Genomic DNA, 72,089 nt, shown 5'->3' with positions numbered 1-72,089 from the left:
AATAAAATCATATTCTGAGTATATCATTAAACATGCATATCAAACATCTGTACACACTCAATTTATTACTTTTCAATATAGCATGTGTAGTGTGTTTTAATAGTTATGCATATGTGTTGTAACATCTTTATTAACAACTTTTTCCCCCTTTGGCATTATTCAAGATACCAATTATTGATTTTACGATACCAATTTAAAATTTAATTCATGATGTCTGTTGACCTTATTGGTCACGCCCGATTTTGATAATGACAAATACTCCTGTGTTTAATAAATATCTAGTTCATATGTAGGTCTATAGTAGTAGATACATTGATGGCACGTGAAAACTCAAAGCTTGAAGACAAATTTATTTTCTCAATTGTAATATTCAGTAGTGAAATTTGTCTGTAATAGTAATTAGGGTATTTGGTTTGTAATAAGCACACACATCACATGCATGGTTTATTTTGTAAGCTCAAACTAGATGTGAACTAAAAGTGACCTTAGAAAGACCTTAGGGTTTACCCTTCGGTCGACCGACACCGAAATTTTTCGATGTATCATAATCATAAAATGACCCTAGGACACACACATTTGCACCTACGTTTGTTAGGCACTTCATTAGGATTTGTGTGTATTAAAACTGGACCGAAATGCACACTTGGTGCACTTTTGGTCGACCAAACCAGGCAGTTCATTCTACCTTGGTCGATCGAACCAGATAGTTCAAAAAGCCTTGGTCGACCGAAACCTCCCTGGGTCAACATTTTGACCATCTGGTCGACCGAGCCATTTTTGTACACCAACTACCTAGTTGACCGAGGGTCCTCGGGAAAAATCCCATCAGTCTGGTCGACCGAACTTGCCAGTTCAAATTGGCCCGGTCGATCGAACCTCGGATAATTAAAAAATCGCCCTCTCCCGGTCGACCGACCACTCAGTTCAAATCCCCCTGGTCGATCGAACCATGTGAGTCCTGGTCAACCGAAACATTTATGGCCGACCGGACCTCTCGGGTTGCACCTAATTTTTTACCGTAGTTAAAATCTTTAAACAGGGTTAAAATATTTTAAATGTCATTAAACTTTTCTAACAATCCCTAATAGGTCCCCAATGGTCAAAAATTCTGATATGTGTATACCTACTCTTTCATTTGGGAGAATTAAGTATGAATTAGCAAAAACAAAAATCCAATTTCTCTCTCAAGCTAAATACTTCCTATTGCTCATACTATTTCCAAATCCACTCAAACTTACCTTTTTTACTTCTTTGCATCATTTGTAAGTGTATTGAGTGTGTCCATTCAGAGGTTTGCTCTCTCATTTTGTGAGTATTTGAAATCAATTTTTACGAGAGCACAACCTAAGCATTCTTAGGAGGCTTTTCTAATAAGCCTACCCTAAGAAGGCCAGTGGTGAACTTCCGAGTAGTGCATTCTCATTACAATATCTTTGGGAGTTTATATTTGTTTTTGGTTTGTAAAAACGTTTTCAAACTTACTCAAATATCTTATGGAATCTTTATTGAACTATTAGTGAAAATATATTTGTGTTCATTACATTAATCTTTGTGGAAATATTTATTCAAGTATATATTATTTGTTGAATACAAAGATTATCTATTTTGCAATCCAAGCATATACATATTCATGTGATTGAGATATTCTACTGATTGATATTCTTGAGGCTTGCTTGGTGTTCTGCGTGAATACATTTGATTGGAACATTTTGAAATACACAGATTGTTATTGATACTCTCACGTACTCACTACACTGATAGAAAATATCTTTGAGAGTTGAACTATTTAGACCACACTGAGCTTACATTTTAAATCATCTGTGGTGTTTGTGATTGTGCGCATTTGGGGTACAAATTTGCTTTACGTGAAAGCACCCTTATATTGTGCCTTTTGATTGTATATCTGAGAGATTCCAAGCGTGGCTTGAGGGGGCGGTAATCTAACCCGGTAAGGATTGGTGTGAAGGTTGAGGTCAGCCCTGTGCTAATTGACCTGGTTTGTATAGGTGCCGCTCCACCCATTTAAGTGAGCAAGTTATGTGATAATCCTTGTGCTGGTCAGCCAAGGCGGGGACGTATGAAGTTGGCCGAACCTCAATAACATATTTGTGTGTCACCCTTCTCTTTACAGCTTTCTGGTGCTTGTGTAATTGATTAAACTGCTTTATTTAATTTCTGATATTACTTGCACTAGATTGACCATATGATTGTGAACATTCTGCTGTTAGGAGGAATACCTAGGGGAAAGATTTTAAAAATACCAATTCACCCCCCCCCCTCTTGGGATCACAGTAAAGCTAACAATGTCAATTTTAAATTTTATTAATTCATGATACCAATTGATTAATAGGGAAACGATCATAATGTAAGCAATAAGCCAACACTCCCCCTGAATTCAATACATTTAGTTTTGTTACCAATTACGCTTTTATCATCCTATGTTTGAAAACATTGATTCACATCATGTATCAAATATCAATATCATGCAAATATCATCAATGTCATACCATGCTCATAGATATAATCATACTTGTCATGCTAAAAAAAAAAAATTGAACTTTTTGATAGTGATACCAAGTGAGCTTTTAAATTTTGATATCAATTAAAATATTCATGGATACCAAAGTATTTTATAGATACCAAAGCCAATATCACATTATGCATAGCTCATGGATACCAATATAACTACTATTATCTTTCATAGCTCATAGATACCAATATAAAGGGCAGTAAGTTTATCCATGTGATTCATCAATATCATGCATAGTCAAGAATTAATCTCATATCAAAATTTATGCTTATGCTTAATAATCTCATGCTCAAATTTTCAATAGTGAGCCATAAATTATCAATATAAGTCAAGTCAAGTCAAGTCATACACATGTAGGATCATACATATAGTCATGTAAGCATGTAGCATATAGGTTTTCATTCTCAAATATCTTTTTCTTAATCAAGGTACTTATGCAATAAGCTTAATTTGATATTTTCTTAATATTTTCTTAAGTTAAGCCTTGTGAAAATCATCCTATGATGTTTGCCAACAATGCCATCTTGAATTTGTTATAATAAGCTCTTAAACTCATCTTTAAGTTTTTCTATTTCAACTAGTTTGTTTGTTGATCATGAATTAAGTTAACTTTCTCAATTTTTAAAGGGGAATGAATTAATCCATGGAGTTTTTCGTTTATGAACTAGTCTTTCATCTTTGTACCCATACTTTATTGGGTCCGGTTGGTTTAATAAAGAATGTTTCCTTAATTCCCCATACTTGTTTAGCTTTCACACCCTTTCTCTTAAATGGACATTTAAACTTTATATGCCCTTTTTTCTTACATTGATAGCATATGGTGTTAGTGTAGGTATTAGAAGATGTGCTAGCATAATCTTTGGATGCTTTTGAAAAATAACTCATGTAAAGATTCTTTTTCTTTTTATTTTCAATTCCATTAAAACCAATGCCTTCTTTGTTTAAGGTCATCATTTGTGAATCTATCATTTTGTCAAAGTTTTCCTTTCCTTTTGTGAAGTTGTAAATGATCTTTCTTTATCTTCAATTTTATTTATGAGATCATTTATTTCAATATCTTTCTTGTCATTAACCTTCTTTTTTTAATTCCCCAATTCTTGAGATAATTTTCTGATTTTTATCATCTAATTGAGAAATATATATATATGTATTTCTCATATTCCATAGAGGATAGGGATCGAAGGTCTTCTATCATCTTTTCATTTTTACTTTCTAATTTCTTGATTTTCAAGTCTTTTTCTTTTTCAACAAGATTTTTAGCTTCTAATTCTTTTATTGCAGCATTATACTTTTTTTCTATTATCTTGAGTTTTGAATCTTTATCATTTTCAGCAATCTTTCTTGATTCTAACTCTTTCATTATTCCTTCGTTCTTGTTTTTCAATGATGCGTTTTGCTTAATTACTTTGATTAGCATCTTATATACATTGAATAAATCATTTTGTAATTCATCATAAGATGACATATACTCATCATTGGATTCATTTGATGAATCACTACAAGAATCATTTAAGGATTTGGATGAGGAGCTTTCCTCATCATCCCAAGCCATAAAACAAGTATAAGCAACCTTTTGGTCACTTGATTCACATTCTGAACTACTTGTACTATCCCAAGTAGTAACTTTCATGGCTTTTTTGTTTTCCTTCTTAGACTCTTTCTTTAGTAATGGACATTCCGGTTTTATATGTCCAACTTTGTTGCAATTATAACACGTAGGAGTTTTATTTTTAGATTTCTTTTTGGTAATATGTTCTTCTTCTAATTTGGAGTCTTGGTTTCTTCTTTTGAATTTGTTTTTCCTTCTAAGGATTTTTGCAAGTTTCTTAGATATGAAGGCTAGTTCATCTTCATCCATTTCTTCTTCACTACTAGAGTTTTCTTTTTAGGTTTTAAAGGCGATTGATTCTTGGGCTTTGGTTTTTCCACTCCTTCCATTCATTGCCATTTTGTATAGGAGGAGAGAACCTATGAGTTCATCTAAGGAAGTGTTTTTCAAATTTCTACCTTCTGTTATGGCAGTGGCTTTTGGTTCCCATATAGGTGGCAACCCTCGTGGAATTTTCCTTATCATCTCATAAGTAGTGTAGGTTTTTCCTAAGGCATTTAGGGAATTTATTATGTGAGTAAACCTAGTGTACATGCTAGTTATAGATTCATCTAGGTTCATCTTAAAAGCTTCATATTCGCTTGTAAGCATATCAATCCTATTATCCCTAACATCTATAGTGTCTTCATAAGTGACTTCTAGGTTGTCCCATATTTCATTAGCTGTTTTGCAACCCATTACTCTATTAAATTTATTAGCATCTAAAGCACAATATAAATCATTTGTTGTGTAATTCAGCTGACTGCTAATTCTATTTTCAAATTTTAATCAAAGCATCAACTGCAATCACACCTAAACGAAAACCTGTTTATTTTAAAGTGTGCATGTATGCTAAGCCTGAACAAGAAAAATATTTTTATTCACCAAACCAATATTCAGCCAAACAACAATAAATTTAGCAAAATATAAACATGCCACAAGCACAATCCACAAGAACACATCTACGTGGTTCGGCCCAAATATTGGCCTACATCCATGGCAGAAACTCACCTTTAAAGATACTATATTAAGTCCGACGGAAATAAATATACATATACACAGATTTACCTTTGGGGCTTACCGATCTCCTTTGGAAATCAGCCCAAGAATGACCCAAGAAACCCCCTCTTTCGCACCTGCGAAGAACCCTAGATTTCTCCCTATATTCCTCCCTGATTTCCTTAAAAGAAACCCCCCAAGAAACTAAATCTGTGTTTACCTTGCCTTATCCTTGCGTGAACCTCCGCTAGAGGTTGGAGATACCCAATGCTGCACCCACCTCCTGCCATCTCCCTATCTCGTGCATTGTGGCTCAAGGATCTCTCTCGGCTGCAGGTGCTCTCTCTCGATGCTGTTGAAGACTCTCGCGGCTGAAAGGGAAGACGTCTCTCACAGTTGGAAATGGAAAAACCCTCCTGTGCTGCCGAAGCTGCAAACAGAATTTAAAATTCCCCCCTTCCCCTTGCTACGTTTTTCTTATCTATTTACAACTCATTTCATGTAAATTACATCACTGCCCTTTATAATAAAAAAATAACAATAGCCATTGGATCTCTCAATAAATGGACGACTTGGATTGTTTTTCTTCAACCAAGCTTGACACTCCAACAATTCTCCACCTTGGCAAGCTTGTGACCCTTGCACCTCCTTAGCATCTCCTATAATGGTTCCTGCATAACAAACACTAGAAACTTCCAAGGTTTACCAAGTTCGAATAATGTTCAAACTTGGATTTAGGTACTGCTTTAGTCAACATATCCGAAGGATTATCCTCCGTTGAAATTTTCCTTACTTTTATTTCTCCACTAAAAATAATATCCCTCACAAAATGCAGCCTAACATCTATATGTTTGGATCTATCATGATAAACATGATTCCTAGCCAAATGAATAGTGCTTTGATTGTCACAATAAATTATAACTGTTCCACTATAAATTCCTAACTCTAGGCACAGTCCTTTTATCCATATAGCCTCCTTAAAGGCTTCGGTCATGGCAATATATTCAGCCTCCATGGTAGACAAGGCTACCACCGATTGCATGTGTAATTTCCAACTAATAGCACTACCTAAAAAAGAAAACACCATACCATACAAAGACTTCCTGGTATCTAGATTTCCAGCATAGTCAAAATCTCCATATCCTTTTAACCCTATTTCACAATGCATATCCCTTTTACCAAATATTAATCCTTACTGTTTTGTTCCAAAGAAGTATTGAAAAATTTGTTTCAAAGCATGCCAATGTGGTTTTCCAGGTTTTCTCATAAATCTACTCACTTGACTTACAGCATAAGATAGATCAGGTCTAGAACATACCATAGCATACATTACACTACCAACCATACTAGCATAAGGTATTTTATTCATAAACAGTGACTCATTTTTAGTTTCAGGACACTGTTTTCTAGACAATTTAACATGCTGTGTAATAGGAATAGAAGTAAATTTAACATGACTCATTCTAAATCTTTTCAACACCTTTGAAATATAAGACTTTTGAGACAAGTAGAGAAGTTTTTTATTCTTTTCTCTACTTATTTCCATACCAAGTATTCTTTTAACAGGTCCTAAGTCTTTCATTTCAAATTTAGATTTAAGCATGCACTTAACTTGATTTAACATATCTATGTCTCCACAAGCAACCAACATGTCATCAACATATAATAGCAAATATATATGACATTTATCACATGATTTAAAATAAACACAGCCATCATAATTGCTTCTACAGAAATCATTTTGAATCATGTAAGAATCAAATCGTCTATACCATTGTCTAGGTGATTGTTTCAGCCCATATAAAGATTTCTTTAATAAACATACATGATTTTTATTCATTTTGGTATCAAAGCCCTTGGGAGGTTGCATATAAACTATTTCTTCTAAAGTGTCGTGCAAGAAAGCAGTTTTAACATCAAGTTGTTTCAAATGCAAGTCATGTACAGCAACAAAAGATAATATAATTCTAATTGAACTATGCCTCACAACAAGGGAAAATATTTCATTATAGTCTACCCCTTCCCTTTGTGTAAATCCCTTAGCCACTAACCTAGCTTTATACCTAGGTGGTTCAACTCCAGGGATTCCCTCTTTCCTCTTAAAGATCCACTTGGATCCTATGAGTTTCTGTTTTTTCGGTCTAGGTACCATCACCCATGTCTTATTCTTATTTAGAGACTCCATTTTTTCTTATATTGCAATAATCCATTTTTCAGCCTCTTTACTATCCATGGTCTCTCTAAAAGTCTTAGAATCCACCTCAATTTCTGTTTCAGCAACAAAAAGAGCAAAAGTTGTCATATCAACTTCCCCATACCTTTGAGGAGGTCTTATGACCCTCCTCTCCCTATCCCGTGTTAGAAGGTAGGTTTTACTTATTTCATAGGTTTCTGTTTCTAAGTTTTGCTTCTCAAAATCTGCAGTATCGGTTTCTAAATGGCTATAAGAAGTGGAGGGTTGCACCACCTCAAGCTGCGGGTCACTAGTATCAGAGTGCCTAACACTTTCATCTGAATTTTCTGGTTTTCCCCCCATTTAAGTTTCATTAAAAACTACTACCAATAATACATTTTTGTTTTTCAAGTTCTACAACCCAGAGCTTATAGCCTTTAACCCCCTTTGGGTATCCCATAAAAATGCATTTAATAGCTTTAGGCTCTAATTTATCAGTTCTAATGTGGGCATAGGCTACGAACCCAAAAAATTTTAAACCTTGATAATCAGCAAGCTGACCTGACCAAATTTCTTGAGGGGTTTTAAAATTTAGAGCTGTGGAAGGACACCTATTAATAAGGTATACAACAGTGGTCACTGCCTCTGCGCAAAAGGTCTTAGGCAAACCTGAGGTGGCTAACATGCATCTTGCCCTTTCCAAACTAGTCCTATTCATCCTTTCAACTAATCCATTCTGTTGGGGAGTATCCCTAACAGTCGTATGTCTAGCTATGCCCTCAGCTTTACAAAATTCAGAAAATTCATTTGACAAGTATTCTAATCCATTGTCTATTCTCGGTGTTTTAACTTTTCTGTCAACTTGAGTTTCAACTAAGGTTTTCCATTCTTTAAACTTTTCAAAAGTATCACTTTTATGTTTTAGAATATAAACCCATATTTTCCTAGAAAAGTCATATATAATTGACAGAAAATACCTAGAACCATCATGAGAACTAACCTTAGCAGGCCCCCACAAGTTTGAATGTATGTAATCAAGAGCCTGTTTTGTGGTGTGAGTGGACTTCTTAAAACTAACCCTAGTAGACTTACCTAAGACACACTCCTCACCAAATGACAATTCCCCAAGTTTCCTATCCCCAAGTAGCCCCTATTTCTCCAACTCCGTTAGGCCCTGTTGGTTAACATGTCCTAACCTCTTATGCCATAAGGAAACCTGATTTTCTCCCCTATGACTGATAGGTGAAGCCTCACCAATCACTATCTTTCCCACTAAGGTGTACAACCCATTCTTTAGCACCCCTTTCATCACTACTAGTGAACCTCCACATACTCTTAGGCTACCTCCTTCAGACTTAAACGTGTACCTTGTCTTATCTAAGCTACCAAGAGAAATCAAGTTTCTCTTCAGCTTAGGTATGTACCTCACATCTCTTAGCACTCTTTCAATCCCATCATGCATTAGAAGTCTCACAGTCCCAATACCCTATATTTTACATGACTTATTGTTTCCTAGGATAACATGACCTCCTTCTAAGCATGTAAAGGACTCAAACCAGTTTTTCAATTGACACATGTGGAAGGAACATCCTGAATCTAATATTCATTCTTTTCCCAAATCATTATCAGAGATGTTCAACACTTCCGCACTATCATACCCATCTAAAACTATAGCTGCCTTACTCGTTGATTTAGAGGTGGTGGCATTTGCAACCCTTTTCCTCTCAGGGCAGTCCCTCTTAAAATGTCCTTCCTTGTGACATGCAAAACACTTTAGTGCTTTGCTCTTACTTTGATCTGGACTTCTTGCCTTTTCCTTTCTTGTCCCTCTTTTCAGACCTACCTCTCACATTTAACTCTTCCCCTGACCCTGATTTAGACTCAAACTTAGTATGCAATTCCCTAGAGTGCAAAATGGCTTGCATATCTTCTAAAGTCAACCTCTCTCACCCATACATCATAGTTTCTTTAATATTTTCATATGTGGAATCAAGAGAACTCAATAAAAGAATTGTATGGTCTTCTTCATCTATACTAATATCAATATTATCAAGATCCAAAAGAATTTTATTAAATTCATCTAAATGTTCATCAATAGATGTTCCAGGGGTCATTCTAAAGGTGTAGAGTCTAGTCTTCTTATGGAGTCTATTTGTTAGGGATTTTTTCATGTACAAACTTTCTAGTTTTAACTAAACTCCAGCTTTCGTATCCTCATTGGAAACTTCCCTAAGCACTTTGTCTCCTAAGGGCAAGACAATGGCACTATGTGCCTTTTGGAGGATTTCGGGCTTCACTTTGTTGGCGGAGGGTAAACCTAGTTTCCCCTCTTATGAAGTGGAAGCTTCCTTCTTTTCTCCAAGAAGAGCCTCCTCAAGCCCCTGTTGTACCAAGATGGTATGCATCTTGATCCTCCATAAACCAAAGTCATTTTTCCCGGGGAATTTTTCTATTTCAAACCTAGCGGTCCCCATCACTTAGCCAGGCTCTGATACCACTTGTTGCATGTAATTCAGCTAACTACTAATTCTATTTTCAAATTTTAATCAAAGCATTAACTAAAATCACACCTAAAAGAAAACCTATTTATTTTAATGTGTACGTGTATGCTAAGCGTGAACAAGAAAAATATTTTTATTCACCAAACCAATATTCAGCCAAACAACAATAAATTCAACAAAATGTAAACATGCCACAAGCAAAATCCACAAGAACACATTTACGTGGTTCGGCCCAAAAATTGGCCAACATCCACGGCAGAAACTCACCTTCGAAGATACTATATTAAAATCGGTGGAAATAAATATACATATACACAGATTTACCTTTGGGGCTTACTGATCTCCTTTGGAAATCAGCCCAAGAATGATCCAAGAAACCCTCTCTTCACACCTGCGAAGAACCCTAGATTTCTTCCTATATCCCTCCTTGATTTCCCTAAAAGAAACCCCCCAAGAAACTCAATCTATGCTTACCTTGCCTTACCCTTGTGTGAACCTCTGCTAGAGGTTGGAGATACCCAACGTCGCACCCACCTCCTGCCGTCTCCCTCTCTCGTGCGCTGTGGTTAAAGGATCTCTCTCTGCTGCAGGTGCTCTCTCTCGCGGCTGCTGAAGACTCTCGTGGCTGAAAGGGAAGACGTCTCTCATGGCTGGAAAAGGGAAAACCCTCCTGCGCTGCTGAAGCTGCAAACAAAAATTAAAATTCCCCCTCCCCCTTGCTGCATTTTTCTTATTTATTTACAAATCATTTCATGTAAATTACATCACTGCCCCTTATAATAAAAGAAATAACAACAGCTATTGGATCTCTCAATAAATGGCCGGCTTGGATTGTTTTTCTTCAACCAAGCTTGACACTCCAACAGCATTCATAGCACTAGAATTAACTTGCAACATCTTATGATCTAAGTCCGTCATATCATTTTTCTCCTTAGGAACTTGTTTTCTATCTACTAGTTTAAGGGGAATTAGGTCACCATAAATGACAACCTCCCAAGCTTTCCAATTCATAGTTTGAAGATATATTTGCATTCATTTTTTCCATAAAGTGTAGTTATGTCCACAAAAGATAGCAAACCTAGTTGAATATTGTCCCTCTTCAAAGGGAGCTATGCCTAAGTGAGCCACTAGGATCTTTTTATAGCTACTAATTAAGATTTGCTATAAGCCCACTCTGATACCAATTGAAAACTAACATGTAGTCCCAGGAGGGGGGGTGAATTGGATTTAAAAAAAAATTTCTTAATTCCTTTTAAGACTTCATAACCTATTTTTTTATTTCTTTTAATTAATTCTTGGCTTGTTTGTTTAATTTTTCAATCACACAAGAACTTAGTTTCTTTTATACGACAACACAACTATTTAAAAAACCAAGTAACCAATTAATCAACCAAATCAATTATCCAAAACAAAAAATTCAAACCAAGATATATAAGATACAAGATTCCAGCTTTTGTTTATTTGCAGCCCTAAAAGTATGAAAGTTTGATTCAAGCCTTGTAGAGAATGTAATTTGTTTCTCAATTTAATATTCAACAAAACATTCACACTCTTCCCAAAATTCAAAATTCAAATAAACTCTTAGTTAATTTATCTTTGGGATGTTAACCAAGTAACGTACTCCCGTATGGTTTCCGCAAAATATGGTTTAACCAACGTATTCCCTTTTGGTTTCCGCAACCCAATTCAAAATTAGACTTTAAGTTTACTTGATTTCCAAATATACGTAGTATATATGATTAAGAAATTAAATCATCCACACAGTTTATATGTGCTAAAAATAAAGAGAAAGGGAAAGAAAGAATGAGACCGGGATTTTCATGAGGTTTGGCTTATACCCAGCCTATGTCCTCGACTTTGGCAAACCACCAAAGGATTCACTAAAATTAATTCCTTTACTGAGCGGAACAACACTGATTACACACTCCTTCAATAGGCTAGAGTTCGCTTCTCCAAATGATGTTAAAAGGTATCTAGGTCCAAGAAATTAACCTAAGAGTTTCATGCATCCATATTGAAATTATTTGAAGTACTTACATGAAATTTCCTATAGACTCTTTCAAATTTTTAATTTTTGAATTCCTTGAGGTCTTTATGCTTGCTTCATCTTTCTTTGAGCTTTCATCAAATTCTCTTTAATCCTCATGTTCTCATGATCTTTCAAGATTTATCTTTAATCCATTTTTGAATCCATGCTTTAAGCTTTATAATAATAATCCTTCTTTGAAATATAAGCTTTCTTGAATCCTTTTGAATACTCGACCTTGCATTCATCATTGAATCCTGAAATGACATTGCTTAACCAAATATGTTAAGTTCTACTTGTTTGTTAGCATCAAAACAAGATGTTAAGCCTTGTAAGGCCAACAATTCCACTTCTTGATGCTGTAAAACAAATTACATTCTCTATAAGGCTTGAATCAAACTTTCATACTTTCAAGGCAGCAAATAAACAAGAGCTGGAATCTTATATCTTATATATCTCTCATTCCAAGTATGTTAAAAGGTATCTAGGTCCAAGAAATTAACCTAATAGTTTCATGCATCCATATTTAAATTATTTGAAGTACTTATATGAAATTTCCTATAGACTCTTTCAAATTTTGATTTCTTGAATTCCTTAAGGTCTTTATGCTTGCTTGATCTTTATTTGAGCTTTCATTAAGTTTTCTTTAATCCTCATGCTCTCATGATCTTTCAAGCTTTATCTTTAAATCCATTTTTGAATCCATGCTTTATGCTTTATATTGATCATCCTTCTTTGAAATATAAGATTTCTTGAATCCTTTTGAACACTTGACCTTGCATTCATCATTTAATCCTGAAAATGACATCACTTAACCAAATATGTTAAGTTCTACTTGTTTGTTAGCATCAAAACAAGATGTTAAGCCTTGAAAGGCCAACAATTCCACTTCTTGATGCTGTAAAACTAATTCTTGCCTATGCTAAATTTCTAAAGGATTTATGCACTATGAAACGCAAATTGAATGCGTAGAAAAAGGCTTTCCTCACAGAGCAAGTTAGTGCCATTATTCAAAATCACACACCACCTAAGTACAAGGATCCTAAGTCACCTACTATTTCATGTGTCATTGGAAATTCTAAGATTGGGCAGGCCTTGCTAGACTTAGGTGTGGGGGTTAATTTGCTACCTTATAGTGTGTATGAAAAATTGGGGCTAGGGGAATTGAAAACTACATCCATTTTTTTACAGCTTGATGATAGATCCATAAAAATTCCTAAGGGTATTGTTGAGGACCTCTCGGTCCAAGTGGATAAATTTTATTACCCTATGGATTTTGTGGTCTTGGATATGAAAGTGTCATCCCATGCAAATTCTTCACCACTTGTGATTTTGGAAAGACCATTTTTAGCAACTTCTAACGCCATAATCAATTGTAGGAGTGGTGTTTTAAAATTGAGTTTTGGAAATAAGACTTTAGAACAGAATATCTTCAATTTGTGCAGGCAACCTTAAGAACATGAAGACATTCAAGAAGTCAATTCACTAGAATCCTTAATTGCAGACACTCCTTGGTTAAATTATGACTGTGATGAGTAGTGGGAGGATTTAGAAGACTCCATTGATTTAACTGAGTCCACTGATCATTTTTCCTCTCTTTGTGCTGCAGGTGATTCAACTGAGATGCAATTGAAGCTCAAATTTGAGTCACTACTGACAATACAAACCCAAGCACAACCATCTAATGAGAAGACACCAGTGCTAGAATTGAAGTCACTACCGTCGGAGCTGAAATACGCCTACCTTGGACCAGAGAATTCATTTCCAGTGGTGATTTATGCATTGTTGACCCTTGACCAAGAAAGTAAGTTGTTGAGAATTTTGACACAACACAAATCAGCCATTGACTGGTCCATTGCTGACATCAAAGGTATAAGTCCTCTCATTTTTACCCATAGGATATATTTGGAAGAGGATTCAAAACCCTCTAGAGAAATGCAAAGGAGACTAAACCCCACAATGAAGGAAGTGGTAAAAAAGGAAGTCTTGAAATTGTTAGACATAGGCATCATATATATAATTGTTGACAGTAAATGGGTTAGTCCAATACAAGTTGTTCCAAAAAAATCTAGTATAACTGTTGTAGAAAATGATAAGGGAGAATAGGTCCCTGCTAGAGAGACCACAGGCTAGAGGATGTGGGTAGATTATAGGAAATTGAATGTCGCCTCTAGAAGGATCATTTTCCTTTGCCTTTCCTTGACCAGGTTTTAGAAAAAGTGGCAAGGCATGAATATTAATATTTTTTAGATGGATTATCTAGTTATTATCAAATAGAAATAGCTCCAGAGGACCAAGAGAAGATTACCTTTACTTGTCCTTTTGGAACTTTTTCTTTCAAGAGAATGCCATTTGGGCTATGCAATGCCCCAGCTACTTTTTAGAGATGCATGTTAAGTATTCTCAACAACTTGATTGAGGACAGTGTAGAGGTTTTCATTGATGACTTTTCAATCTTTGGGAAAACATTTGATGCATGTTTGTCTAATTTGCATGTTGTTTTGAAAATATGTGAAGAAAAGCAATTGTTGTTAAATTGGGAAAAATGCCACTTCATGGTCCAACAAGGAATAGTTTTGGGGCACGTTGTATCTTCTCGAGGTATAGAGGTGGACAAAGCTAAAATAGACTTGATTTCAAATTTGTCTACACCTAAAAATGTGAAAGATGTTAGATCATTTTTAGGGCATGCTGGTTTTTATAGAAGATTCATAAGGAATTTTAGCTTTATCTCTAAACCTCTTTGCAAACTTTTGATGCATGATGTTAAATTTGAATGGACCCAAGCATGTCAAAAATAGTTTTGATGAATTGAAAACATGTCTCACCACTGCACCTATCTCGATCTCCTGACTGGTCACTTCCTTTTGAATTAATATGTGATGCAAGTGACTTTGCTGTGGGGGCTATCATTGGACAACGAAGAGATAAACTACCATATGTCATATACTATGCTAGTAAGACTTTAAATGTCAGACAAAAGAACTATTCCACCACAGAAAAAGAACCACTAGCTATAGTATTTGCATTGGATAAGTTTAGATTATACCTTCTTGGTTCTCTTGTCATAATATTCACTGACCATGCAGTGCTAAAATTTCTATTGTCAAAAAAAGACATTAAGCCAAGACTGGTAAGGGGGATACTTCTAGTGCAGGAGTTTGATCTCACATCTAGTAAGGCGGATCACCTTTCGCGGCTTCAACCAGAAGTTTCAGAGAAGTTTTCTTTAATTTCTAATTATTTTCTAGATGAACCATTATTTGCAGTTGAATATTTACCATGGTATGCTGATATTGTGAGTTTCTTGGTCACAGGGAAAATTCCACCTCGATGGAATGCGCAAGACATCAGAAGGTTGAAGGTCGAAGCTATGAATTTTTTTTACAATGATCTCTATCTCTTTAAATATTGTTTAGATCAAATCATTAGGAAGTGTGTGCTTAACAATGAAATTTTTGGTGACTTAATTTTTTGCCACACAAAAGCTTGTGGTGGGCATTTTTCAGCCCACAAAATAGTGGCTAAAGTTCTTCAAAGTGGGTTTTATTGGCCAAGTATGTTTAAGGATGCTTTGAGTTTTTGTAAGACTTGTGAACCTTGTAAAAAATTAGGGGGAATCACTAGGAGAAACATGATGCCTTTGCAACCTATACTAGTGATTGAAATTTTTTATTATTAGGGTATAGATTTCATAGGACCATTTCCTTCTTCTTGTGACTATTTATACATTTTTCTTGTCATTGATTATGTTTCTAAGTGGGTTGAGGCAGTCCCTTGTCAAACTAATGATCATCAAGTGATTATAAAGTTTTTCAAAGAAAACATTTTTGCAAGGTTTGGCATGCTTAAAGCCATAATCAGTGATCAGGGCACGCACTTTTGCAACAAACATGTTTCAGCCTTATTGAAGAAGTATGGTATCCATCACAAAATCTCTACTGCTTACTACCCTCAAACTAATGGACAAGCTGAACTAGAAAATAGGGAAATTCAAAACATCATTGAGAAAACTGTTAACCCAAATAAGAAGGATTGGTCTTTGAGATTGTCAGATAGCTTGTGGGCCTATAAAACAACTTTTAAAACCATTTTGGGCATGTATCCATATAGATTAGTGTATGGTAAGGCTTTCCATTTACCTGTAGAGTTGGAACATAGGGCGTATTGGGCGATTAAGCAATGCAATTTTAACTTTGATGATGTTGGTTATGTGAGAAAATTGCAGTTATCTGAATTGGAGGAGCTGAGGATGGATGCTTACAACAATTCTAAATTTTCCAAGGAAAGAATGAAGAACTTCCATGATAAGTACATTCAACGTAAGACTTTTAAGCCTGACCAACAGGTGCTATTGCACAACTCTCAATTGCACTTGTTTCCTGGTAAGTTAAGGTCTAAGTGGAGTGGTCCTTTTTTCCTCATGGTGCTATAAAGATTCTAAATCCTCACAATGGTAACACTTTTAAGGTTAATGGTCAAAGGCTCAAGCCTTTTATCTCCAACTTTGCACCTGAGGAATCTACTCTACATCTGCTTGATCCCACTTAGTATAATTTTTTATTTTTATTTTTATTTTTCTCATTGTTTTCCTTTGTTCTTTAGTTGTTATTTCTTATTCCCTAGAATTGTGTTCTTTTCAAAGCGATTCAGGTACTTCTTTTCCTCTGTTATGTAATTTTTCTTTTTCTATTTTGCTCGTCTTACAGTTGTTTTACTTTACTTTTAACTGCTCTCCTGGGTAAATTCTTTCATTTCTCCTGCATCATTGAGGACAATGCTACATTCTAGTTGGGGGGTAAAAGAGAATTTACCCTGTGGTTTGCATGCTTTAAACATATGTTGGTTTACCTTGGGAAAATACTATTATGGAGCTCAAAGCATGCTAAATTCCTCATTTGTGAACATTACATGCCAATTTTTTTATTTTATTTTATTTTTAGGATATGAAACATGTAGGATGTAGTGCAATCAAAGTTTAAATCAAAAGAGATTTTTATCCATTTCACTTAGTTTCAACCAAGGGAAGGATGTTGAGAGTCTTGCTACATACACTACACAGGTTAGAAAACGTAAAACAACTACCTTAGACCATTTTTAGTTGATATGTACTTCAGCTGTTTAAGACTCTAATGAACCATATCCTAATAGCTTAGAAAATAAAATAAAAAAGTTTGAAGCAAATGAAAATAAAAAACAAGCTAGGGATTAATTGCAAGAAGAAAAAGAGAAAAAAAATTTAATTTAAAAAAGGGGAAGCGATTGTGTATTGGAAAAGGGCTACCTATTACCGGGGTCCTAACTAAACAAAAAGTGAGTGTCTTTGTAGTAGCGTGACCTACTACCGGGTTTCTAACTAATCAATAAAGTGGGTGCCTTTTAAAGTGTAAGAGTGTGAAAGCCGCCAGTACAATGGTTTTGAATTAGAGTAAGACCGTACAGTTGTTTTAGACTAATTGATTGTGATTGAAACCGTTAATATCTATTGGTAGTCAATCTTGGAATTCCAGCCTTATTCTCATGACATGTGAGCTATTTTACACTCCATTATCTTGGTTGTTTTATTAAATGGTGTATAAATCTCTCAGTTGATATATAACTTGAGTTAATCCATATCCTGTGTTCCTAAACTCATTAAGAATATTTCATGACATGTAATTTTCATAAGTATTGGAATTTTAGTTGCTTCTCCCCTGGTTTGAATGCATTCGCGGTATTTACTAGGGACTAGCAAAACGTTAGTTGGGGGGTGTGATTACGCGCTAAAGTTGCGTAATTAGGTATTTTTAACTCATGCATTAAAGCTTATATTTTTAATTAAATAACTAATTATTCTCAATATTTTAACATTGTATTCTATTTATAATATTTGATTTTTATTGAATAATTTATGAATTTTTGATATTTTTTATTGTAGGGCAACTATTGGAAGCTAATACTGACACTACTTCATAAGCTAAGCGTAACTTTCTCATCCGAGCTCTAATTGAGGCGATTCAAAATGATTTTGAAATCCGAGAGAGTGCTCTACGATTTTTGTTTTTTGAGCTTTGAGAGATTTAGGCTATAAGAAGATAAAAATCGGGTTTGAAGTGCAGAACTGACTATGTGTCAATAAAAGGAAGAAAGAAAAGAAAAACAAAAAAAGAGGTTGATGTGACCACATGAGGGCCACATGCAGTGTGCTGGGAATGAGGCGCTGGGGAGAGTTCTTTGAAAAGGCATGAGAGGCACGTGAGAAAGAAAGAAAATAAAAGGAGAAAAAAGTAAAGAAAAAAATAGGAAGAAAAGTCAAAAAGGAGGGCTAGAGTTATAGGGTTTTTAGATAGGGCTAGAGTTAATGGATTGTGGGAAGAAGTTCATGTATTTTAATGGTAGTTTTTAATACTTTATTAAAGTACTTTAATACTAAGTTTCTTTATTTTATTGTTTGAGTATGGTCATTAGATTAATTAATTGCTTATCTTTTACTTTATTATTTTGAATGCTTTCAAGGTTGAGGTAATTTGTTGTTTTAGTATAGTATACATTTAATCTAATGATTGGAATGATTTTAGGTTAGATTAATTAGTTCTTTAGTTTTAGTATACATCTAGATTATTGTTATATTAAGTTGTTTTTTTTTTCTACTTTATTATTGCAATGATTTATTGTGGAATTCGTTTGACCCAAAAATTGCAGATTGCAAGCATGAGTGACTAGGTTTTATAACTTGGGTTTTCGGTCAATGTCGATTGTTTTCCATGGTTTATTAGTTTTCCTACGATATTATTGTTGAACTTTTATTTGGCAAAAACTGAAAATTGAAGGCATCGTTGATAAATTGCTGACTCTTATTTCTTATTTTGTTGTTGACATTAGGCACATAAAAACCTTAATTTAATCTAGGTTTTTCGTTAATAAATTTTTACTTGAAATTTGGTTGATGCTTAATGAGAGTAATTATTTTCTTCCGTTTGGATGCCACCAATTTACTCGAGCTTTAATATGAAAATTTCATCTTATTAATGCCTTGATTGGATTAACAAGAAGATGAGTAAGACCTAGGGAATTAGTTAATGGTGGAAGGAAAAGGACATTGAACTCGTAACCCAAGTGTTTGGTAAATTGTTTTAGTTAATCTGTTTAGTTTTGGTTGCGTTATTAGATTTACATTTTTGAAAAATTGATAAAATTTCAGTCTTATTTTGATAGTTTACTCAAGCTTCTCCCGCTCTGTTTACTATTTAAAAAAAATCATAAATAACCTAAAAGATTTTCAAACCACATTTTACAGCAACATGATTTCACCAAATTTTCATAAATACTTTGATACTCAGTGGTCCCTATGGAATACAATCCTAGACTCATCCTTGATACAACTTGACATTACTGCACTTGGAAGCAAAACTCAGAACGAGTCAAGTTTTTGACTCTCAATCAAACTATTAAATAATTTGTATTTAGTTTCACTAATGACCTTTTTTGCATCGTTTTTTGCCTTCTCAAACTTTTCAAAGTTATCATTGTTTCTACATTTTTACCATGTTTTATATCAAAATCTTTTTGTCTTTATGACTTGTTGCAGCTATTTGAGAATCTTTCCCTTGATTCATTTAAAATCTTTTTTGCTATCTTTTTAATAGAGTTATCTAATCTACTTCAAAGAGTTTTTGTATCTACCTGATCTTCTATAGTCCAATCCTCATCTTTGATCATTTTATTTTTAAATTTTATTATATTCTCTCCTTTTATGTTCCACCACCTAATTCTCCTACACTGATTTATTTTACCCTTTTTTCTTCCATTTTTTAATACATATACCTAACACTAAGACTCTATGTTGGGTGGTTAGGCTGTAACCTAAAATAACTTTACAATCCTTACATGATAAACGATCTACCCTCCTAGTTAAAAAAAAAAAAAAAAAAAAAATTCTATTTGACTTTTATTTTGTCCACTTTTAAAAGTAAATTAAATGTTCTCTCCTCTTAAAACACGTATTCATTATACTAAAATCATATGACATGACGAAGTCTAAGGTCATCTCCCCAAACTTATTTTTGTCTCCATATCCATATCCTCTATATATCATCTCATAATTTTTTTGTATCCCTTCCAACATGTAAATTCAGATCTCCTCCTATAAATACTTTCTCAATCCTTGGTATGCCTTGTATAATACTATCCATATCTTTCCAAAATTGTCTCTTAAATTTTTCTGTTAAGCCGACTTGAGGAGCATAAGAACTAATAATATTTATTATCTCTTGTCTTAATACTATCTTGATGTTTATAATTCTATCCCCTACTCTATATACATCAACAATGTTATCTTTTAAGTTTTTGTTTATAATAATTCCTAATCGATTCTTATGTTTTTCTTTTCCAGTGAGTCTGAGTTGTAAATGGGTCAAATATTATATATAAATGAGTTGAAAATAAGTCATAAATGACTCAATCAATTTTGACCTATTCCTTAATATGTCTTCCAAATATTTTTCTATTTTTTCTCGAAAGAAAAAAATAAAAATAGAAAATTGTATTATTGGAGAATCATCTTCTCAAAGCATTTCCTTTCCTTAAAAATCAAGCAAAGCAAGAATTTTGACATCTTACTTTTTTTTTTATTCTTTTCTTTCTTTTTCCTTCCTTTTATTTTAGAAGTACCATCAAAGCTTTACTGCTCCAATCAGCTAATGCAAGAGGCACATCCTAACTATAAATCAATAAATATTTATTTTCTACACCCCAAAAAAAATTTATGGGCATCTAGATGTCAGAGCTTTCAAATTCAAAAATTTTCAGAGATGCATGTTATATGGTTGGTGGCATTTTGAATTTAAATTTATATTATATTTAAATAAAATAGAATATAAAATTATATTAAAATTAATTTATATTCTTCAAATTTAAATTTAAAATCTAAAATTCAAGTTCTCAAACTTAACATTTTAAAATCACCCCCATTCCCTTTGGACACCTTAATTTTTTTATTTTTTACAAAAATACATTCATTCAAGTTCCTTCCCAAATATCCGAAAGAGGAAAAGAAATTCACACAACTATCCTCAATTTACTTCTCTTAGGCATTCATAAACCCCTCCACACCCCCCCCCCCCCCCCTCCTAAAATCCTAGCAAACAAAGATCGATCAATTCCACTTTTCTGGCCGATTCCTCATCTGTGTGACGCGTTCAAGATCCTCCCAATCTCAAAAGAAAGAAAAGCGTCCAAACAGGCATACTGTATCTGCCGGCGATTCAGCCACTTGTAGTCCCACCTGCTCCTCGACACCGACTTCGGCTTCTGCATCTCCTTCCCAAGAATCTCCCTGGCCAGAGTCTTGAGCCCCGCCGTGCGCAGCTCACGAACGCCCAGTGCGCTGGCCGCCAATTCCCCGAGATCGACGGTGTTCGACACTTCCAGGCCGTAATGTTCGACCATCTTCTCGACGTCACCGGCTATACCAACGCCGACGAAGGTGTAGTCGGGATTGGCGAGGAATCGCGAGAGGGATTGGGGAATGTGGGGGGCGCAGATGAGTTGGAAGATGAGGCATCGGTGGCCGACGCAGAGCTGCAGAATGGCGACGGGGTTGTTGGTGTAGTGGCGGTTGTTAGGGCGCCACTCGACGTCGAGGCCGACGATGAGGCGGTGCAGCTTCCGACGGTGGAAGTGCTGGATCTCGAAGATCCAAAAATCCACCATGGAGGGTGTGGCGGTTACCAGGGTCCGAATCGTCTCCCCCATGAATGTTACCTCGTGGTAATCGTGGGTTTGCACGAGTATTTCGTAGTCCACTATCTCACTAGACATGGCTGCTGCTGGGATTCGCAGAACGGAGAGAGAGAGAGAGAGAGAGAGCTAGAGAATGGGGTGGAAATGGTAGTTTGAATTTTTTGGGAGTGGAGAGAGCATGGGAGAGAAATGCGCGCAGTGGGAATGAAGGAAAATAAAGATCAAGAACAATAAACGGAGAGAGAAAACTGGCGGTACGGTATGGAATAAAGGTGAGGGCATTGCCCACTTTCATATTTGGCGTGTGCCTTAGTTCTTGTTTGGATCAACAAAAATATTTAACAACGCTTATCATATTTTTATTAATATTTTTAAAGAAAGTATACTTAAGATAAAATTATATATTATAAAGTCAATAAATTCAAGATGACATTCATCCGTATGTATATTGCATAATGCTCATAGTAATGTCTATTACTAATAAATGATTACGGATTAAAATATAAAGTTTTGATAGCTTTATAAAATAAAATAAAAATATCATCATCATAAAGCAAATAATAAATATAGAATTTTTGACTAACATAAAGTCAAAGATAATAATACAAATTTTAGTGAATCAAACTAACCTGAAGTCTAGAACTTTAAGACACTTAATCGAACTTTTACATGTTATCAAGACAAAATAATAATATAGGAAGCAAATATGTTGGCATGAGCTCATTAGAATCAATTAGAGAGATTATAGGGATGAGCCTTGAATGTTAATATCTTGCTTTAATGGTCAACCTTTATTCTAGTCATAATCTTTGTATATCCAAATATAGGTTTAAATTATCTTCTATATATATGGTTTTCTATCCCTATAAACAGAATAAAAGCAATAGACAATTTTTCAAAGTTTATCTTGGTATATTAGAACAAGGTCGTAGGACCTCTCCTCCAGTTATCTCGTGAATCTGTTCATGTTTGCTCAAAACCCTAACTCTGACGATTGCATTCTGCTAGATGGTTTGTCCGTTGTCGCTTTCACTTCCTGTATCATAATCGGGGGGTTCTTAGAAACCATAGCTGAACTCGCCGCGCCTCCGCTGAACCCAATCGGCAAGCCACTCACAAACGCCGCCCTCGAAAAAGATGCAGAGCTGCTAACCAAGGGGCTTATCTTTAGTATTTACAAAAACCTCGAGAGAATCAGAGTCCTGGTCCCTCGAGGACTCACTCTCCGATGAGAAAGAGTATTAAAATTCCTCATTGAGCGCAACTTCTATGTTCTGCATGATGAACTCCTCGGCATAATCCATTTTGAATTGATGAAAAACTAGAATTTTCCTCCATTTCCTATAGGATTTGCTCTCCGACGAGAAAGAGTGCTGAAACTCCTCACTGAGCGCAACTTCTATATATGTTCTACGTGATGAACTCCTCGGAAGAAACCATTTTGATTTGATGAAAAACCAAGGGATCCTCCATTTGCTATAAGTTGCACTCAAACATTAATATTTATTTTCTAAAAAAAAGGAGAATCTCAACATTTGCATCCTTCTTAACTGTCTCACTTTTCTCCTCCCATCGACATCAATGGAGGACATCAGTGACCTCGACAACGGTGGTGAACCCCGAATCAGCACCATTCTCAGAGAACTAGGGGTGTGCAAATGGCCAGTTCGATCAAATTCGATTAAGTAGCCGAATTAACTAAAATTTTTTATTAACAATAATTTCTAACCGAACGGACCGATTTATGTGTTATAACTGAACCTACCTAATCGAGCCAACTTTTCAGGTAATTCAATTAACCGAATTTGACCGAAATAATTTAAAGTTAATTATAAAATAGAATATAATTGCAAAATTTGTTTTTATTTTTGGTACAGAGCTTAGAGAGGGAGAGAGAGAGAGAGAGAGATTTCAAGCAACGAAGACGAAGGTACCTGAGTTGCTAAGTATTGCGATTTTCGAGTTGGCAAGTAGTGAACTCTCACCATCGTCAAGCAAGGAAGAGCTGAACTACTGAAGTCTGCGAGACTCAAGAGGGAACTCAGGGAAGAGGGATTTGAGATGGGAACTGGGAAGAGGCGAAGAGGGAGAACCTAGAGGGAACTCAGGAAAGAGGGATTCGGGACGAGAATTGGGAACTGGGAAGAGGCTCAGGAGAAGAAGGAGAAGTGGACAACCCAGAGGCCAGATTCCACAACACGAATAGAACCCTAGCAGCGACTGGCCTTTAAAAAAAATAAATAAACAATTAAAATTTAACATATATTATATTAATATTAGTAATTTATATTTATTTTTTAATTATATAGTAATTTAGGTAATTCGATTAATAGAATTAAAATTCCCTATACCCAAATCAAAAATCAAATACCCAAAATTAACCAAATCTGTAACTGAACCGAACATATTCCTTAATCAGACCAAACCGATCAAAATCGGTTGTTAATTCAATTAATTCGGGTAAACATGAATTATGCTTACCCCTACACATAACTAACCACCCAAATGATAAAAGCTTTTACCAAATATCATACCCCGATCGAAACTATTGAAAATTCTACTGCTCCGATTGGCTTCAAGTTGGATGGCACCAACTATGCTCTATGGTCCCAAGTTGTCAAGATGTATATCTCCAACAAAGAAAAACTGGAAACATCAATGGAGACTTTCCTGAACCTCCTTTGATGTCTGCATCCTCTTGGAAATGGCTCACAAACAATGCCATCATCAAGAGCTAGTTGATTAATTCCATGGACCGCTCGTTGATTAGGAACTTTATTCGGTTTCCCACAACAAAGTAGGTTTGGGACTCAATTGTGATGACATTTTTTTATGGTGGTGACACTTCGCAAGTCTGCGATCTCCAACGTCAAGCTGGAGATTCTCTTGTAAAATATTACAACGATCTCCAAGGTTTGTGGCATGAGATCGATTTTCGTTTTCTGAATCCGATGGAGTGTCCCGTAGATATTAAACACTATAACCATCTTCTACAGGAAGAACGAGTGTATGTCTTCTTAGATAGGCTTGACGATCGACTAGAGAATTCGGTCGCCCGAGGCATATTTGTACGTGGGATTTGGGCGCCTGGATTGGTGAAAAGGTGTCTTGACATATGTTCGGTCACCCGAGGGGGATAGGGTCAATACAAGTTCGGTTGCTCGAAGCCTGGTCAAACTGTTGACTTTCCAACAGTTCGGGCGCCTGAGGAGTTTTGAACTCCTGGGGTTCGATCACCTGACCTCTCTCATATTATGTCATTTTGCCCAATTTTACTTCAATTAATTCCCCAAATAATATATGTGATTATGGGGACAATGTGCGCTAAGTGTTGGGACCTAGGGTCTTTTCTAAGCCCTTTTTAAATACACCAAAAAAACTTGGCGTGAGGGTGATCCCTAAGGTCTCTAAGGTCTCGAGCTTTATAATTCCTACATGCATGCAATGCAGATTATTACAAACCTTTTTCCTATATTACAATTACAGACCCAAATTACACCAAATATATATTACAATGAGTCTTTAGGGTCTTTAGACATTGAGTCTTCATGTACCGTTAGTTGATATGCTAATTATATACCTGCACACAAACTCGAAAGTCATCAAATACCAAGAGTATTTGTCATTATCAAAACTGGGTGTGACCTATAAGGTCAACAGATTCCATCAAACTTGACAATGTCAAATTTCGTAGACGAAGTACCCAAAGCCATTGCAACAATGCTCTGATACCAATTTGTTGTATAAATGGTATTGCACATCGGAATATTGAATCAATACAATGCAGCAATCAATGATAAAATTACACAATAACGCAACCACGTAGTATGTATGAAAGCAATAGAAATAACACAAGAAATTATGTAGTTCGGCAATACCTACATCCATGGAAGCAATCGACAAAGAATTTTACCATTTGGTGTCAAAGACACTAACATTGTGTCAAATACATCAAGAACAACGTATATATAAAGTTTCCGAAGGCTTTCCCTCCAAACCCCAACAAAATTATGTCCATCTTTCAAAATTGAAAAATCTGCATTGGGTTGTTGAGCCAAATCATCGATGGTTTGTGCCATACCATCAACAATTTCAAACAAAATGTAAATTGTCAGAAATCAGGTGCTAAACCATTGATGATTGTAGTCAATCCGTCAACGGTTTCTCTGCTACTCCTTAACACTTTGATTTTCCACCATGTTCTCTCTTTATACATGCATCACATTCAGCATAAATATGAGCCACATATCACAACACGATTAGCCTCTGTAAGCAGCTAACTGGCTTGACTAGTACGTAATAGACCCCAAAGGACATAAAACAACTACTTTTTTTCTCTAAACTCTCTATATATGCCCATTTAAGCCTAAGAAATATCGACCAAGCATTGAAAGCTAATTTATCAAGTGCCAAAACTCTTTCTTTCTCAAAAATTCTTTTTGTGCTTTAATTTGCTCATCCTTGATAGAAACTCTAAAAAAAAAAACTAAAAGTGCTATTTCTTCATTTATCCTTTGAGAGTTTTCTCTTGAACTTAAAATGGTAAATCCTTCCTTGTAAAGAAAATCTTAAGTGTATTCGAATCTCTTTTATAAGTTGATGATCTTGCCTCCGTGAAAGTAAGGAGATTGTAAGTGGTCTCCTTGTCATTGTTAACGCAAGAGGTGTAATGAAACCTCAAGGTGGTTGACCTTAAAAGAGTGCACATAGGCCGGACTGCCAAACCATTATAAACGCATTTGAAATCTCTCTTTCATGCTCTCATTTATTTAAATTTTTCTTTCTTTGTGTGTTCGCTTGGTTTGTTTAAAGTGATTTAAATTTTATAATCAAGCATATTATTTTTTATTAAAACCCAATGCACCCCCATTTGGGTTACCTTTGATCCAACAATTTTGACCCGGCTAGCTAATTCCATCCAAAGAACCAAATTCAAAACTCAATCTCACATTAAATCCTGAAATGTTGGGAATAAAGAACAAATTCCCGAAACCTGTGAGAAACAAAATAGAAGAAAAATAACGCCAAAGAAAAAAATCAATCACACGCACAAGACAATATTTACGTGGTTCGGCAATTTTGCCTACGTCCACGGAGTTGCAGGGATTTCAATATTATCAGGAAGAAAACATAGAGAGTGCGGCGATACAATGCTCTCCCTCTCGCTCTCTCGCAGATACAACCACGCCAACCCTAATCACCCGAAAGCAATCCTTTTTATATGTTGCACCTAGGGTTCCGTTCCGAATGGGCTCCAAAATTTTCCAAGTCGGATCTTCATTCAAATTAAAACACAACTAGGCTCCACAAAAGCCCAACACGAAATTAACCCAACTTCAACCGAGTTCGAAAATTTCAACCCAAACCCATCCAAGACACAATTAAGCATCAACTCTCAAAGTCGATGCTCAATTGAATCTTAACTTTCTAATTAAAACCCAATTAAAATTCAAATTCTAAGCTTGGGACTTAATTGAATTTTAGTCGCAAATTAAAATGACATTTAATAAATAAAAATTTTAACAATGTCAAATATTCTTTATTATACATGCATTTTATTTTATCCCCCTCCTCCTCGACCACAAAACCTTGACTTTGAATTCATTGATATAGTAGATTAATGATTGTAGTTCCAACATTTTATGAATTTAGGCTATAATAATTAATATATATGACTACACCATGCTATAAACATGGTTTTTTTTTTTTTTTCTTTGGTAGTAATAACAAATAATCGTTGACTATAAACATACCAGCACATGCAAATTGTTTAATTAATTATAATGTGAGTATCTATGATTCGGTTTAGATGAATCAAGTAAGGAGGGATTTGGTTTAGATGAATCAAATAAGGAGGGATTCAGTTTAGATGAGTCAAATAAGGATGAATTAAACTATTTTTAATCATTTTGCTATAATAATTTGTTGATGAGTTGTCGCACCTAATGCCCTAATATGGGGGGAGAGAGAGAGAGAGAGAGAGAGAGGTAAAAGAAGAGAGAAAAGTTGGTTAGGGAAGAGAGACTAATAGGGATTTGCAGTTGGGGAGGGGGTGGGGGCTCTGTGTTTTGGAATTTTTGGTGACAAGATCCAAACATTTCGTCGTCTCGTGCTCTCGTTGCTGTTCGTCTCCCTGAATGCCTCGCCAGTGTTCAGGGTCTCTCTCTTTCTATCCTCTTTCCTCTCTCATGAAATTTCAAAAAAAAAAAAAATTTATCATTTTGTTATTTTATCTGTTAATTTGGATAGGGGATTGTGTTATTTCTACCCGCAAATTCTTTGCAAATAACATGCATGCATAAATTTAATTCTATTAGATGTATAAATTTTTAGAACAATTAATTATAATATAACTGTTGTACTATTCAAAAAAAAAATTGTATTTCTCTATTTATCGTATATATACATGCATCTAGCCGTTTCATTTGTTATGAAAATTGAAATTGGAATAATTAATGATTTGGGTTAGGTTGATTTTGTTTTGTTTTAGAAAATCGCAACGATTCATTGGCGGAGGAGCGAGGGACTCGTAGGTTTGTCCTTTTCTATATATTATGTTAATTAATTCTCTTTTTTAAATTCTTAAATTCCTTGGAGATATAATTTATAATTTTGCAGGACGTACGTTGTTAAATCAAAACAATGGGCCCATCACTTGACCCATGCCTCAAATCTGAGTGAGAACATTTTTTTTTTTTAGTCCTTCTTGATTAAGATTAATTGCATTGATTGTCATCCTTACTTTGCATGCATGATACGTGTTTAATTACCTGTGTCCTTTTTATATTCTGGGTTTTATAACTTCTGCTGTGAACATGTTTGAATACTTTTCTTTTCTATTTTCTGAGTTCATGAATGTCGATTGATTTTAATTCGTTTGGATCAATAAACCATTTATGCTTCAAAATAATTAAGATTGATTTTTAAGATCATCATAAACTGGTGTTTAACAATTATAAAAAATAAAAAAATCATAATTTGATCATCGAGTTCATGTTCTTCTTCTTCCCTTTTGGTTTTTTTTTTTTAATAGTGACATACCCAACTATTACATCTTCAACCATGCATATATATTATGTTGCGCATATTTAATATAAACTCATTTAGGGCGAGTCTGATTTTTTAAATATAAAATAAGTATAACACGCTTGGTAAATAATTTTTAAAATTTTAAGTTTTTTTTAAAAACATTTTAAAAGTAAATTTTTTTTTTTTTTTGTGCTAATAAAATATTCTATTGTCTAATCTGGGAACTCCTGCCACCATCACGTTTCATTGGACATTATGGTGCGATACCAGATTCGGGAGATGTTTGGCAGATTCCATCACCAATTTTCCGATAAATCTTGAGTCTGATCTTAGGGGTAGCAAGCTCGAATCCTTAATCATGTGGTAGTCAAAATCCTCACCTTCTATTCTATTATTGTTCAAAGTATTTGTTTTTTCAAAAATTACTAAATAATCAATGCATTAATATTTTTTAATATATATATATATATATATATATATATATATCAATTTTAGTCATTTTAAATAATTTTGTATGCCTTAAAACCCTTTTCACTAAAAATTCAAAACCAACTTTTTCTTGTTAACAATTCTTTTTTTCTTTTTTTTTTTTAACATGAGAGCACCAAACAATTTTGATAACATTATTAGTCAATTTCTCTGTAGCTAGTTCTTATTAAAAATTTACTGGGTCATCAAACTATTATTAAGACTTAAAAAAAAAAAAAAAAAAGCTTTTCCTCAGAGAATTTTTTTATCTTTTAATGAATATGTTTCTTCCTTTTTTCTTTTTTCTTTTTTTCAACTTGGCATTGGAGCCCAAATTTTTGCATCTTGTGGGCTAATTATATTCTAATAATTGGGAGCAAGCTACGCGGAGGCCTGCATAATAAATTAATATATATGTATTGCATAATTTATTCCTTTTTTTCTGTATGACTTATAACTTTTCATTGGTTTTAAATATAGTAATAACAAAATGTTGAATCTCTCTTGTAAATATGCACAACACTTCACATTTTATAACATAGATAGTACTTACTTTTTTAATTACATAGCAACTTCAGCTATTAACGAATCCTGATAGATGTAGTCGGTGTAAACTTAAATGCGTCCTAAGATATGTCCTGAGAGATGAATTGCTTGAAAGTCTAACTTAACTGTGATTATCTGCATCTAATTTGAATGGATGGCGAACTAGGGGGATGGCCGCCACCTCGTGAGTTTGATGCCGCATCGGGGGGTCTGAAGGACTTGGTGGCAGGAGTCGATCCCCACCATAATAAAAAAAATAAAATTGGAAAGTCAAATATTAATAATTAGTAAAATCAATCATTTAATTAAATTTTCTTTTCATCTTTCTTAATAATTATACATGAAATTTTGAATTTTTTCAATTTTCTCTTCTTAAGTTCCAAATCAATTTTAATGATTTTTATTTTATTAAATTCACAAATGAGCAGATATGTGATGGGCTGCAATCTTCGGGAGACCACCAGCCTCCGAGCCCTCCACTGAGAAACAAGAACCAACTCGCCAGCTCAATTTGCATTTGCCCGCCTTCGGCATTATCTGCACCTGCATGACACTCTTCAACATGGCCGTAGCTCTCCCTCACCACCATCACCAGCTCAAGCCCTCTGCCGCCCATCGCTGCAAACTCCAATCCTTCACCCAACTCGACTTCTCCTCCGTCCTTCACCTCGCCGCCCGCTTCCATCGCAGTTTCTCCACTCCCTGCCTCTCCCTCTCCCCCATTTCTTTCCCAGACCATGACCACCAATCTTACACCGACCCCCTCGGCCCCCAACTCGAAATCCTTGCCGCCGTCGCTACCCCCGGAGTCCGCGCCCTCGTCGACGAGGTCACCACCGCCGTGGCCTCTGGCATCGACCCCGTCCCCGTCGCCACTGGCCTCGGCGGCGCCTACCTTCTCCGCGCCCCAAACGGCAACGGGATCGCGGTTGCCAAACCTATGGACGAAGAGCCACTTGCCTGCAACAACCCGAAAGGCTTCGTGGGTCGGACCCTCGGGCAGCCCGGGTTGAAACCTTCCGTCCGGGTCGGCGAGACTGGCGTCCGCGAACTTGCCGCCTACCTCCTCGACCACGGGGGATTCGCCGGCGTTCCTCCCACTGCCCTAGTCAAATTCTCCCAAGTCGGCTTTAACGTCAACAATCCGGCCGCGATCCCTGCCGCAACTCAGAAGATCGCCTCGCTCCAGCGGTTTGTGGAACACGACTCCGATGCCGGAGATCTAGGCCCGTCGGGATTCTCCGTCGTGTCCGTTCACCGGATCGCGATTCTTGACGTTAGGCTACTGAATCTAGACCGGCATGCAGGGAACATACTTGTCAGAAACAGCCGACATCAGATCAACGTTGCCGGAGAAGCGGATTTGGTGCCCATAGATCACGGGCTTTGCCTGCCAGAGTGGATTGACGATCCGTACTTCGAGTGGTTGCATTGGCCTCAAGCTTTGATCCCTTTTTCTGATTCAGAAATGGAGTACATCTCTCATCTTAGTCCATTCAAGGACGCAGAGCTTTTGCGAACCACGGTGCCTTCTCTCCGGGAATCATCAATTCGAGTGTTTGTGATTTGCAGCATTTTCCTGAAGCGCGCGGCGGCCGCGAGGCTATCCCTCGCCGACATCGGCCGAATGATGACCCGAGGGAACTTTGAAGAAAGCGCAAGCATGCTAGAGAACGTTTGCTTGGAGGCCAAGGAAAGAATGGCCAACACACACAATGGGGAGGATACCTTTCCTGGAGAAGAAGAAACCCTAGAAGTAGAGATGATTAAGTACATGGACAAGGAAATTGAAAATAGTTCCTATATTGGGATTGCAGATGTTCCTCGCTGGCTCCGGCAGACGCCTCCTGAGGTCGCTAAGCCGCCAAAGATCCCGAGGTTTTCATTGGCCGGATTGGATGAAGAAGATGGATGTGGGAGGGACAAGGCTGGGGGGCTGACCAAGAGTTTAAGCTTCTCAGAGACAAACCACCATAGCCATGAAAATGGGGGAGTTTCATTTGGAGAGATGAGTGAGAATGAGTGGGAATTCTACTTGGTGAGCTTTGAGAAGGTTTTGGGAGAGGCATTAATGGAGTGCACAAAGAGCAATATGGGGTTGAATTTGAAGCTGCAGAGGTCGGGAACTTCCTGCAAGTTCTGATAATGAGTAGAAATTTGTACATGGCTGGCTAGATTATCATTTTCCATTTACAGAGTAGCTAGGGTATGTATTGGTGTAAATATATGCTCATATATTCACAAGACAAGAGTGGGAGAAGTGATTGGCAAAACTTGCCGTCCTTTCCATGTTAGCCTCACAGATTTGTTTTCATTTACAGCAATAGCTGCTGCATAATGTACAGTTGTATAGTACTGCTGCTGCGACCGGATTGGAGATCCTATGATTATTTGTACATGATGAAATGTTGTACTCTGTTTTGGGGAGGAAGCTCTTTATCATTCTGTGTTAATAGCGGTTGAATGTGAACCAAATGTACTTCCTTTCCTTCCAATTGTTAATATTATTGAAGGCGCTTTAAAGCCAAAGGTGTTTCTTTCATTTGAATTATTTTAATTGTTCTTCGTTTATAGTTTATTTAGTTTTTTAAATTGTATATTGATCACCTTCAATCTTCAATGGAATTTTGAAAACTGATTTCATGTTTGGTTCATAAATTATATAGGGATTTAATTATGTAGAAAAAAGTCTCTCAATACAATATATATATATTAGACATGCAATACAATAAGAAGGGAATCTCATTGTAAAATTTAAAGTCATTCCTAACAACAATATATTATGAATTACTAAGGGTAGTTTACTTCTGGAAAATAGTTTTTATTTTCTATTTTTAATTTTTCTTAGAATTATAAAATAAAATCTAGCTTACTTTTCAATGTTGTGTCAATTGCAGAAAAAAATAAAAAAAAATCGCTTTATTCACTTATGGAGAATTTTTTTTTTTTTTTTTGTGTTCCTAATATTTTAAATAATTACAAAAAAGCCGCCTCATTTCTAATTTTCTAAATTGCTATAGAAAAGTTGGAGATCATTTTTTATTATTTTTGATTTGTTATATAATTCTCAATAAATTTAGAAATAACGTGTGATTTTATAATTTTTTTGTAGAATTTAGAAATGAAAAATAAAAATTTTTTCTCGACTAAATAAATATTTTATTTTCTATCTTTTTAATACTAGTATTGGAAAATTTAAAATATATATAAACAAGCATTTTTATAGTTTAAAAAAAAAAAAAAAAATCAACTAAACATGCCCTAAATTTTTTTTCTATCATCATTTGCTTTATAGTAACAATGACCAAAATTATAGCTTGAAGGAAAATAAAGACCAAAATTTGAGACTTGTTCCTCTACATTATTGTATTCCCACGTCTACGCAAATAAAAAAAAAAATTTTTTAAATAAGAATATATCAGGAGTGCACAATAAGAATATGCTCGAGTGCAGAGATGCGATGGGCATGATAAGGAGTGGGTGAAAGATGGATGGTTAGGTTTTAATGGTTGTCCAAAATCCAAATTTAGGTGCTTTAAACCCTTTTTGACTTTACTCCACTATTAAACCCCTTTCTAATTAAATTTTGCCTCCTCTTCTTCAAACCTTTTACCTTCTTAAGGCAGTCACCATTTTCTTCATTATCAAAGGTGATTGCATGTATCTATGACCCTAAAATTCCCTTTCGATCAACTACATCAATAAAAATTCTTGTCAAATTTGAAAATTAAAAGGGCTCAAACAGTTCTTGGAATATCAATGATGAAATCTTGTGGGATTTATCTATTGCTCCATAAATGACCAAACTTGAGCCAACCAAAAAATTTTGTTGCATAGTTATCTTATATTCTACAATCACTTCGATTCTCGAAGAATTGCAAAAAGAAGGGAAGAATTCCTAATTTTGGTTTGTTGAATTCTCTTTGATGTTTTGGAGCAAACATTTCTTTAGCAACACTCCGTACTTAACAAAGGCTTAGCTTTGCAACACTAGTTTAAGACACAAGATTTTAACTAATTGTAGTGGAGAAAGATCAAAGAGTAGGTCCTATCAATTCGCATCATTGATAGGAAGATTATTAGATTAAAGAAGCCATTGAAAGATTTTGATAAAAACTAACGTGCTCTTCCTTGATCATTTTATAACATAATCATGTCGTTAGCTGATGGGGGTACAAATAGATCGCACTCCTTTATCTCATCCTGCATTCAGATCTCAACATGTATTTCCACCAAGTTGTAGTTGTCCCTTTAAATTTAGACTCAGCCACATAAAGGAGGAGTCCATAAGGGGGCTTGATACACATGAGTAAACACCAACTTGACCCCGAAGTTTAAGCCTATTGGGTCTTGAGCCCAACCATGTATATAAGCATCCATCATCCACTCAATTTTTCCAATGTGGGACAAACTCACAAGTAAAATTCTCAATAGTTTTTTAGTCATGTTCATGTATGACCACCCACCAGATATAGTCTTCCAAAAACACATGAAATTCATCAGGATCATCACTGTTAAAATCTAAAAATTTCAAATTTAGTTCTCTTGTTTGAATGATCATTTGAGTCTTCTTACTTCTCAAAACTGCTATAACTGGATCAACTTCCTGTTTGGTAGAATTATGAATTGGTCTCTTGCCCCCAAGCTGCAACTTGAGTTGTTAACCTATTCAAATTTCAAAGTATTAGCAATGTTCTGCAAAGTTGTTTCCCTACTAGATAACAATTCAACATTTGCATATTCCCCACTACATGAATAACCATGTTGCTGGATATTTTCCTTTCAGTCTATTTATTTTAAGTTTTATTTTATTTTTACGAGCTCAATTAAAGAACAGCTTCTGTGGAGACAAGGATGAAAGAATTGGAGAGAAACCAAGACAAATTTAGTGGGTAAACGTTCAAGTTTTGAGGGTTTTCTTTTTCCAATAATCTTTCAATACTGAGAGACATTCTTCTTTTTCAAAAACTCTATGATTTCTTTCCCTTCAAAAAAAAAAAAAATTGTTTAAAAAGGCGTATCAGTGCTCTTAAACAATGGGATGGTTTGCAACTTACTAGAAATGCATTGTACTTGGGATCGAATATTTTAATCCCAAATCTAATCAATATTTAATCATTTATCCTGTTTAACCCCTTGAATTCTTCCAATTTGATTGGAAAATAGTCAAACATATCCTCTTCCATCAGGAGTCATGACAGCTACACAGTCGTTCAACCTGATCCATTGCCATGATGCCATCCCAACCTAGATGCACACTAGGGCACTTCCTTCCTAAAGAAAAGAATTTAATGAACTGAAAACAAGCCTCACATTTTCCTTGAACAATATGAATGCAACTACCAGCAAATGTATGTTGTTTCCCTAAAATAGGAACATGCATTTTTTACATTGGTCCTCCTTCAAACATATTGTTTATGTGGTTTTCTTATGCATCTCTCTTTTTACCCATAATCTTCCAATTAATTTGTCGTGGCTCTTTTGCTATCTCACAGGCATTAATCTTTCTTGAACTCCAAAAAGCAGGGTGCTGCTTGATGGGTGGAGAGGAGCACTCAGTCACTGGTTGTGGCTGAAACTCAGTGAGGATAAATTGCCAAATCAGTAGTTTCAATCTGAAAATAAATTACAGAGGAATAAAATCTCTCTCACGGCTCACTGGCTAATCTCTCTCACACACCACATTGCTCTCATTTACTCACACACAACTCAGCTATTTATAGTAATTATAGAAATCAAATAATCAACAATGGTGGGTGCAAATCTTCAATAGAGGTGGGCTGGTAGGTGGAGTAGGTTGCCTGCAAATCTCCAATGTCCACAACGGTGGGCTGCCGGTCTTCAATGGAGGTGGGCTGCCGGTCTTCAAGTTTAATCTTCAACATCCCCCCTTAAACTTGACTCTCCTAATTTTGTCATTCCGAGCATTGTCTTCAGTCTTGCAAAAATATCATGTCTGAGTGGTTTTGTGAAAATGTCAGCAATCTGATCATACGTTCTGCAAGATATCAATTCCACTTCTTTCTTCCTGTAACCCTTGGCGACATGTTTTGCTTTGTATCTCTGGACTTCTCTTTGAGTGTTCTTCTTGGTCTTGTAGACCCATTTTACACCAATAGTTTTGTGGCTCTTCGGGAGATTTGTCAACTCCCAAGTCTTGTTCTTCTTGATGGATTGTATCTTCTCATCCATCATTTTTCTCCATTTGTTTTCTTCGTTAGCTTTCTCAAAGCTAATTGGGTCGCTAGTTAGCAACAGGCAGTTTAGAGCAATATATTCTTCCATTGGTTCTATATTTTCATACAGATCGGCTAGATTTCGAGCTCCTCTAGGTCTCATGTCTGAGATTTCACGCTCAATTGGTGATGGAGCTTCATTCCTCTGTGGTGAACCATGTGGAGGTGTCTGCAGCTCAGGAATTTGTGGCTCGATAACCACTTCTCTTGTCTGTGTAGGTTCTTCTCCTTCAAGTGTCAATTCCGCATCTTTGGAACATTCAACCTGGTCCCATTTCCAGGATTCATTTTCTTCAAAGATGACATCCCGACTGTGAAAGACTTTCTTATTAATGGGATTGTAAAGTCGATATCCCATGGTGCTATCGCCATATCCTACAAGGATACACTTCTCTCCTTTATCATCCAGCTTTGTCCTTCTTGCTTCTGGGATCTTGGCGTAGGCTATGGAGCCAAACACCCTAAGATGACTCACACTGGGCTTGTGAGTACTCCAGGCTTCATATGGTGTCTTTGTATCAAGACTCTTCGTCGGACACCTATTTAGCAGATAGACTGCACATAACACTGCTTCTGCCCAAAAACTCTTGGGCACATTTTTATCCTTTAACATGCTTCTAGCCATGTTAAGGATTGTGCGATTCTTCCTTTCGGCTACACCATTCAACTGGGGAGTGTATGATGGTGTGAACTGTTTCTGAATTCCTTGTTGTCTAAGGAATTCCAGGAAAGCTTCGTCTTTGTACTCTCCTCCTTGGTCTGACCGGAGTGACTTGATGCGGAAGCCACTCTGTTTCTCCACAAGAGTTTTGAACTCTTTGAACTTATCGAATACCTCTGACTTCCTTTTCAAGAAGTAGACCCAGGTCTTCCTGCTGTAGTCGTCAATAAAGGTGAGGAAGTATCGATTCTGTCCATTCGAAAATGGTCTTAATGGACCACACACATCTGTGTGTATTAGCTGGAGCGGCATGGTTGATCTCCAGTCGGCTTGCTTTCCAAAGCTGTTTCTATGTTGCTTGCTCAAAATACAGCTTTCACATATCACATTTGGATGATGGATATTGGGTAAGCCCTTCACCATCTTCTTGCTTCCCAATTGTTTCAAACTTTCAAAGTTTAGATGCCCATACCTTAGATGCCATAGCCAGTCTTTGTCTTTGATGATAGCGCTCAAACACCTTGGCGTATCATGTTGGATGGCGAGCGGAAACATTCGATTCTTTGCCATTTGAACTCGAGTAACAAGCTTTCCTCGAGCATCTATTATCACCATCTGCTTATCACTGAGGCTAATTCGATAGCCTCTCTCCACGAGCTGTCCGAGACTAAGTATATTAGTCTTCATGGCTGGCACATAGTAGACGTTGGAGATGTAAGCATGATCTCCAGACTTCTGTTTGATCAAAACATCTCCTCTCCCTTGGACTGCAATTTTAGAATTATCTCCGAAAGATATCTCCCCCTGAACTTTCTCATCAAGTTCAAAGAATAGGTTCTTTCTGCCAGTCATATGGTTGCTGGCTCCAGAATCAAGGTACCAAACGCTTTGGTCCTGAGGAGTTGCATTGTGTGCCATCAGCATCAACGACTCTCCATCTGCATGATCAGTTTCGGCAAGGTTGGCCTCCTCGCTAACCTTTTCTTGTTGTCGCCCCCAACATTCATTGCTATAGTGTCCATACTTGTGACAATTGTAGCATTGAATGTTTCTTTTGTCTACATTTGAGCGATTATTATATCCTCCTCTTCTTCCTTGTCCTCTGCCTTGTGGGACATAGCTCTGTTGATTTCGTCCTCCTCTAGTGGGACCTCTTCTGCCTCTGCCACCTTCTCTGGAGTTAAAATTCCCAGAATTTCTTCCACGAGATCCTCGGTCTCGTCCTCTTCCTTGTTGTGACGTCCCCCCTTTGTCGTATTTATCTGTAGTGAGGGACAACTTCGTTTGGAGAGCTTGCTCCAGTGCTTTATCATCACTTCTTCTATTGACTTTTTGCTCATGGGCTTGGAGTGAGCCCACAAGTTCTTCTACAGACATTGTTTCCAAGTCTTTTGTTTCTTCCAGGGTCACAGCTATATAATCATATTTTGGATCTAAAGATCGCAAAATTTTTTCACAAATTCTCTCGTCATTGAGAATTTCTCCATTTCTTCTTAATTGATTTGATACTACCATTACTCGTGTATAGTAGTCTGAAATGGATTCAGTAGACTTCATTTTGAGAGATTCGAACTCACCTCGCAATGTCTGAAGACGAATCTTTTTTACTTTATCTGCACCTTTGTGTGTTCGATGGAGAGAGTCCCAGACTTCTTTAGATGTCTTCGCGGAGGCAATGATTTCGAACGTGGCCTCATCAAGGCCTTGGTAGATTATGGATTTTGCCTTGCAATCTTTCTTTCGATCGACTCGCAAGGTCGTTCTTTGAGCTTCGGGCATAGCTGCTTCGGCTTCTTTTGATGGGCTTTCTCTGTACCCATCTTCAACGATATCCATGACATCCTGAGAACCTAGAAGGGCTCTCATTTGAATCGACCAGTTGTCATAATTCTCTCGGGTCAATTTTGGAATGACCGATTGGATAGTACCGTTAGCCATCGAATTCAATATATAAAAAATAGAGAAATGGGGGCTGATTTCGGTAAATCTAATGCCACCAATAAATTCAGAAGATTGAAAAACCTTAGGAACCGGTTTTGGTTTGCAAAGAACCGGTCTAAAAATCACCGAACCGGCTATAGGAAATTCTGGTGAATTTTTAAACTAACCGGTTCAACTTAACGGCCGCTTAACGGCGTTAACTGTTCCGTTACCCCACGTGGCGTCCTCTGCGCGTGCCGCGTGTCGCTGCTGGGAGCGGGTCGGATGCGGGTCAAGGCGCGGGTACGGATCCGGGTTGCTGGTCGCTGGGCCGGGTTGCGGGTCGCTGTCCGGGTCGGATCTCACCAATCGGGCGAAGAAGACGCGTGCAGGAGCGTGAGGCGCGTGTCACCGTCTGCCGGAGTCTTCGTCGGCGCGTGCAGCGCGTGGGTAGAGCGCTGTCTTCGTGGGAGGCGCGTGGGAGCGCGTGTAGACTCTCCCAGTGTCCGTTTGAGAGGTGGTTTTCACCGTTGGAATCGTCTTGAATCGAATTGCACAATGGCAGGCTCAATTTGATATTTGGAGCAACTTCAAAACTGAGAAGAAACTTGAATTTCTTCTCTGTTCACCTCTGTTTGGTGAATTCCGGCGTACCTGGACGCTCTGATACCACTGATGGGTGGAGAGGAGCACTCAGTCACTGGTTGTGGCTGAAACTCAGTGAGGATAAATTGCCAAATCAGTAGTTTCAATCTGAAAATAAATTACAGAGGAATAAAATCTCTCTCACGGCTCACTGGCTAATCTCTCTCACACACCACATTGCTCTCATTTACTCACACACAACTCAGCTATTTATAGTAATTATAGAAATCAAATAATCAACAATGGTGGGTGCAAATCTTCAATAGAGGTGGGCTGGTAGGTGGAGTAGGTTGCCTGCAAATCTCCAATGTCCACAACGGTGGGCTGCCGGTCTTCAATGGAGGTGGGCTGCCGGTCTTCAAGTTTAATCTTCAACACTGCTAATGCGATTCTCCAGGCTTTGTGGTCTGATGGGGCCAGAAAGAATAAGCCAAACTGTGAGAGCATCATTTAACACATTAAGCATTACCCATCTTAGCATCCAATACTCACAAGATGCTTCCATTTTTTTGCCACTAAAGAATAAAATATCAAGAAATTGAAAAGCAGATTCCTTTCCTTATGTACACTTTGCTAACTTACATACATGAGAGAGTTATGGTGTGATATCGAGAGGGAGGTGAATTGGGTTTTAAAACTTTTCGCTAAATAAAATTCTCCATTCATCACAAATCTTATCCCATTCAAAGTACATACATGTATGTAAAATGATTTAAGCAAAGAAAATAAACATACATGTGTGGAATATATCTCATTTAAATTAAATGTGTGTATGCAACATAATTATAATAATAAATGAACAATCATACATGTACGGAATTTTAAGTGTGAAAAATAAATGAGATAGAGAGAGACAGAAGATTTGTTATCGAGATTCGACCAATACTGTCTATATTCCCGCCTTGGACAAACCCCCAAGGATTCCACTAACCTGCTCACTTAAACGGGTGTAACAAAAGTCATTTACATTTCTCCTTACAGGGAGGAATCTCCCCAACTCAATTACAGGATTGAGTCACAACCAGTTCTCCTTACGAGATGAAGTCACCTCAACTCAATTATCAGGTTAAGTCAAACTGATTCCTTCTTACGGGGTAGAGTCTCCTTAGCTCAATTACAGGGTTGAGCCACAACCAGTTCTCTTTACGAGGTGGAGTCACCACAGCTCAATTACCAGGTTGAGACAAACTGGTTCCTCCTTACGAGATGAAGTCTCTCCAACTCAATTACAGGGCTGAGCCACAACCAGTTCTTCTTACAAGACAGAGTCACCTCAGTAGAGAAATGGGCTATTTTGTCAAAATAATTTTTAAAATCTTTGAATGAGATGTATACCATAAAAGCTTCAAAGATTCAATCCTGATAAATATTTCTCCAAAGAATAATTTTCAATAAAAATGTAGGAGAACCTAGGGTTTGCTTTCAAATGATTTCTGCAAACATAAGATTTACATATGTAAACTCAAATGCAATAAGGCTTTTCTAGCACCATATATATGAGTGTAAATATATGCTTAAGCCTTTTAAAATTTACCCAAAATGATTTTGTAAAATAAGAGATAAACAATAGAAGAGTGAAAGATATACTCTTGTTTTGAAAGGATGAGTGAAAATAAAGATATGCAATAAAATATCCTTTAATAATCTAAGCTCAAAAGAAAGAGTTTTCTCCAAAGAATATTTTCAAAATAAAGTGTAGAAGTAAAGCTATATTTTACACTCCAAAAAAAAAAAAAAAATGCAATGAAAATGATGGGGTGGAGCTTTTGATTTTGATTTAAAATCCCCAAAATATTTAGGAGGATTTTTGGCTAATCAAAAGCAATTAAATCAAGTTATGAATGGGCTATATATAGATTTTTCGAAAATCTAACCGTTAAAGGACACGCTCGTCATTTTAAAATTGTTTAATCAAAAAATTAAACATGTTTAGCGCATGAATTTTGAGCAACCTAAGAGGGTCGGTCGACTGAGGCAAGTGCCGGTTGACTGGCCTTAGGCAATTTTCAAAGCGTTCGATACTCGGTCGTGTGAAATTAGGTGTAATCCTGAGGGTGGGGGGGGGGGGTGAATTGGGTATTTTAAAATTTCTAATTCTTTAAGTCCTAATTTTAAAATGGCACAACCACAAAAGTAGAAATTTGGAGATACACAAATTTTGGTATTACACAAGCTAATAGATTCAAGTTATGTATTCCACAACCAATCAATATTTCCCAATCAATCACAATTACATGAAATATTTAAGACATACACAATTGGCATATATGAAATTAATAATCAAATGCAAGCGGAAATAAAAATGAGATAAAGGAAGAGAGATGCACACTCTAGATTTTACAAGGTTCGGCCAACTCGGCTTACGTCTTCGCCTTGGGTAAACTACTCAAAGATTCCACTATACTGCTCCTTAACTTGGGACGGAGCTTCCCGTTATACTCTATTACTTACAAGAGGCATAGCTACCTCCTTATAATCTACTGCTTACAGGAGACATAACTTTCTCCTCTTCGGTTCACAACCCAAACCATAAATACAATGGATAAATAAAAAATTTTGGATTCACTCAGATGCTTCTCAACAAGCTAATGTGTAGAAGTGAAATCCTAAAGACTCTCACAAGATATAACTTGAAGTTCAATGGAGTAAATGTGTTGATCTCAATATGATTTTTGTAATAAAAGAATGTATGATCTTTGTATAAAGATATGCATGATAAGTTTCTCAAAAGATCTAAACCATATACGATATATATCTACCAAAAAAAATAATTTTTCAATTAATATGTATGTTGGATATCTATGGTTTGCTCTTAAATAGTTTTTTTTTTTTTAAAAAAAAAACAAGAAAATATGAAATCTTTGAATAAAAATATGAAAGTGAATGCTTCAAAGATTTATGTCCTAGTATAACCTTTTTTCCCAAAGATTTATCAAACAATGAATAAATGGAAAAACTAGGATTCTTGCTCTCAATAAAATATTAAATATAAAAGAATGAGAGAAGAATACTTTTGACATTACGAAAATATTGGTTTTAGTGACAGATTCAATTTCATCACTAAAAGTGTGTATTAGTGACAATTTTAGCAATCGTCACTAATACGACACTATTAGTGACGGATTTGAAATTGTCACTAATAGTTTCGTCACTAAAAATCGAAAAATATCGCGAGAAAACACTTTTCGTGAGAAATTATCTCAAAAAAATATTAGCGATGATTTCTGCGGTACAAGTGACAAACTAAATCTGTCACTAAAAGACACTTATTAGTGACAAATAAATAACTGTCACTACTATTATTTAAAAATAAAAATAAAAAAAATATTTTACAGTATTAGTGACGAATCTTCAAATTCGTCACTATTAACCTCTTATTAGTCATGGATTTAAGAGTCGTCACTAATACTTCTTTTATTAAAAAAAAAATTATTTCATGATACTAGTGGCGAATTTGTAGATTCGTCACTATGAGCCTCTTATTAATGACGGATTTGTGAACCATCACTAATATTTTTTTATTTAAAAAAATAAAAAAAAGGGTTCTATTTCATAATATTAGTGATTAATTTGAAGATTCATCACTATTATCCCCTTATTAGTGATGGATTTGGGAGTCATCACTAATACTTCTTTTATTAAAAAAAATTAAAAAAAAAATTATTTCACAATATTAGTGACGAATTTGAGGATTCGTCACTACTAGCCCCTTGTTAGTGACGGATTTGGGAACCGTCACTAATACTTCTTTTATTGAAAAACAAATAAATTTCACAATATTAGTGACGAATTTGAAGATTCGTCACTGTTAGCTTTAGTGTATTCCCAAAAGGGGGTGAATTGGATATTTAAAATTTTGTCATAGGTTTAACTAATCTAGCAATAGTATTACTTAACCTAGGGTCTATCTATACAATTATAAATTCAATCATTCACAATAGTAAAATATAAATATTCATGTGCTGAAATTTAAAATGCGAAAATTAAAGTACGCACAAGAAATGTTATTGGGGGTTCAGCAAAAGTGTCTATGTCCCTGCCTTGGCTATTCAGTACAAGAATTCCACTACGGCTCACTTAACGAGTGGAACAGCATCGTTTACAACCAGGTCAATAAGCAGGGCTGACCTCAACCTAAGCACACCTTAACAGGATGGTGCACCTAACTTTCCTAACCGGGTCAAAGCGAATCCGGGACTATTCAACAGGGCTAATCTTTCTCATTAGGCCCATGCCTAGAATACAACAATATATGAAAATTTACATACACGGAAATGCTTCTTACACAAGTAGATTATGTACCAATATGCACAAACAATAATCAATGCACTACCGTATGATAAGATATGATAAACTCAGTGTAGTCTTAATGTCTACTCTCAAAGATTAATGCAAGTAAGACAATCAGTTTGTGAAAGTATATGTGAAAAGATCATTGTGTCAAAATAACAGTATCAATCGCAATGCAAGAACAAAGATCTCAAACACACTTCAAATATCCTCAACAAATATTTTTCTCAGAATAAATCATAAGAGTTATTTGAAATTGGTTTGTAAAATATTATTTATCTTCAAGCACACTTCAAATACCTTCAACACATATTTTTCTCAAAATAAACCACACAAGATATTTGAGATCGGCTTGTAAAAATGTATTTCACAAACAAGATGCAAATGAACTCTTGAGTATTGCAATGAATATGCAAAACTCATAAGCTCTTAGAAGTTTTCCTACGGAAGACTTATTTACGAAGCATCCTAGAAAAATTAGAAGCTTACTCTCAAAGAAAAATCAATCTCAATCAAAACGAGCAAGTGAGAGTTTAAGCTTGGTGAGATGAACACAAGAGCACTTTTACTAAGTGGTATTTGCAATATGGATGAGTCAAAATGAGAGTATGAAGCTTGAGTATGAGAAATAGACTTTCTGAAATTCAGAGGGTATTTGCTAATTATATATTCTAATCTCACACTAATTTTTGAAAATGAGCGGGTACATATAGAATTCCCCCGAATTATTACCGTTCAGGACATATTGGTCATTTTAGAAAAAAGTTTAAGTGAAGTTAATAAAATTTAACAGTGTTTTAACCTCAGTAAAATTCGTCAACCCAAAAGGGTCGAACGACCATCTTGAGGGTTTGGTCGACCGTAGAAAATTTGAACTAAGAAGATGATCAGCCGTCGAAAGGTGATTTTCCAAACCTACGCGGTTCGGTAAACTAGGGCGTTGCCTATATATTTCTAGTTGGTTGACCAAAGAGTCAACTTGTTGACCCTGTGGGGGTTTGATAGACCGAAAATCTCAGTGTAACTAAGTTCGGTTGATCGAATATGTCATCCTTGGGCATTTCGGTGTTTTTTCCTTTATTAAATTGTCTCTAATTATATGATGTTTATTTTCAATACTATAGGGGACATTTTTAAGCAATATTTTAGGGTCATAAAGACAATCTATGGTCTTTGTGAGTTAATCCCAAAAATCTGGCATTGCCTTAAGGTTATTCGGATCCCAATGGTCATTTAAGCTTATCAGTCATATCATTCATGCAATGCATTAATTATTACAGACTATATAAGATTATAGACCCTAATAAAACTCAATTAAATTACAACAAATAAATGTTCTGGGCCTTTATCTTCTTCAAGTCCATGTGCATGTACCATATGATACTTCCAGTTGATCCTACACACAAACTCATGAACCATTAAATATTAAAGTATTTGTCATAATCAAAACGGGATATGACCTATAAGATCAATAATCTCCCCCTTTTTCACTATTATTCCCTTATTCGTGACGAATTTGGGAGTCGTCACTAATACATATTTTATTGAAAATAAATAAAATAAAAAATTTTATTTCACAATATTAGTGATGAATTTGAGGATTCATCATTATTAGCCCCTTATTAGTGACAAATTTGGAACCGCTACTAATACTTCTTTTATTGAAAAAATAAATTAAAAAAAATTATTTTACAATATTAGTGACAAATTTGAAGATTTGTCACTATTCTCCCCTTATTAGCGACATATTTGGGAACCATCACTAATATTTCTTTTATTGAAAAAAAATAAAAAATAAAAATTATTTCATAATATTAGTGACGAATTTGAAGATTCCTCACTGTTAGCCCCATATTTCCTAGGTTTGCCCCAATGTCTCCCTTATTTCCCTCCTTTCCCTATTCTTTTTCCCTCCTCCCCTCCTCTCGCCCGTTGTTGTTCGCTCCTCCCACTGCCTCTGCTGCCGTTGTTGTAAAGCTACTCCCAGGTCTTCTTTTTCTTCTTTTGCAAACTAGTGTGTGTGTTGCGTCCGTTTGTGCGTGTGTGCCATTCACTCCTCCCACCGCCGCTGCTGCCGCTATCATAAAGTTGCTCCTTGGTTTTCTTCTTCTTCTTCTTCGTCTTCTTCTTCTTGATCTTCTTCTACAAACTAGTGTGTGTGTGTGTGTGTTGTGTGCATTTGTGCGTGTGTGACTGTGTGTGTGGATGTGTGTGTGGGTGTGTGTGTGCATGCATCTGTGGTTATAGATGTCTATCCAGTTACCAAATGGAAAGTGTCGCGACGTCCCGAACCCTGCCAAATACCACTTTGGCATAATGGGGTGCGGTTGCGAACTGGGAAAAATGGATGTGTGATTTTGAAAATGTGATTTTCGGGGAAAAACGATGTGTGATGGAGTCACCACTAACCTCTTGGAGTGTGGTTAGAACACTTGATTGTTACCCCGTTAGGGGTAGAATCGGTCTGAGTCATCAAAGGGAGTACGGTTACGCAAGGGGAAGGTATAAGCACCCCCTACGCGCTCGTTCTTACAAACGGTACCATATTAATTGAAAATTATCCCAAAATAAATTTAATAAACCTTTCAAAATTATTCCCTTCCAAAAATCAAATAAAATGAGCAAAACAGATACTATATATATACGTTCCCTCAGAACCGGTACAATCCAATACTCCGAAGAGTCCATGCCCTTTGTTGCAATCATCGGGAAGGAAAATCGAGAAAATAAGGTACAAAATACTCTCCCGGATTTTGAAATCTCATAGGATTTTTCTAAGTAGGAAAAATAATATTCCGAGAGGTTTTGAAATTTGTTTGGGATGAAAATGATTTTCTACCCCTAAAAATATTTTTGTGATTTTCTAAATGGGAGAATATTTTTTGTGATTTTTCCCGAACTTCAAAATAGGACAAAATAAAAACCATAGAAATCAAAGTATGAAAATATTTTTTGGAATTTTTTGAGAAATTTGTGATATTTTTTGTGAATTTTCTAGATATAAATAATAAACAAGTGAAATGGAGAAAACTGGCATGAACTGGTTCGGGGGAGGAGCCGGTTGAGCACTAACCGGTTTGGGGGGAAAACCAGTTTCAGGTCTTGGTCGAGACCATCAACGTGTGTTGCCTTCCGCGTGAGTTTGTGTATGTTAGAATGCATGAATGATGCATGATGCATGTGTAAGCACGAATGCACGACCATGTGTATGCATGGATGTGTATGTGCGTGAATGTGTGTGCATGCATGAATGAGTACGTGCATGAATGTGTGTGCATGCCTGGATGTGTACATGCATGAATGTGTGTGCATGCATGGATGTGTACATGCATGAATGTGTGTGCATGCATGGATGAGAATAAGCAGGCATGCGTGGTGTGTGTAAGTGCGGGCATGGATATGCACGGATATGCATGGATATGTGTGCATTATGATGTCATGGGTAATATCTGGATGCATGAGGTCGATTGCATGCACGTAAGTGTATGAGTATGTGACTATGTGCATTGCATGCATGTACATGCATGAGCACGTGAATGTGTGTGTTTGGGTGTGAGTGCATGCATGCATGTGCATGAATGTGAATTTGTGTGTATGTGTCATTGCATGCATACATGCATTGGTATATGAGTGGGTGCATCAGAGTGGAATTGCATGCATGAGTATGGATGTAAATGTATGTGTATGTGAATATATGCTTGAGTGTATGAATGTGTTGCATGCCAACATGTTTACGTGTGCATGGGTGTTAGTGTGCATGAAGTGGGCACGTGCATGTGAGTGGATATAAATTAGTGGTGTGTGTAGGTGATTTTAAATTTGTGTGTTTGTGGAGTGGGGGTGGTTTCAAATTTGTGTGTGATAGTGGAGTGTGCATCAGTGTGTGTGTAGGTGTGTGTGTTTGTAGGTGAGTGTGTAGGTATGTCTTTTAGTGTGTGTGCAGGTGTGTGGGTTGTGCACATGCATGAGGGTGATAGAGGGCCTGTGCCTGCAGGATGAAGCGGAGGGAGCGGCTTTATGGCCAACACATTAATTGCGAGCACATGAAAGCTGCATTTGCATTTCAAAGTCTCGTGCACAAACAACCAAAATCCCGACACAGTAACACTCTCAAAGATCAAACATGCAAACCAATCCACCAAAGAGCGGAACATCGGACAACACACTCCATCCACAGTTTGAACAAAGAATGAACTAACCTGGTGACACTGAACAACAAAACAGACCACTCAACAGTGATAGTGGTTACAACTTTGAACACGTAGCAGTAATCCGGAGGATATGACCGACACCAACGAATCTCGGAAAAGAACAATGAACAACAGACCTAAACACCCAAACATAAGAAAAATAATCCAGAGCCCCAAAAAACCTTCAAGTAGATCAAGCGAAAATGAGTGGTTAGAAAGAAAACCCGAACAATTACCACAAAGAAAACCCGAACAACATATACAGAAAGAATGAACGAACCCAACACCCAAGCTCAAATCGACATATTCCCAACAAACTAACAACCAAAACAATGTTTGCTCCGGATCTAAGAGTGGGACTGCACCACACCAAACACAGATACAACCGAAGCTCCAGAATAACAAATAATACACATATCTGACTCCAACAGTATCCAAAAATGTGAGTTTGCCTCACATTTCACATTCTAAATCAATATCACCAGGAACCGGACCTTCTTGTTCTGAAAATGACTTTTAACACCCACAACACTCCGATGGACATAGAAGAATTCCATCAATAACTTAAGAGTTGAAACAAATTTAGAAGGGAACTCACCTGGAGAGACGCAGACCACTCCATCGAAGATTCAACCAGAACACCAGAACGAACACAACAACGTCTCTGGCCAAAGTGTGTTTGACTCACTTTTTGAGCTCCAAATCCTCTGGAACGAACAATCGAGGGGGTGGGTGTTGCCGGAACAGGGGTTCGCGGATCGCTGATGGCCAAGGAGGTGATGAAGGCACATCCAAAGAAGCAAGATGGCCGAAGATCTATAGCTACGTGGTCGGAGTTGGCGAAGACGATAATGGAGGAGTCGTGGTAAGACGATGGTGTCGGAATGTGTTTGCAGCTAGAGCCGCAAGTTCGCCTTAACGCCATTAAGAAAGGAGCTCTGTGTTCGGGTGCCAGCGAGGTAATTAGATGGTGCCCGGATCTACGTGTGATTGGATGGCCGGAGATGGCTATCTGCAGGTGACGGTGTGTTCGACTGTGTTGCTGGGTAGAGGGTAGAGATAGATGCGATAGGGAGATGAGGAAGGAGTATGGGAGATGGGTGAGAGTGGCCGTGAATTGGAGAGTGGATGGAGGCTGTTAGCAGGGGCTATAACTGTGTTGAAGATGGGAGGAGATGGTGGTTTACGGGAGAGCCTGCGAGAGACCAGAGAGAAAGAGGCAGTGGAGCAATGTTGGACCCCCCTTTTGCTGTGCATGAATTGGGAGCGATGGAGGTCTGCGTATGGCTGGGATAATGACTATGGAGCAGAGGGTGGAATGGAGGATGGGATGCTCTAGTCTGGCTGTGGGGTGCTCTGGCAGGTGGTGTCATCGATTTGGTGGAGGATGGCGATGAGAGAGTGATGTGGTGACGGAGAGAGATGCTGGAACTTGAAGGGAGTTCGGATGGTGAGGAAGATGAAGGCTTAAAGCGGAGAGTTGAGGGGACGGAGAAAATGAGAGAATGGCGAGGCTGGGAGTATGGACAATGTCTAAGAGAGAGAGAGAGAGAGAGAGAGAGAGAGGGAGTGGGGAGTCGTAGGTGGTGTGTGAAAAGTGAACAAAGAAATGAAAGCTCTCCCTGCCTCCCGCATGGGCTCTTTATAGGGAGTCTACAAATGGAAAATGGCGCGTGTAAGCATGCGGGAAGCAAAAACATAAATATTCCTTTCCTGCACTTTTTCTTCCTTTATTTTCGTGGGGGAATATTGCAACCATGCACATGCCTCTTTTTCCTCCTGACTCACTGATTGCAATTTCGTTGAGCAGGCTCCTACGGGTAAGATGCATGCGACTCCAATTTTGATTTTTATTCCTCTGCATTTTATTTGTTTTTTTCTATCTCCTCTTTTTTTTATTTTATGTATTTCTCTTCTTTGCAATTATTTCAAGAAGGCTTGATTTTCGAACACCGAGGGACCCAAACTTGACGCGAAAATACCAAGAGTCAGTTACAATTCAACCGAATTCAATTAAGATGTCGAGGTTCGATTAAAATTCACCGTGGTTCAATTAAAATGTCGAGGCTCGATTGAAACTCACTAGGGCTCAATTAAAACTATCGGGACATGATTTAAAAATATCAAAATTTTCAAATAGGGTCCTCAAATTTTCAAAATTCGAGGTCAACTTTTATTACACCGGGTTTTCTCGAAATTGGCGTGGTTAAAATTGTAGTGTCGACTGCTACCCCTCTTTGTAGGCTTTGTTGCTATAAAGTAACAGTAGGAATTCTCTTACATTATTTGTAGTAACCGGATTACAAATATGAAAGACACTTATTTTAACTAGGCTGCAACTTTGATCAATCGGACATTGTTTCTGTCAATCCAGGGGTGGGAGAAGAGTAACCAAGGCAAAATGGGAATGTCGCACAATTCTATAAGAAGTTGTTTATTGGTTTGTGTTTGGCTAATCAGTGAGGGGAAATGGAAGTGTCGCACAGCACTCTGGAAAGTTTGTAGTCAGAGGTTTTTGGTTAGAAGTTAGCAGAGGTGAGTAATCAATGATTCATGTGGAATTAAAAGGAATTGGAGATGACTTGCACTGGGGATGACTTGGACCAAGTATGGGGATGATCAATCGGGAGCAAGTCCAGAGATCCTTTGGAAAATGTCCTCAAGTGCAAGGTCCTAAGTCCCTGAAAAATTGCTCTCCTGGAGATGATCAATCGGGTGTAAGATCCCGAGATCTTTTGGAAGATGAGTATTAATTAGGTGTAGGATCCTGAATTTTTGAAAAAGGGTTGCTTCACTGAGGATAATCAATCAGGTGTAGAGTCCCGAGATCCTTTGGGGAAATGAGTATTCAAGTGTAGAATCCCGAGTTCTTGAAAAATAGTTGTTGACCTTATAAGTCATGTCCAGTTTTGATTATGACAAATACTCATTGTATCTAATGGGTATTTGAGGTTATGTGTAGGAACCTCAATTGTCAAGATCATAATGCACATGGAACAAATGAAGCTTGAAGACCAATTCATGTTTATAATTGTAATATATATTCAGTTGTGTAATTGGTCTGTAATAGTAATTAGGTTTTTGGTTTGTAATAAGCACACACACATCACACGCATGACATAATACGTAAGCTCAAACCAAATATAACCTAAAGTGACCTTAGAAAGATCTTAGGGTTTACCCTTGAGTAAACCGACACCGGATTTTTTCAGGTGTCTTCAAAAGGACCCATAAATGACCCTAGGATACTCACCATTGCACCTATAAATGTTAGGCACTTGAATAGGGTTTGTGTGAATCATAACAGGACCGAAATGCACACTTTGTGCACTTTCAGTTTGCCGACCTTCACAGTACGTTCTTCCCTGGTTGACTGAACCGGTCTGGGTCGACCAAACCTCCTAGGAGTCAAAAATTTGACTACCTAATCGACTGAGCCAAAATTGCATATCAGCTACCTGGTCGACCGAGGGTCCTCAGGAGAAATCCCAACGGTCTGGTCGACCAAGAGGCTCAGTTCATTTTCCTCTAGTCAACCGAATCGCGCGAATTGAAAAATTCTCCTTCCCGTGGTCGAATGATTAAACAGTTCAAAAATGGCCCGATCGACCGAACTATATGAACTTCGGTTGACCGAAAAGGTTTTTGGTCGACCGGACCTCTCGGGTTGCCCTGATTTTTTACCGTGGTTAAAATATTTTAAACAGGGTTAAATTTTCTAAAACATCATTAAACTTTTCTAATAATCCCAACTATGTCCCCAACGGTTATATTTCATGGGGTGTCTATAAATACCCCTTCATTTGGGAAATATAGCAATTTGATTAATACACAAAATCCAAAAATTTTCTCTCAAGCCAAAAATCTCTCTATTGTTCACACTCTCTGAAAAACTACTCAATCTTACTGTTTACATCTCTCCCAATCTTTTGTAAGTGTATTGAGTGTTTTGTGCAAAGAGGTTTGCTCTCCCATTCGTGTTTGAGTGATTTGATTTTACGAGAGCAAAACCTAAGTTCTCTTAGGGGGCTTTGCTAATAAGCCTATCCTAAGAGGACTTGTATTGAACTTCTGAGTGTTGCATTTTCGTTTCAATAACTTAGGAAATTTTGTATTTTCTTTGGGTTGCAAAACGTTTTCTAAACTTACTCAAATATCTTGTGTGATTTATATTTGATATATTCGTGATTGAGACATTCTACTAATTGACATACTTAAGACTCATTTGACATCTTGTGTGACCACATTTGATTAAATATTTTGAGATACACAAATTGTTTGTTGACACTCTCACACACTCATTACACTAATAGAAAATATATTTGAGAGTTGAACTATTTAGACCACACTAAGCTTACATATTAAATCATTTTTGGTGTATGTGATTGAACGCACTTGGGTACATATCTGCTTTACTTGAAAGCACTTTATCTGTACCATTTGATTGTAAATCTGAGTGATTCCAGGTGTGGCCTGAGGGGGCTGTAATCCAGCCCAGTAAGGATTGTTGTAAAGGTTTAGGTCAGCCATGTGCTAATTGACCTAGTTTGTATAGGTGCCGCTCCACCCGTTTAATTGAGCAAGTTATAGTGGTAATCCTTGTGCTTGTTAGCCAAGGCGGGGACGTAGGCAATTGACCGAACCTTGATAACATTCCTACGTGTCACTCTTACTTTACTGCTTTCTAGTGCATGTGTGATTGATTAAATTGATTTATTTACTTTCTGGTATATGTTTACATTACTTGCACTAGATTGTCCATAGGGTTGTGAATATACTAGTGTTAGGAGATTAACCTAGGGCTTAAAGTTTAAAAATACCAATTCAACCCCCCTCTTGGGATCACGGTAAAGCTAACAATGGTTGCCCCAATGGGGATGATTGATCAGGTGCAGGGTCCCAAGATCCTTTGTAAAAATGAGCATTCAGGTGTAGGGTCCTGAATTCCTATGGTTAATCCATTGGGGATGATCGATCGGGTGTAAAATCCGAGATCATTTGGAAGATGAGTATTAGGTGTAAGTTCTTGAGAGTTTTTTGGAGGATGACTATTCTGCTGGGGATGTGTGTAAGATCCCAAAAGTTAGGTAGACACTATTTTAAAGATGAATGCTCAGGTATAAGATCTCGAAGTGTAGAATCATGAGAGTCAGAAGATAATTCAGGTGTATGACTCTGAAGACTACTCAAGTGTAGAATCATGAGAGTCAAATGAAGATTCAGGTGTATGATCCCGAAGACTACTCAAGTGTAGAATCATGATAGTTGGATGAAGATTCAGGTGTATGATCCTAAAGACCACTCAAGTGTAGAATCATGAGAGTCGGATGAAGATTCGGGTGTATAATCCCGAAGACCACTCAAGTGTAGAATCATGAGATTCAAATGGAAATTCGGGTGCATGATCCAAAAGACCACTCAAGTGTAGAATCATGAGAGTCCGATGAAAATTCCAGGTGTAAAATCTCGAAGACTACTCAAGTGTAGAATCATGAGAGTCGGATGAAGATTCAGGTGTATGATTTTGAAGACTACTCAAGTGTAAAATCATGAGAGTCAGATGAAGATTCGGGTGTATGATCCTAAAGACCACTAAAGTGTAGAATCATGAGAGTCAGATGAAAATTCGAGTGTGTGATCCCAAAGACCATTCAAGTGTAGAATCATAAGAGTCGAATGAAAATTTGGGTGTATGATCCCAAAGACCACTCAAGTGTAGAATCATGAGGGTTAGATGAAGATTTGGGTGTATGATCCCAAAGACCACTCAAGTGTAGAATCATGAGGGTCGGATGAAGATTTGGCTGTATGATCCCGAAGACTACTCAAGTGTAGAATCATGAGAATCAGATGAAGACTCGAGTGTATGATCCCGAAGACTACTCAAGTGTAGAATCACAAGAGTCTGATGAAAATTTAGGTGTATGATCCCAAAGACCACTCAAGTGTAGAATCACGAGAGTAGGATGAAAATTCGGGTGCATGATCTCGAAGACCACTCAAGTGTAGAATTATGAGGGTCGGATGAAGATTCAGGTGTACGATCTTGAAGACTACTCACGTGTAGAACCATGAGAGTCAGATGGTAACTTGGGTGTATGATCCTGAGGACTACTCAAGTGTAGAGTCATAAGAGTCGGATGAAGATTTGGGTGCATGATCCTGAAGACTACTCAAGTGTAGAATCATGATAGTCAAATGGAAATTCAGGTGTATGATCCCAAAGACTACTCAAGTGTAGAATCATGAGAGTCGGATGAAGATTCAGGTGTATGATCCCGAAGACTACTCAAGTGTAGAATCTTGAGAGTCGGATGAAGATTTGGGTGTATGATCCCAAAACTACTCAAGTGTAGACTCATGAGAGTCGGATGAAGATTCAAGTGTATGATCCCGAAGACTACTTAAGTGTATAATCTTAAGAGTGAGATGAAGTTTCTGGTGTATGATATCGAAGACTACTTAAGTGTAGAATCTTTAGAGTCGGATGAATATCTGGGTGTATGATCTCGAAGACTACTCAAGTGTAGAATCTTGAGAGTTAATTATGATCATTTGAGTATAGGATCTCATGGACTTCTTAGATGTAGGATTTTGAGAGTCTGCTGATTGTTCGAGTGTAGGATCTTGAGGACTTCTCAGATGTAGGATTCTGAGAATCTATTGGCTGCTCAAGTGTATGATCTCGAGGACTTCTCATATGTAGGATTCTAAGAGTCTATTGGCCGCTCAAGTGTAGAATCTCAAGGATTTCTCAGATGTTAAAACAAATGGGTTAATCTTCTCCTGGGTCAACTACCCCAGTTTCAAAGAAGATGTCTCAATTTGTTCCTGGGGTTACCTGCCCAGTTTCAAAGCATATCAATCTGTGCCTGGGGTCAACTGCCCTAGTTTCAAGAATTACTTAGTTGAGGATGCAATAAGGATGCTCAAAAGCTTATTCAACAAGACAAGTTTGACTAAATGATGCTCTATTACTATATGTATGCATGTAGCCACTTGATTCTAGAATGCAGGGATATATTGCTATATATATGCACATCGCTACCTATGATGCAAAATCATGTATGCACTGGTCTTTTCTATGTAATGAAATGCACGATGATGTATGAAATTTCTTTTTCCAATGCGCTTGTAATCAGTGACCCAAATTATGAGTTTGGCCATGTTTTCGAACTTCATTCTTATGTGAATGCCTCTGAATCTGGCTCAAATGAGACTCAACCCAAGATCTACCCTAGTTACATGTCACTAATCTTGGTCCTGCTTTCAAAATCTATTTTGATAAGAAAAGCACGGGAACTAGCTCTACAACAGCTCAATATGAAATATGCCCAAGTTACATTTGGTTGTGACTAATATTGGCCACTGCTTTCAATAGGAACTCAACATGGAGTTTGCCCCAGTTACATTTGTTTGCGACTAATCTTGGCCACTGCTTTCAACAGGAACTCAACATGAAGTTTGCCCCAGTTACATTTGTTTGGAACTAATCTTGGCCACTGCTTTCAACAGGAACTCAACATGGAGTTTGCCCCAATTACATTTTTTTGCAACTAATCTTGGCCACTACTTTTAACAGGAACTCACCATGGAGTTTGCCCTAGTTACATTCATATGTGGCTGATTCTGTTCACTTGGCATTCTTTCAATAGGGACCTTCTTGGCTATTCCTTGCAAGATACCTTCTTTGACTATCCATTCTTCTTTTGGAGCTTTTGAAGAGTTAGAAAGGGAGTCTCTTTTTCAAAGGATGAATGTTCATGCCTTTAGGATATCAATTTGCTAGATCAAGAGATCAGATGCAAAAAGGGGATGTTTTACCATGTTCATGCTATTTTGAAAGGAAAATATTTATGCTAGTATTCAAAAGTCATGTGCCATTGCTGGCAATCTATCAGGCTGAATAACTGACTCCCTTTGTTAATTGCCCCTGTTTTATCGAGGGAAACTTCTCCTCTTCTGTCTCATTTTGCTGTGAACCTATTGGAAATCTCTTGTTTAACTGTGTCTCCTAGTTTAGTTAGTCCGACCCACGTTTTGATCTCAAGATGGTCATTAAGACTCGGGACGAAACGCAGGCTTAGGGATTTAGGTTTTCAGAGGAAAAGGGAAACTATGGCTCAAACATATCATCACCCAAATGATATCTTTTGCCGCAATTTTTGGGGATGCATTTTTGCAATAATTTGACCGAACTTGTTTATTTGAACAAGCTACATATGTACCTTTTTAGGATCAGGTCATTACGTAGTTCGGACTCAACATTGAGTCTGACAAATCATTTGAGACAACAACGTGCGCCAATCTAGTTAGGTCTTTCATTTGGACCATAATGCAGGCTTAGGGTATTGGTTAGTGAAGAAAAGGGTACAATACGACTCAAACTTTGCTAATTTTTTTTTTTTTTTTTTAAAAAGAGTAATCCTTGGTCAAAGATCACATCTTAAGCATGTCCCTTTTCATTTCCTTTCTTTTTCTTCTTTTTCTAAATTTTTCTTTTTGCTTTCCCTTTTATAGAGGATTTTCGAGCATCATGTTTATTGGAAGCTCAATTGGGGCTAATTTTTTTAAACTGCCCCAGTGTGGGGTGTGATCATTTTATGGGTTAAACAAGAATTGAATTCGTTTAGGCTCAAGAGAGCTTGCAAAGGGATTTATCCTTCTTTTCAATTTTATTCGGGTAGTAGAAAAATAGTATGTCGTCACTTTGGTAGCCAATTGTTGTCTCGCATGATCTATCAGACCTTTGAAACCCCAAATCTAGTTAAGTTTTTGGAAAGTGACTTTTGAACAAAATAGCTTAACATTCGAGCTCAAACGGGTTTGCAAATGGTAAATCCACATTTGGGTTCATTTTAGGAGGACTGGTAGGCCAAAGATGGTCATCTGTCATTTGATCAAAACGAGAGTAATGAACCGACATGAGATTGTTAGAACAACACAGTCGTTTCACTGAGTTTGAGAGTAAAATATTCTTTCATAACATTCGAATTCAATGGGGTAAGGACAATTATTCCATCCTCCTCTTCTTCCACCTTGGGTTAATTTTCAAATTCAAATTCTCTTCTTGGCTCATGAATATTGGCAATGTTACTTTCCCTATTCCCGCATAAAAACATGAGCAAACAAAATTTTGCAATTGAACTCATGATGCAAATGATATACGAAAGTGGATAACTTCATTTCGTTAATGGGGATGGAAATTCTCTAAGATAGAAATGACACAGAATTACAAAGAGAAAATGGAAATAAAGAAATAAAGAAGACAAAAGCACCATATGAAATGGATTGGATAGTCAACAGTCTATCAATTTTGTGTTTCCATTCATGCTGTAAAATGATAAACCCCTTTATTCAGGCTATTCCTGGATCCATGGCCAATACTCTGGTTTTGGCTCCTTCTGACATGCTAATCATTTCCTTCCTTGTGATTGGGTAGACGACCATTTTGAATTCCTAACTATTTATCATCAAAATCCAGACAACCGGCGTCCCTCAGCGATTGTACCTTGTGCTTAAATGTCCAACATCGGTCAATGGTGTGGCTCGGTGAATTGGAGTGATATGTGCAGCGAGCGTCCAAATTGTACCACTGTGGTAAGGGATGTCGTACAACTATTTCGGGGATGACCGAGATGAGCTTCCTTTCAAGAAATTGGGGGAAAAAGTTCCGAATAGGGCATAGGAATTGGCTCAATCCTATTAGGACCCCTTCCCCGCATCTAAACATTTTGCTGAGCGAGCGTAGGCCCAGATGGAATGGGCTAGGGTCTGGTACCTGCATGCACTACCTAATTAATGTTAAGTTCGGCAACAAAATTTCTCCTTGACCCCCTATTTTGGTTGCCTTGGTAATAACGCCCTTGAATCATGTGGGCTTCTTTGTCTTTCTTCTTGTTAGTCCACTTCTTGTCTAGACCAGTCTCATTTCCACTATCTTTGACTAGGCCTGCCTTAATGTCAGCCTCAATCCTACCTCCCGTGGCCACGATTTCCATGAAGTCATGGTGAGTTGCTTCCCGAAGATGCCCGCGATAGGTGTCTTTCAGTGTACTTATGAATAATGTGATAGCTTCCTGGTCGCCTACCGAGAGGTCCACTTGGATCGCTGCATCCCTCCACCTATAGGCGTACTCCCTAAAGGCCTTTTTGGGCTTCTTCTCCATTTCAAATAGGGTCATCCGATCTAGCGCCATCTCTACAACATGATGATATTGAGCTTCAAAAGCTTTGGTCAGGTCTCCCCATGTATGGATTCGTGCTCTATCTTGGTGGATATACCATCTGGCTGCCATTCCGGTTAGATTGCTCATGAAATAGTGCATCATCAATTGTTTATCGTCAAAGTGTGCCTCCATTTCTTGGAAATACAATTGGAGATGAGTTCGTGGACACTGGATTCCATCAAATTTTTCAAAGTCTAGAATCTTGAATTTTGGTGGTAAAACCACTTTCGATACTAGGCAGAGGTCTGCTGGATTAACAGAACCGAATGAATTAGAGCCTTAGATGGCTCTTAACCGTTCTTTAAGCACGTCACAATGGCACTCAATTTCGATCTTGTTTGCCTCCATATCTGTCACTGTTATAGGGGGTACCCCCACTGGATTCCTGGCATTGGTGCGGTGGGAGTGAATGCAGCACTATTTGGAAGGGGGTTTCCTATAACGACTGGAGGTCATGCCGATGTTTGCCCGTGAACTAGGGTGAACCCCAGAGTGTGGATAGGATCTATATCAGCTTCATCATCCTGCCCCTGCGCTATCTTTCCCTTGTCTAACAGCAAGTCCAGTATCATCTTCATTTGGCTACTCAATTCCTCTTGTCCTTGCTCTATGCCTAGGACCTGGTTTCTAGTTGCTCTGCCATAACTTTCACTTTACTTTTGGTGTTGTAAGGATGGGTAGAGGTGGGCTCAATGTTGAAATTATGGGTTTTACTTTGACCTGATAGGAAGTTCGAACGTGATTACTAGCCCATTGGAGATGAAATCTTATGCATGGATGCATGCAATGCAGCCTAAATAATCAATTGGCCAAGGTTTTGAGAAAAACCACACTCATTAATGATCTCAAGAATAATTTGTTTTCCCCTTGGCAGGGTACTTTGGGAAATAAAATTTGACTTTCCAAAAATGAATTGGGCTTTTTCTGAAAGATTGGCCAAGTGATATGGATGCCCAACCTGGATGCAGGATGTACACAACACAAAATAATTTAAAACATACATACAAAAGACATGGATTACAACATGTGGAGAATGATCTGGCTCCTGTCCTAACCCCAAGGTAAGTTTGGATATACACAGGGTTCTCTGAAGCTCTACCCTAGGCAAGAGGGTTCTGTACAAACACATGTGGGTAAGCTCTAATACCTACAGACAAAAGGTCCCCTTGAGGCTCCATCCTCCCTCACAGAGGTCCAGACAAAGCTTGCACTGAGCGGAGTGGTTTGCGGGTCCCTATAGGTCTTGCCACATGGGGACTGACACTATTACACTCCTTTGTAATCCTAAAATGGAAAGCTCGGGTATAGAGCTATGAGAGTGTGTGGGTTTAATAGTTTTAGCCTATAGCCTCAACCCCACATCCATCCATTATTCAGAATTAAACACATGCTTTATTCACACAAGTCATGGAAAAAAGTAGTCACATGCTTATCATACCATGTTAAATCAAGGCATTCATAGTTAATCACATGCTCATTCAATAGATAATGGAAACACAAGCAAAGCCGAGAATTTATTCAATTACTTATTGTGATTTATTCGCGAAGTACATGCAAAAAAAATAATCATGTGGACAATGTGTACAAAACATGGAAGGAGCAATCAAGAAGGCTTATTAGATTTGGATTTTGGGATAACCCACAGTTAACCATTGGCTTGACTCTCAAGTGTCCCCAGCAGAGTGGCCAAGCTGTCGCGATGTCCCGAACCCTGCCAGATACCACTCTGGCAAAATGGGTTGCGGCTGCGAACAGGAAAAAATGAATGTGTGATTTTGAAAATGTGATTTTCTTGGAAAAATAATGTGTGATGGAGTCATCACTAACCTTTCGTAGTGCGGTTAGAACACTTGATTGCTACCCCATTAAGGGTAGAATCGGTTTGCATCACCAGAGTCAAGCTTGGGAGTACGATTACGCGAGGGGAAGTTATTAGCACCCCCTACGTGCTCGTTCTTACAAACGGTACTAGATTAATAAAAAAATCCCAAAATAAAATTAATAATCCTTTCAAATTATTCCCTTCCAAAAATCAAAGAAAATGCGCAAAACTAGTACTATATAGGTATTCCCTCATAACTAGGGCAATCCAATACTTCGAAGAGTCCATGCCCTTTCTTGCAATCATCGGGAAGGAAAATTAAGAAAATAAGGCATAAATACTCTCCCGGATTTTGAAATCTCATAGGATTTTTCTAAGTCAAAAAAATAATATTTCGGGAGGTTTTGAAATTTGTTTGGGATGAAAATGATTTTTTGTGCCTAAAAATATTTTTGTGATTTTTCTAAATGTGAGAATATTTTTTGTGATTTCTTATGATTTTTACCGAACTTCAAAATAGCACAAAATAAAAACCATAGAAATCAAAGTATGAAAATATTCTAGATATAAATAATAAACAAATGAAATGGAGAAAACCGGCGGGAATCGATTCGGGGGAGGAGCCGGTTGAGCACTGACCGGTCCGGGGGGAAAACCAGTTTAAGGTCTTGGTCGAGACCATCAACGCTCGTTGCTTTCTGCGTGAGTTTGTGTATGTTCAGGTGTATGTTAGAATGCATGAATGATGCATGATGCATGTGTGAGCACGAATGCACGACCATGTGTATGCATGGATGTGTATGTGCATGAATGTTTGTGCATGCATGAATGAGTACGTACATGAATATGTGTGCATGCATGATTAGGTACATGCATGAATGTGTGTGCATGCATGGATGTATACATGCATGAATGTGTGTGCATGCATGCATGGACAATGACCTACACGATGATGTCATGGGTGATATCGGGATGCGTGAGATGGATTGCATACACATATTGACTCACTCGAAAAATGAGCAGCTCAGAAGCTATCCCAAGTATAGGAGTTACGTCGTGTAATACTCAACCCAAGGGCTAGATCGTCTCCTCAAGGAATGCGTTTTAATCTCAAATTTTACGTTCGCACAATCAAAAATAAAAGTTACTGAACTCGGTTTAGATTCAGGATTTTCAAGATTATTTAATTTCACTTTTGACAAATTAAATGACATGCAATTTAAAGCCCTAAAACTAATATGCAGTGAATTAAAGAACACTAAAGGAAACCCTAACCTACTCAAGGAAATATCGGAACTAGCTAATTAAAAATGGTAACTTTGAACATGGAATTAAAACACGCAATGGAAACTCAATCAGACACAAACGCATACAATAAAAATTGAACCTTTAACACGAACTTGAACCTCAATCACAATTTAAACACAAAAAACTAAATTAAATTCTTCAAATCTAATGGTAACATTAATTAAGAGAAACATAAACAAATAAAAATTAAACTTGACTAAAACAAATTAAAATTACTTAACACTCATTCAAACAAGTTTTTAAAAAATTCTAACAAATAACTAAAGAAATATTTAGTTGCAATTTTGAAAATAAAAGAAAGAAAAGAAAATAAGAAAGAAGAGAGAGAGAGAGAGAGAGAGAGAGAGAGAGAGAGAAAGAGAGAGAGAGAGAGAGAGAGAAGTTGTAGGCTGAGTTGCAGGCTGGAGCCGTGGATGGAGCTGGCATGCTGGAGAACCTGCTGGAAGAGCTCTCGAGTCTGCTGTGGAGTTGGCATGCTGGGCGGCTGAGGAGGACTGCTATGGTGGCTAGCCAAGCAGAGGCTTGCTATAGTTGAACTAAGAACCAGGGGGAGACTTGCAGAGGTGAAGCTGGAACTGGTCTATGGACTAGTATGGCAGTGGCTTGTGGTCGTGTGCATAGGATGGCTAGAGGAGAAGGGAGATTTGAGGGGAAGAAATAAAGGGATAGAGAAAGGGGAAGGGTAGGTTTGAGAGAAGATAGAAGAGAGAAGAGAGTTAGGGACTGAGAGAGAAAAGAGTACTTGAAAATAGAGGGAGTGAGTGACAGAAAAAAAAAAAAAAAATTGCAGAGAAGAAGAAGGGGAATAGGAAGAGTAAGGAAAGGGAAGAGATGGTGCACATGGCACAAGAAGCAGGGGAAGAAAGAAGGGATTAAATAAGAGGAAGTGCAGAGGCTTGCCCTAGACCTGAATCTAGTTAAGTGACCCGACCCGGCTGCATAGGCGGGTCACATCATAATTTAACTTTATATATATATATAGATATTCATTTTTGCGTTCACAGCCAACTTTGACCTTTCTGGAGCCTGTTTCTCATAAAACTCAAAACATAGAAGTTGTAGATAATCTTTTCCTCTTTCTCTAGAAATTTGAAAAGTCTCGATCAGAGTTTGGACAAAAAAGTTATGTGTGAATTAAGAATAGGTGCCGGTTTTGATTCCCAAGAATTTTTCTGCGATAAAAATTTGCCAAAAATTCATAAGTTGTGCAATAAAACTCAAGAATGATAAATTCGGCACTTTGTTGAAATATTGGACGTAATTAGACATTTATTTAAAAGTATAAGTCGTAAAGCCCGGATTAAAATGCCCAATTACGCAGTTTTGGTGCGTAATCACACCCCTCCAACTAACGTTTTGCTAGTCTCTAGAAAATGACGTGAATGAATCTTAGGATGGTGCCTACAACTACAAACTCCAGTGATTATGAAATTAATGCACATGTGACACAAGCATATTGTTTCACATACAGGAACATAGCTGAATTTCACACAGGCTCGTTCATATTCAGTACACATAATTCCGCAGCACATCACTCATACAAGTTTCATCGTTTATATGTCATTTAAGAACAGTATACTCATGTGAAGTTAACTGGCAACACAATTCAGAGTTAATGCAGTCATATAAGTCTGAGTATAACTAGGTAAACTCTCGAGGTGCGTGTGATGTATATGACTCAGTACACCTAGGATATTAGTGGACACCTACAGAACGGTCGCTTTGACTCGGCCTAATGGGTATACCCTCAAGAACACTCAAAGAAGATAGGTTCACTCATCATATGTGAGGAGGACTGTCGCAATCAAACATCCCACATATTAAAAGGAACAAACACTAAGTATATGGAGTGGACTAGTCTGGAAAGGATCGAACCTATCTATAAGGTGTCGGGTCCTTCACCCTAGCATCTTCTCACCTACTCGCCATATTCAACCGAGACCATCCTAGATCAACTTATTCACAAACTTGTCGTGAATACATCTGAGGCATTAACCGGTTGAAGAATCTTCATATGTGGAAAATATGTGTCGTGTCCTTGACTTTTTATGATATTTATGTGGAGCCGACATTAGCATTTCATTTCATGCGTATGTTTATTGCTTATTCTTTCTTCTGCTGATTCTTCATTTTCTATCTTTTCTTGATCAATTAGGACAATCTTAACACTTCTTTTGTAATCTTCAAACAATAAATGGGAATTGAGCTCGAATAGTGGTCCATGAACTAAGTCTATCTTTAGGGGTGGCTCAGCCTTCATATCTTGAGTAAGCTACAAGACCTAGGTTTCTATCTCCCCACTAGGTGTCACCTCTAGGCTAGCAAATCAAAGATGGAGACTAATGTACAAAGAGTCATCCAAAAAAAAAAAAAAAAAAGAATTGAGATCCATGAACTCTGATTTGATGTTAACTCAAAAGCACGATAAATAGTTCAAGGATATCTCACAAGGTGTCATAGTCACCAGGGGTGTTCTCTCAGTGCTCACAGGAAACCCTAAGTGTAATGAATCACGTGAATGTGTTTATTCAACCTCGTAAGATGTCGTGTAAATACAAGAAATCATATCGCCAGATTAACACGAATGTACTACCAATCGTTTCTTCATGGAATCATAAAATCATATAAAGAGAAACTACGCATGATTGACTCAAGTGTGTCATTCTTAACTTATACGCAAGTATGTGAAGGGTATGAAGCAGTGTTAAGCATGACATAATGCAGTGTAATTCCTCAGTGCTCTACCCTTCTTCTCTTTTTCTTTTTGATTTTTTTTTTGTTTTTTTTATTTTTTTGGGTTTTTTGATTTTTTTTTATTTTTTTATATTATAAAACCCAGTATGTGTACATGCACAGTGTTACGTGTGAATGCTCACGCCCCCCCAACTAAACTGGAACATTGTCCTCAATGTGAAAGTATATGGGAAATAGAAAAGATTGTGCACGGGAAAAGTAAGGTGTACCTGAGTGGCGAAGTAATGGAGAAGAAAATTTGAACTATGAGAAAATGGACCTGAAAAATAACTAAAAATAAAATAAAATAAAATAAAAGGAAAAGAAAGAAAAGAAAAACATCACAATTGTCTAGCGGAGGCTCAGGAGGAATTTCGTCTGGTGGCCGCAGGTATATAAATTGCACCAACAGGTCTCCAAATTTGAGCCGCCACAGTGGATCAGTCTTTATACCTACATAAAATTTAGCCTCAAATGAATGAATACGCTTCAATTTACCAAAAAATATGTGTGCAGGTCGACCCTCGTGTGTTGACAAGAAAGCGTCTTTATTCAACATCATGTCTAGGAAATTTGCTTCTTTACGAACTAATGTGTGATGGGAAGTTATTGGAGTAATTACTTGTAGTTCTTCAGAAGCATTAACATTAAAGGTTTTACCTTGTTCCTTGAAAATTAGATTCTCACCAGACTGGTCACCCTCTTTATCGGTTGTACAAATCATCGCACCACTACAAGCGTCTACTTCCACATTAGGCTCCTTGACATCTGATTCAGGCGGGAGTGATGGTTCCATGGTTTCTGGGCTCTGAGAAGGAGGTACCACAGGTTGGTACTCCTCATTGGTATCAATCTCCGCATTAACTGACTGCTCTGCTTCTAGGCTCCTTTCCTCTGATTTTCCTTTGACCTCTTCTAATTCAGCTATAACTTCTGTCGCTGGGATAACTGGTTGCATAGCGATGAGCATCTCAGGTTGGGGAACTTCTTTCTCGCTTCTCTGAGTAATGGCGGTCTCTGCTGCCTCAAAGAGAACATCGTGCATTTGTTGTTGTGGCTGCTAGTACTCTTGAGGACTAGGCTGAGGTTTCGTGAGCAATTATTCGTTTTCTAAGATGTCCAACTGCGTGCTTATCGCATTAATAGTGTCCTTCAATTCATTATTATGATTGACTTGAGTTTGCATGAACTGCTGGAGCATGTTTGCCATCTGTGTTATGCTATCCTCAAGAAATTTTGACGGCATACAGCTTTTAGGGATCTATTGTTGCTGGTATTGAGGCGGAGGATCATCTAGATAGTATGTTGGCTCATATGTTTCTCTACCACTAATTGCGCTGATAGGGTGTGCAGTCATGGATGCCTGATTGTATCGTGTATTCCACCGTGGGACATTTTTCAGCTAAGTAATCAAAGAATGATAGTACCTGATATAGATCCTTGCTGACAGGCTCTCCATTAGACATGGTTTGGACAAAGTACTTGCAATTAGGGGTATGCGCAGTATAAAAACAATCAACTAACTTCCATGAGTCAAACCCGTGATGTGGACAAGTACTTAGCAGATCCTTGAATCGCTCCCAGCAAGCCTGAAATGTCTCGTCATCCTCTTGCACAAAATTAAGAATTTGTTCCTGGAAAAATTGAGTTTTCTCTAAGGAACAAAAATCATGTAGAAATTCATGCTCCATATCAGACCAATTAGTGATAGAGTGGGGTCTCAAGGACTGAAACCACATCTGCGCTCTATCCTTCAAAGAGCCAAGAAATAAATGCAGTTTAGTAGATTCATCAATTATAATACGAGAGAAAAAAAATATTGCAAGTCAACTCAAACTCTGATAGGTGCTGATAAGGGCACTTAGATTTCGTCCCATAGAACTAAGGTAGCAACGACTTCCTCCCGCGCTGCCTCATGAAATCAAGTTCTTCATTAGGCAAAGTGAAAGAGGATGCAGTAGCGTATTCGAGCTGCAAAAAGTCCATTATCGTGCGCGGTGCAAGTGCAGCCATTATTTTTCAAAACTCAAAAAAGAATTTTCTTTCTTTTTGTTTTCCTTTTTTTTTTCTTTTTCATAAAACTAATAAAAATGACGGGAAAAATGCTAATTTGAGACTAAGACCGACATTCCCCGGGAACGGTGCCAAAAACTTGACTCACTCGAAAAATGAGCAGCTTGAAAGCTATACCAAGTATAGGAGTTACGTCGTGTAATACTAGGCCCAAGGGCTAGATCGTCTCCTCAGGCAATGCATTTTAATCTCAAATTTTACGTTCGCCCAATCGAAAATAAAAGTTACTGAACTCGATTCAGAATCAAGATTTTCAAGATTGTTCAATTTCACTTTTGACAAATTAAATGACATGCAATTTAAAGCCCTAAAACTAATATGCAGTGAATTAAAGAACGCTAAAGGAAACCCTAACCTACTCAAGGAAATATCGGAACTAGCTAATTAAAAATGGTAACTTTGAACATGGAATTAAAACACGCAATGGAAACTCAATCAGACACAAACGCATACAATAAAAATTGAACCTTTAACACGAACTTGAACCTCAATCACAATTTAAACACAACAAACTAAATTAAATTCTTCAAATCTAATGGTAACATTAATTAAGAGAAACATAAACAAATAAAAATTAAACTTGACTAAAACAAATTAAAATTACTTAACACTCATTCAAGCAAGTTTTCAAAAACTCTAATAAATAACTAAAGAAATATTCAGTTGCAATTTTGAAAATAAAAGAAAGAAAAGAAAATAAGAAAGAAGAGAGAGAGAGAGAGAGAGAGAGAGAGAGAGAGAGAGAGAGAGATAGAGAGAGAGAGAGAGAGAGAGAGAAGTTGCAGGCTAAAGCTGTGGATGGAGCTGGCATGCTGGAGAACCTGCTGGAAGAGCTCTCGGGTCTGCTGTGGAGTTGGCATGCTAGGCGGCTGAGGAGGACTGCTATGGTGGTTGGCCGAGTAGAGGCTTATTGGAGTTGAACTGAGAACCAGGGGGAGACTTGCAGAGGCGAAGCTAGAATTGGTCTATGGACTGGTATGGCAGTGGCTTGTGGTCGTGTGCATAAGAGGGCTGGAGGAGACAGGAGATTTGAGGGGAAGAAATAAAGGGATAGAGAAAGGGGAAGAGTTTGAGAGAAGATAGAAGAGAGAAGAGAGTTAGGGACTGAGAGAGAAGAGAGTACCTAAAAATAGAGGGAGTGGGTGACAGAAAAAAAAAAAAAGAATTTGCAGAGAAGAAGAAGGGGAACGGGAAGAGTAAGAAAAGGGAAGACATGGTGCGCAGGGCACAAGAAGCAAGGGAAGAAAAGAAGGGATTAAATAAGAGGAAGTGCAAAGGCTTGCCCTAGACCCGGATCCAGTTAAGTGATCCAACTTGGCTGCATGAGCAGGTCACATCATAATTTAACTTGTTGACTTTTTGAGTCCGATCCTTGTTTTGTTGCTGACAAAGCACATGTTTCTTATATGTGTATTTAGCATATAAACAGGTCCATTAATTTAACACACACATAACGCAACGACGATAGAAGCTTGCAAGACTTAAAGACTATACGATCAAGCACATTCCATGAAATCGGAAGAGCAAAAAACCGAAGACATTTGTTTTTAATTTGTATATGCATTTATTTTTTATCTTTGGTCTGTAATATTGCATGGATCTACATGATGTGTTTGAATGCTCAGAATGACCATAGATAGACCCTAGCAACCAGCACATCTCCCCAAAAGCTTTTTTTCTAAATAGACCAAAATCATACAAAGTTTTTGGAATAACTTTAGGGTCAAAATCGGGGCTAAAATGAAGTTTACAAAAACTTTGGTCGACCGACACCGGATTTTTCGGTGTCTTCAAAGTGACCTAAAATGACCCTAGGGCACTCACTCTTGCACTTATATGTGTTAGTTATTTGACTAGGGTGATTGTTGGCTGAAATAGGACCGAATGCACAAAATGAGCACTTTCGGTCGATTTACTCTTATAGTTCATTTATAACACGGTCGACCGAACCTAGGTCTAGGTCAATGGTTGACCATGTCTTGGTCGACCGAACTGAATAGTTCAAATAGCCCCCCGTTGACCGAAATCTACTGGGGTCAACATTTTGACCACCTAGTCGACCGAGCCCAAAATGTACTCCAACGCTCTAGTCAACCGAGGGTCCTCGAGAAATGCCCCAACTACTTGGTCAACCGAACCTCTCGATTCAAAATGTCCTGGTCGATCAAGCCTCGCAGTTTTGAAAAATTACCTCTTTCGGTCGACCGACCAGTTTGTTCATTTTCCCTCTGGTCGACCAAACCGCGCTAACTTGGAAAAATTGCCTTTCCTGGTCGACCGACCCTGAAGTTCAAAATTGGCTCGGTTGACTAAGCCATATGAACTTCAGTCGACTAAAAGTCTTCTCGTCGACCGGTGCTCTCGGGTTGGTTTGAATTTATCTTGGTTAACTTTTTAAAACGAGGTTAATTTTAATTAAACATCATTAAACTTTTTCTAAAATGACCTCCATGTCCCCAACGGTCATATTTCTCACAAACTCTATAAATGCCCCCTCATTGCTCCAAATTAGCAACTTTGATTAACTCTAAATTTCTCTCTAATCCTCTGTTAATCAAAGTTCCTCCAACTTGTTTTTAATTGCAAAAATTTCTCCATTGGGGCAAAATATTTTATTCAAATCTCTCCAACTCTCTTTCACTTGTTTTATCTCAAAATCACTTCCAAAGAGAATATTTTATTTTAGGCTTTACATTTATTTTCACATGCATACTCTCACTTATGCTTTGTTTTTGAAAATCTTTCGGAGAGCATAGCTTTGGTCTCTCCTGATAATTTTCATGATAAATATTTTGGGAGAATTTATTTAGTGCAAAAATATTTATCTTAGGCTTAACTCCAAGATTCTCCAAGTAGTTTTTCATTTGCATAAATCTTTGTTAGAGAACATAGTACACATTTATCATACACATTTTATTTGTGTGAAAATCATTGAAAGAGAAAAACCCTAGGTTCTACTATATTTTCATCGAAATACCTTTTTGAGAAATTCTTTTATTAGGATTTAAATATAGCTAAGCACCCTTACTCCCCTGAGCATTATTTCATATCATTGGAGTGTATGTTTTTATGAGCTTAGTGTGTACATCTTTGCTTGTATTTCATAAGCATATTTTTATGTACAAAATGGTTTTATTGTAACGGTTTGGTTCAGTCGGTTAATTGAACTAGGTAGTCTCATCCTCGTAAATGAGACCGGTTTAGTTCAGCTCGAAATTGATCTGGGCAGTCTCAACCCCGCAAGTGAGACTAGTTTGGCTCAGCTTAATAATTGAGTTGGGGTTTTCCTCGCCCCGTAAGGAGAGGATGTAAAAAGCTTTTGCTCCGTCCGGTGAAGTGAGCAGGTATAGTGGAATCCTTGGGGGTAAGCCCAAGGCGGGGATGTAGGCTGGTTTGGCCGAACCTCGATAACAAATCTGGTGTCGCTTTTTTTATCTTATTTAAATTCCTGCATTTTAATTTCAGCATGTATATGAATGTTTATTTAATGTCGAAATTATTCTCATGCATACATTTGATTTAAATAAGATACTGCACATGTGTATGTTTGTTTTTATTGTTAAACTCACTTTACATACACGTATACATGTTGAATGGGATATGATACTGTGGTGAATCGGTGAAGTGTTTAAATTAGCCAAAAATATTTTAAAACCCAATTGACCCCCCTCTTGGGATCACACCAATTCCAACAATTGGTATCAGAGCCTCGTTGCAAAAGGCTTAACTGCTTATGCATAAATATCGCAACGGCTCAACTTTTCCGTGTATCCCAATTTTGAGGGTCGGCGCTTTGCAAATCTTCCAATGTTTTATTACATAGATTTTACTGTGTTAAATTTGATAATATGTTTGGAAAATCAAATGATTGGTGGATTTGGAAAGTATTTGTGTTTGTCATGCTTATCATATCCCATTGAAAATGTTTTCAAATTGCAAATTTCCTAAATTTTGAAAATGAATTAAATTTACATGACATATGTTTTAATGCATATCATATGTGTGCCATGCATATTTTTTTGTGTGCCCTAGTCACTAATGCCTTTGTAAGTTCATTCTTTTGAGTGCTAAGGTCCTTTGGGAATCATAAGAGGTATAAGGAACTGACTCACTCGAAAAATGAGCAGCTCGGAAGCTATCCCAAGTATAGGAGTTCTGTCGTGTAATATTAAGCCCAAGGGTTAGATCGTTTCCTCAGGGAATGCGTTTTAATCTCAAAATTTACGTTCTTCCAATCGAAATTAAAAATGCACTGAACTTGGTTCAGATTCATATTTTTAAGATGGTTCAATTTCACTTTTGATGAATTAAATGACACATAATTTAAAAATCTAAACTAACATGCACTAAATAAAAGAAAACAAGAATAGAAACCCTACGTCTACTTAAGGAAATATCTAAACATGCATTATTAAAGATGACAACTACAAATAAGGAATTAAAACATGCAAAGGAAACTCAATCAAACACACACACACACTAAAAATCAAACCTTTAATATGGATCAATAATTCAAACCAAGAACTCGAAAAAAAATGCAAACACATCAAAAATCTAAACTTTGAATGATACTGAAAGATAAAAATAAGAACTTTAACAAAACTGAAAAATACGAACTTTGACGAAACTGAACCTAACTAAATCGAACGATAAATAAATAAAAGAAACTAAATTAAATTCTTCAAATCTAATGGTAACATTAATTAGGAGAAACATAAACAAATAAAAATTAAACTTCACTAAAACAAATTAAAATTAATTAATACTCATTCAAACAAGTTTTTCAAAAAACTCTAATAAATAACTAAATCAAAAGAAAAGAAATATTCAATTGCAATTTTAAAAATAAAAGAACGAAAAGAAAATAAAAGAGAGAGAGAGAGAGAGAGAGAGAGAGAGAGAGAGAGAGAGAGAGAGAGAGAGAGAGAGAGAGAGAGAGAGAGAGAGAGAGAGAGAATAGGAGCCTGTGCTGGTTGCAATGGAGGATCTCCTCAGATCTTCAAGGCTCTGCTGCTGCTGGTTGGTTGTCCTCGGTTGAAGCTGGAATAGAGGAAGAGTGCTGGCCTGCTGTGGAGTGTCTCGAGTTGGTGGTTTTCTGCTGCAGAGGCTTGTGCAGAAGTGGCTGTGCTACGTATGGGCTTCGGCTGGTACTGTGGAGGGGTTGTGCTGGCCGAGAACAGGGCTGGAGAGCTGCAGCAGCTTGGCTGTCGTGGAGTGATGGAGAGGCAGAGGAGCTGTGGAGAGTTGGTTGTGCTTGTGTCCGCAAGTGTTGCTGGTGTGATGGTCGAAGGGAGTTGCAGAGGGAAGATGCAGAATAGAAAATACAGAGAGCTGTAAGAGAGAAAGAAAAATAGGGGAAGAGAATGAGAGAATGAACAAGAGAGGGGTAGAGAAGAATTTGAGAGAGAAGGAGAGCATGATAGGAAGAAGATAACTGCAATATAGAGGGAGAGAAGAGAACAAGAAAGGAAGAGATGCCAAAGAGAAAGCACAAGGGATAAAGAGAAGAGATAGGGGAAGAAAGAAGAGAGTTTGAGGGAGAGAGAAGGGTGCTAGAGGCACACCCTATGCAGGAGAAGAGAAGGGAATTTAAGGATAGGGGGGAAAGCCCTAGACCCGGATCCGGATAGGAGACCCGACCCGGATTGTTATATTTTTTTATTTTTTTCATTCTCTATTCATCACAAATCTGATTCTTCTAGAACCTTTTTCTCATAAAACTCAAAACACAAAAGTTGTAGATAGTCCTTTCCTCTTTCTCTAGAAATTTTAATCGTCTCGATCGGAGCTCGAATGGAAAAGTTATGCACGAAATACGAATAGGTGTTGGTTTTGGTTCCCAAAAATTTTCCTGCGATAAAATATTACAAAAAATTCATAAATTGCACAATAAAACTCAAGAATGATGATTTTGGCACTTTGTTAAAATATTGAACAAATTGGGACATTTAATTAAAAATATAAATCGTAAAGCCCGGGTTAAGATGCCCAATTACGCAGTTTTGACGCGTAATCAGGAACCGAAAGTGTGATGACACCACTCCGAGCTTAAACGATTAATAAGGAGTAAAACTTAAAGGTATATCTATTCTCCTTCTAATATATTGAATAACTTATAGTATGATTCACATGATATATCTTGTGAATCATATGACATTTGTGTTAATTTCATCTCATGATTTGTATGATATATCTTGTATTAAATCTTTGTATAAATTGTGATAAATCCTTTATGATGATAGCATGGTGTCTTATGAGGTGCATCGCAAAGAAAATTTCATATAATCATAAGAGTTTAGAAATTGTTATACATAGGGTTAGAATACTTTAAATGCTTAAATAGTGTATAATGCTTAATATTCAAAACCTTAATATATACTATTATTATTTTGAGAACCCTAA

At 37.2% G+C, this 72,089-nt stretch overlaps 2 protein-coding genes across 2 annotated transcripts; one reads left to right on the top strand and one right to left on the bottom strand.

The window, feature by feature from the left end:
• Nucleotides 1-20,935: 20,935 nt before the first annotated feature.
• LOC131160088 (3'-5' exonuclease-like) lies at nucleotides 20,936-21,596 on the bottom strand. The gene has a single exon (XM_058115416.1). The coding sequence runs from the start codon at nucleotides 21,547-21,549 to the stop codon at nucleotides 20,977-20,979; it is 573 nt and encodes a 190-aa protein (XP_057971399.1). The 5' UTR covers nucleotides 21,550-21,596; the 3' UTR covers nucleotides 20,936-20,976.
• An 8,546-nt stretch (nucleotides 21,597-30,142) lies between these two features.
• On the top strand, nucleotides 30,143-31,723 carry LOC131160874 (phosphatidylinositol 4-kinase gamma 8). Its single transcript, XM_058116752.1, has one exon. It carries the CDS (start codon nucleotides 30,143-30,145, stop codon nucleotides 31,721-31,723), a length of 1,581 nt encoding a protein of 526 aa, XP_057972735.1.
• The last annotated feature ends 40,366 nt before the right edge of the window (nucleotides 31,724-72,089 follow it).

The sequence above is a fragment of the Malania oleifera genome, chromosome 7 (genome assembly GCF_029873635.1).
Source record: "Malania oleifera isolate guangnan ecotype guangnan chromosome 7, ASM2987363v1, whole genome shotgun sequence".
Classification (NCBI taxonomy): Eukaryota; Viridiplantae; Streptophyta; class Magnoliopsida; order Santalales; family Ximeniaceae; genus Malania; species Malania oleifera.
The sequence above is the reverse complement of the archived record's forward strand: the minus strand, read 5'-3'. Positions and strand labels throughout refer to the sequence as shown.

What these genes read in the sequence shown, in the direction of transcription:
- LOC131160874 (XM_058116752.1), top strand. Translation starts at nt 30,143, where the DNA reads ATGGCCGTAGCTCTCCCTCACCACCATCACCAGCTCAAGCCCTCTGCC.
- LOC131160088 (XM_058115416.1), bottom strand. Translation starts at nt 21,549, where the DNA reads ATGGGGGAGACGATTCGGACCCTGGTAACCGCCACACCCTCCATGGTG.